This window comes from Pithys albifrons, chromosome 5 (genome assembly GCF_047495875.1).
Source record: "Pithys albifrons albifrons isolate INPA30051 chromosome 5, PitAlb_v1, whole genome shotgun sequence".
Classification (NCBI taxonomy): domain Eukaryota; kingdom Metazoa; phylum Chordata; class Aves; order Passeriformes; family Thamnophilidae; genus Pithys; species Pithys albifrons.
The window spans coordinates 10,334,982-10,405,650 of record NC_092462.1 but is presented as its reverse complement, the minus strand read 5'-3'; the positions used below and the strand labels follow the sequence as shown (position 1 = coordinate 10,405,650).

The following is a 70,669-nucleotide window of genomic DNA, read 5'->3' as shown; positions in this document are numbered from 1 at the left end:
ACGAAGAATGCAGAATTTATGGGCCACAAGGACATTTGGAAAAACTCCCAAGATAAGGATGAAACTAATGAAGACAACTCAGCAACTGTGCTGAATCACCTCTGACTGGTAAAAGGTAATTCTGTCAGAGGGAGATGGCAACCACTGGCTTAGAGCCCCCAACTCAAGAAGCCCACCAGCCCAAAAGAAGAGAAAGACTGAGCCCGTAGACTAACAAGCATGAGAAGCGAGAGAATCATTTACCAATTGAAGATAGAATACTGATTAAAAACAGAACTATGTAACTTGTAACCAAAGAATGTTAATTCATTTGCTAAAATGTATAAATAGTGGAAACTCCCTAACCCAAGCACCTGTGATTGTGTAACTCTGAAATAGATAATCAAAGACTCTCTCGAGTGTGTAATTATTGACTTGTTGCACACTGTATGACATATCCCATTTTGTGAGCAACTGTGCCAGACCTCACCTCCCCTGTGCCAGCTTCTATCCTCCCTCACTCTCGCAGCCTCTTCCCACCACAAGGCTGGTGAGACTTCTGGCAAATCAGCCCTTTTGGTCTGCCTTAAATGGTGCAGTTCTTAACTCTAAATTCCTGGAAACTGACAATTGAAACAATGCTCTGATTTAGGAAGGCGGATCAATCTCCTCTATCTCTGGGAGGCTTTTGGGGCAAAGGCCTGTGGGTGCAGCCCAAGGGCTTGTCCTGAGGGTAATGCCAGGTGTTCTGGCCCCATCCATGGCTGCCAGTCCCCTGCCTGCAAGCTCTGGGACCTGATGCAGCTCTAGCCCGAAAGGCAGGATGTGTGCTCATGGAAGTGCCTGGTTGAGCTGCATTTTGAGTTTTAATTTGATGCTTTCATCAAAAAGCCATTTAAGCCAAGCTGCCTGGTACACATCAGCTTGCTGGGAGTGTGGGTGGAGTGAGCTGTCCTCGTGTCTTGGGAGTGGGAGGATTGTGTCATGCCAGCCTGCAATATGAAAAGGCCTGGCACTGGCTGAACTACTGCCCATAACAAGGCTGTGCCTTTCGAAACAGGACATGCATCTGTGAGTATGTCTGGAGGTGTAGTGTACTGTTTAGGATCATGGTGAGAGTCTTCTGAGTTAATAACCTCATAAATTGTGATAAGGACGTAATACAAAGATAATGCTGAACAATGATCTAACAGCACTAAATTGTACGACTTCTTCCTCAGATATAGACTTGAGTTTGCAGAATGTACATTCTGTATTTTTTCAGTTGTCACATTTTAGTTCTTTTTAATACTTGTAGTAACATATTTTTACCTATTTTAGCAGGTGTTCCTGACATAACAGTCAGAAGCTCTAGAAAATAATTTCAGGAAGGGAAACTTAAAGTGACAATATTCTTTGAAATATGATCAGAGGTCTGGTCTAAAGGCCACAGAAGTTTTACCCCTCCTTATCAGGAGAGCAAATGTTTCATCCCTCATCAGGACTATAGGTAAGCACAGTCTTAGCCTTAGACATTAACTTCCTGACTCTTGAAAGAAAATGTATGTTCCTGTGGTCTTTCCAGAGGCATTTTCATGCTTTTTGGGTCTCACATATGTTTTTTGGGGTGCATATAAATTTATGAATATTTTCAGTGTAAATTTTTTTCCCTTAAAACTTGTTGGCAAGATTTAGGAAAATGCTAGTTTTGGTGTATTTACATTTAAATAAAAATCTTAAGTATTATTTAAAATATATGTGAATGATGGAAGAGGAAGAGGAAAGTTGTTGAGATTCTTAGCAGTTGTTACAGTGGAGAGAGGGGCCGGCTAAGACTTTTGTTTCTCAACACACTCATAAATGATCTAGATCTCTGGATAAGGGGATGGCAAGACTCTGCATGATACAGAGTGATGGACAGGGATAATGGGAAAGAGCTAGTTTGCACTTATTGCAATGCAGGCCACATGGTATTTAAAAAAGGGATAATAGGTACAACACAACTGAAGTGATACATTGCAACAAGTGATTCCATTACTGACCACGTTGCTGTGGTGAAGGCAACAAGAACAGGTGGATATGTCCAACTTCCATAGCTGTTTGTGGAGAAAACGATGAAGGCCGACACCTTTCAGGAATGCCCCAAAGGACCCCGTGCTGTGCTTGCAATCACTCCTAAGGCTGAGTTGGGAGAAAATTGTATGAGTTTAATCAATGCAAGAAATGTTGGGCATCGACAAATTATTTTATTGCATTCAGCTTTGATGATACAAACCCCATATACAAGATTTAAATTGACAATATATGAGATATGTATTGAAAGTCATGTAATGGCTACATATTTGTGGCCCCCTATGCATTGCTGAAGCAAACAAATGTAGTCAGAACATGTAGTGGATTTCCTTGGTTTGTGATACAAAGACTCAAGCCTGTTGTAAGCTAAAGGATACCATAAATAAGATTCTGTAATTGTTGAATTTGTCTTGTGTGGAAACAATAATGCTTGTGTTGACAGAGCTAAATGTGTTACAGTCATCCTAGCGAGTGATACAATAGTTGAACATACTTGTTCAGTATTTTCATAGTTCAACTGTTCATGGTCAAAGATAAAGCCTAAATAGCACAATCTTACTGTGGTCAGATATAAACACACATCTGTTTAGTGGCATAGATGGGATCTGTATAGACCTTAAGAGCAGCAGATATAGATCATTAGAGTGCTAATGCAGAGAAGTACATAGTTGCACTTAAATGCATGCAGATAGTGTGGTTTCTATGAATAAATATTGCACTTGACATGCTTACCACACAACAGGTGATCTTCAACTGCATTTGAAAGATACATATTCTTGGTAGTTTCCATATGTGAATACACACATCAGAATTACTGTAGTGCAGAATGCTCTGGTCAGTCCTGTTTGAAAGACTTTCTTATCCTGCAAAGCATAATCCTGGTACCCCTGAATGTTAAGTGATGCTTGCTCTCTGGACTCTGTGTCATTGGTTTACAAGGCTTTTCTAAGTAAATCCATCTGCTTTGTAGCATGGCAAAACTCACACAGAAAGACCAGGGAATCCTACAACTGGCATCAGGAGAACATTTAGCAATAATAACTCCTTCATACGCCTAAAGGCAATGCTTGTACTTGATCATGTTGTAACTCAAAACGCTTAAACAATCCACCTTGTATATTTACTCTAAAAAAGATCAGCTGATAGATGGTGGATCATGATTGATAGTCATGATCATTGTAGAAGTGGCTCAGGTAGAAATTTCTCTCTGCTAACCTTTAGTGAATGTATTACATCAACATCTGAAGCACCACCTGGCTGAAGTTGATGTGTCAGTGCTCCTTTGGACCAGTATCTGCTGGGAACATGCAGTGGGTCGTCTGATAAGAAAGGCGTTACAGAAAGGTAGGCTGCAAACTCATGTATCACATCCCCTCAGAATCACTAGAATAGTTAATACTGAACAAGAATGAAGCATACCTGGAAAGAGTGGTTCCCAAAATTTCTGTGAATGTGGGATTCCTTCTCTTTGAGGACACTCCAGGACTTATTTCCAGTCTGTGTCTGCAGTAGGGAGCATATCAGAGGGAAGACAGACTCATAGTGGCACTTCTTGAAAGCTGTTATGTCTCATTGCAGATCTTTATCTGTTCACAGTGTATATACATGTGCTTATGTGTATATACTTACTGCTGTATAGCTACTCCTGTGCAGGAAAAGGTTGTTCTTACTTAATTTAACTTCCATGAAGGCACTACAGATAGACTGAGGTCAATGCTGTGTTTGCTTCTCCTTGCATTGAAAAAATAAATGGGTCATGATTCCAGTTCCCTCTGACAATTGGCAATTATGCATTAGGCAATATTTTGCAATAAGAAATTAGTAGAATGACCTCAAGGGATCGAGAGCCAAGAGTAGGCAGCTGATGCACATTTCATCTCCTTTTCATTTCCCTGGGAGACCAGGAATGGTTTCAAGTGAATTTCTTATGCTTGTGGGTGTCAATTTGAGATTCATTAAAGAGAGTGTTGCTCTTGAATTCCTCCTGTGTCACCAGCATCTTTTTCTTCTAAGTTGGATTTCATGAACAGAGAGTTTTGCACATTGTCTTATGGCTTTTCTTGACATACTGGCAACTCTTCAATTCTTTCACTTTATATTGGAATGCTGTCCCTATGGCCTTCCAGGCTGGCCCATGAATTCAAGTTGATGCTTTCACTGCAGTGGGTTGTTGCAGGGCTGTGTGTCCAGGAGCAAACTGAGTGGAACAGGTGTAGTCATTATCTTTTGCTCTGTGTCAAATGTGTCATGTTGGGTGAAAAGCAACAGACTACCAAGGCCTTTCTATTTGTTCCCCCTCTAAACCTGTTCTGCTTTTTTTTTTTCCTCCTGATATACCTGTGGCAATTGTCTCAGCAGCCCTCAAAAAAATCTCATATGTCTTGAACTGAGTGGTTTGCCAGGGAAAATTATAGCTGACAAAGGGCTGTATTCCCAAAATGAAGCATGATGGAGGGATGGGCATGGGAGGGGGTTCCTTGCTCTCTGCTTTTTAGAAAGTGGCAGGGAAGAATTACAGTGTCTGTTTGTGCTCATGGTATGGTGGGGAATATGATTTTGTTAGAGTTATACAGGAAGTGCAAATGATAAGGTTTCACAGGATGGAAAACAATTCTCCCTCATTCAGGAGAGGAAACATGTTTTTCTGCACACCCAGGGTAGGGAAGCCTGTCTTTCCTTCTATCCTTTCAGGAAAGGATCTGTTTCTTGTATGCCTAAACTTATTGCTGAGGCATCCCATTAAGCAAATCACCACATCTTCCTGTTACTTCATGGTGTCCTATCAGTACTTAATTTTGCCCACCTTTCCTGCCTTAGTCAGGTCCCAGAAACTACCTCCACCCTCCCACCCACAAAGTTTTTAGCACCCAGGCGACATGCATACTTATCCCCTGTGCTGGGGCTGATGACGGCTCTTCAGAGACACTGCCTTGTGCCAGGTGGATCAACGCCTGTTCATCCAGCTCTCCACCATGTGCCACCCTAAGGAACATTTGTTATCTGGGCAAGCCACTCGAGGAGGCGACCAGAAATGAGAATGTAAGGAATGGTAGCTAAACAGAAATGGGTGAGCAAAGTTGCCTTACACACAATGAAACATTGTCCGTAGGGAAGCCTAGAACTGGAGCCTTTTGGAGGTTACTGGCTTACCTGGTAGAGGCAGTGTGATGGGAGAGTGAGAGGCTTAAGGTTATCATTGAGAGAAAGCACAATGGGAAGGCAGAAACACACAAACAGGGCAGCAAGATTTTCTAGAAGATACAGAAGGCTCAGAAAGAAGTCAGAGAACATAAAGAAGCTAAGTAATGAGAAAACACAAAAGACAAGTTAGATTGCTGAAAAAGATTGCAATGTAGTTGCAAAGACCTGAGGGATGTCATTCAGCAGCAAATCTGAAGATACTATGAGCAACTTGACTCACTATATGGCGCAAGAAGCATGCCATGGATTCACGTGAGTAAAGAAAGAAATAAATATGCAGCGGAGGAACTGGACACCACACACAGATCAATGTGATTGAGTGAATGCTGATTTATTACACACTGCACACGGTTTATATAGGGTTAAAGCTACACACCATTGGCTAAGTTGAACCTAACACCATCAAGCCACAAACTTTAATTGGTTATAACCCATATCTCACAAGTCCAATGTTTTGGAGAACTTATCCTAGATGTTTTCAAGAACCTCTCCGCTGTGCTGTGAGAAACCTGAGGAGCTCCCATGAGAGACCTCTAGGGAGTAGCTAACTCCTCCAAGCAGCTGTGACTTGTTTATTCTTAGCTGCCCTCAGTCTCACAGGGTTGATGCAGGCTGGTTTCAGTCTTACAGGATCTTATATAGATCTGAATTGCTCACTTGTGATTTTTCTGTACCTACATGTGAGCTTGTAACATGTCAGGATACTGTTTGTTGGTGCCTTGGCATGTGGTGTCAGAGGACTTGGAGGTGGTACTGCCCACTCTGATACCTGTGCTTCTGTTACTGGCTGGAGGGTGTTGGGTGCACTTCCTACACAGGATCTTTGCATCTGCTTTCTTTTCTAAGGAATCTGGTTTGTATGTACTGAGGCTATTCCACAAACCAAACAATGGTATGTGGGAATGGGAATATTTTAAAAGGACAACCCCAGCTTTAGACAAACACACTAATGTTAAGTATGAGCAAAGGGAAGATCTTTCGTGGAGTAGCATATCACTGTTTTGGAAGTTTTGCTCATTCTACCAAAGTTAGTTAATTTGTTCTCCAAGAAGGTTGTGAACAAACAGCTGGTGGGCTCCCCTCAAGTTCTAGAGTTACTCACTTCTGTATCTTCTGTGATGCATACAAAAAGGCAGGAGAGAGGTGACTGTAAGGAGTTAAACTGGGCCTTTCCTAAAAAATACTGAATTGAATTATTGACATTTGATAGGATAGAAGGAGAAACTGGATTGTCTATTGCATCTCAGTTCTGTGAGTGAATAGATGCACAGGTGGATGGCTTGTTACTTCACAACAGTGTATTTTGTAACCCTGTAATACAGGCTTTTTGGATAATTTCTGGTAGAGCAGTGGAGGGAGCAGGTTTAACGTATTCTCAATCCCTGCCTGTTGAAACTTGCATCTTCCTTTAACATCTGTTATTAAAAAATAAAATAAAAAAGCCTGACTTGCTTCAGTTAAGCTTCAAAATGAAGCTTCAGTTTCATTCCTTTGGTCAAATACCAAAATGAGGGGGTTATTTACTGATGAAGTATAAAATCTGACTAAATGAGTCACTAATTTGTGCAAATGTCAGTTGGAGGAGTGCTTCATGTATATTAAATGAGGTTTAGAAGAGATTTTAGGAACTGAAAACCACACCCACCTAGTTCTGTATTGTAATTTATTGGCAGGACACCTTGTGAAAACTAGTTGACAGATTGAAAAGTTTTCTTATTGGCAGTATCTAATTACCTAACACATATTATTACTTATGTTTTTTCTTTCTTCTCTCCTGGTGAGTAAATGCTTATCAATTACAAGGAAGTGGGTGGAGTTAGGGCGGGATAAAGGGTAGAAATCATGTTATCACTGAGAGTATTTGTGATGTCAGGCTTCACTGAGCAGCAGCCTTCATCTAGAGATAGCTGTGGATCTTAGAATGTGTAATTTTTCTTTGCCTCTGTCTCTTGCTGCTTGCTAGATTCTCCACTACACATGAACATATGTTCTCAGAAAGGCAGCTCGTTGACATTTTGGAGGAGTAAGCATGGAAGAAAATAGAGAGGGCCATGGCCTTGCAGAAAGCAGGATTTTGTCTACCTGGGTAATCTTGTTTGTGGCGTTAGTTTTGTTGCCTTCCGTGTTCCGAGTGTCATTGGGGATTTCTCATATCTATGTGAAAATTGTAATAAAAATATTAGAGGTAAGTTGAGAATTATGTTCAAAAGGTGTTTGTTTGCTACAGGATACGTTTAATAATAAAAATCTGTGCATTTGATATAGAAGCCATAAAAGTCAGCAGAAAGAATTCCTTTAACTTGGATGTGTTGTTTGAAGCTTTATTTGGTGTGGTAGTCTTTTGAGAGGTGTTTTTAATGATAACTAGTTATATGTTGGTTTATATATAATCTTCTACTGGTTAGAGTTTTTCTTGCATTAGAGACTCCATGATTTATTCTCCTAATTCAGACTGGTTAAAGTACTTCATGGAAATAGAATACTCATGACAAGTCAAATACAAAGAAAAAGATGAATTAGTTTATGTGAGTTGGTAAGTAATAAGAACATGGATTTTAGATGTACATAAGCTTCAGTGGTTTTATTTGGATTATTTTAATTACATGGGATTAATATTCTAGGTAAGAATATTGACTGTGTGCTGCTTCTTTCAGATATGAATCTGTGGGATCCAGCAGTTCGTTACATGTTATTTTGTATGAGACTTGAGGAATCTGTGCAACCTTCTAAAAGTGTAATTTTTGTAGGGATGAACAGATCATGTCTAAGATCCTGATTCCGCTGATATTAGTAAAAGATTTCTGGGGCTTTTAATAAGCCAGAATTCCATTTAGTTTTTCAAGTCTGACTTTTCATATCCATCATTAGCCAGAAGTAGGTGCAGTGAATTCATCATATTGAACAGTGAGGCATTTTTATTTTCTAGTAGATTAACTTTGAGCTTCTGGCATAAACCTGCTTTCTGTGAATACACTTTCAACTTGTGGCAAACCCCCCCATATTACTAGTATTGTTGCTATTATTATTATTATTATTATTATTATTATTATTATTATTATTATTATTAATTTAGCTGTTTGAGTTATCTATTTCTGTGGTAGAACATGTCTATAGCAGTGTGATATAGTTAACATCATGACCATCTTACCTTACTAATTCTGTTTTTTTTTTTCTGTCTTGTAATTCTTCTGTCTCTTTTTTTTTGTATGTGTTTCTTTTGTTTAGTTTCTTGTTTTGTTTTAATACTGAGTAAGAGCTCCTGGGTGGGATCTGTCTTCAGCTGTATGAACATCATTTGGCAAAATGCAGCGGACTGTAAAGTTTAGGGATTACTTGTTTTTTCAGATACTGATGGAAATGACTGCCTGCAGTGGCTATATGTGATACTGGCCTTTATATGTGATATGTTTTTTCAAACAGCCAGTGGTATGCTGATTACTGCACCCTGATTAAGAGGCACTCTCATATCGAATTTAAGAAGGCCTTTGGACAGTTCTGCTGCTGCAGTTAGGAGACATTAAAATAACTTCTGTATTTCCCCCCCCCCCAGTGGCTTCCCAAGTTTAACGGGCATTTGACACACCCAGTGTGTGCTTTATATAGGAAGGCACTTCTCTTTTTAAAAGCACATTAGATGTTATTTCCACAGTTTTTGTAACAGGTTATGAGCATGATAATTTTGTGTTCATAATGTGGAGGATCAATTTATCAAAAAAGAAATAATGAAGTTAATTGTTATGTGATCAGGTGTACCCTTCTATGTGTAGTTCCCTGTGGCCACAGCAGCTAATAACAGGAACAGCACAGCTCCATGCACTGCAGTCCAGGCTGGCTTGTTTTGTTTTTCAGTTCAAAGCTGTTCCCTAATTGTCCAATGGGCAAAAAGGGAGTTTCCTCTGTTTTCATCTTCTTTCAGTTCTGGGCCCCTCAGTTCAGGAAAGATATTGAGGTGCTGGAGCAGGTCCAGAGAAGAGCAACAAGGCTGGTGAAGGGACTGGAGCACAAGTCCCGTAGGGAGAGGCTGAGGGAGCTGGGGTTGTTTAGCCTGGAGAAGAGGAGGCTCAGAGGTGACCTCATCACTGTCTAGAACTGCCTAAAGGGAAGTTCTAGCCAGGTGGGGGTTGGTCTCTTCTCCCGGGCACTCAGCAATAGGACAAGGGGGCACGGGCTTAAGCTCTACCAGGGGAAATTGAAGTTGGATATCTGAAAAAACTTCTTTCCAGAGAGAGTAATCAGGCATTGGAATGGCCTGCCCAGAGAGGTGGTGGATTCTCCATCCCTGGAGGTTTTTAAACTGAGATTGGCCGTGGCACTGAGTGCCATGATCTGGTAAAGGGACTGGAGTTGGACCAAGGGTTGGACTTGATGATCTTGGAGGTCTTTTCCAACCCAATCGATTCTATGATTCTGTGATTCTAAGTAATTCAAACTATTTTCTTCAAAGTATTGTTCAAATTCTTCTCCTTGTGCCAAAAGAGTAACTAAGAGCTATCTTTGTGGGTAATGGGAGGGAGAGAGGATGGAGGAATGTTAGGTCACCTTTCCTTGTGCTGTGGCCCAATAGGTTCTTTGCAAGAAAGGGTAGGACTGAAAATGCTGGGTTAAAGGTTGGGCATTTAATTTCGGGGCCTGTCCTTGGAGTCCTGGGACTCATTCACCAGAATATGGCCAAAATTGCAGCTTGAGATACAGTCAGCTTTAAAGCAGGCCTGTATGCAGCCCTTGTTCAAGAAATAAACAACTTGACATTGAAAGCCTAGTGAACTGTCAACTGGTTTCTAGCTGTGACATTATCTGCCTGAGATATTTCTAATGGGGTGATGCACAGAGACTGTCCATGGTTCCTGTTCTTGAATGGTGTAAAAGGATGCCTTACTGGGTAGCTAAGCTGAAAAGGCCACGTGCAGATGCTTAGTCATAAATTAGCACACTATTGATTATACTGGAGGAATATCAGTGCTTTAGGAAGTACCAAACAGCTGGTTAATGTTTCAGCAAAAATGCAACCTTGAGACTATGACTGGATTCTCCATTGCGTTGTATTTGATTTTGTCTGTTATGTAGACCAGCAAAATTAATAGAAAACTTCTCACCTGACAACACTATATTTGTTTCTTACAGCTGTAAATGACAAAGAGGGAGGCAGAGGAAAAAGATGTTTTATTTTCCTACATGTTTGTCAACTTGAGAAAAATAGAAGAGATTGAAATCAAGGACTTCAAAGTCAAAAAGTATTTTTCAAAGAAAGCATATCTGTAGCCCTTACTGAATTTGGCAGGAGAAAAAAAAAGGTATTTTAGAATAAAGCTCAAATTTTCAGATGTATTGCTAAGCAATAAATAATTGTAGTATATGATGAAATAAGAAAATTTGATTTCTTGACTTCACTGAAGTGTTTTAGCACTGTGATCAGTGATTGGAACAAATGGAAAAGACGTAATCATGTCTGGAAATAATTTGTACCCTCTGCTGCTTTTCCATCAAGCAATCTAGATACTTGTTTTAGAAAGAAAAAAATATTTTTTACAAACAAGATTCACGGTTTGAAAATTTGTGGGGTGAGTGGTTTTGTTTGTGAAAAAAAATTTTTTTTGAGAACATGTTAATAATACAACAGAAAAGATCTCCAATAGAGTAATTTCTGAATTGCATAACTGTTCACCATTATTATTATTATTACTACCCTTATTTTATCCTTAAAATATTTCTGGAAGTGATAAAGATGAATGTGATTTTGTTTCTGATAGGGTTATTTTCTCCCATGTGTTTGTAAACTTTTATTTGTAAATAATGTGTTTTCTCTGAGCTTTGTATTTGCTTGTCTATATCAGAGTTTGGTGGAAATGGCAATACTAGCACAGTTGTGCTGGGGACATTATTCCAGCTGTTGCAAAAGAAAATGCCTTTGCTATGATGAAATCTACATGATGCTCTCACAGTCCTGTGGAGAGTCAACAAATATGTTAAACAGTTGTAGCTCTATTTGCCAAGAATCTTCTGGAATTTGGGGTTCTGAACTTCTGTATGAAACTGGAGCATTGTTGTTTCTTGAGAGATACTCACATGTAGGAAAGACATCATGCAGCTAATAATTGTTGAATAGTCTTTGAATTGATAGCTCTGTTCTACCTGGAGGTAGGTGATACGTTGTAAACTCCTGCTCGAGTATAGGCAGATGTTGCAGACACTTAAACTAGTGAAAGAAGCTCCTTGCTGTGCTTTCAAATACATGGTTATCCTGAGCTAGTTTCTGCATCAAACCCCAAACAAATTACACCTGGGCTCTCATCCCAAACAGATGTTTGTGACCCTTCTCAACCCATTACATGAGCCCTCTCTAGAGCAGACAGGGAGATTTGTGAGTCCTTCTTACAATCTGATGATGGACAGTCACATCCTCCCAGACTTGCAATGTAATACTCCAGTCATTTGGTCTGGCTCCATGGTTGTGATGGGAAAGGGGGAATGAGTCCAGACAGAAAGGACTGTTGGATAAAAAGATCATGAAGGCTTGATCTTAGAGTGTGATTTCAGTTTGTGCTAAAAACCTACTGACCTTCTCTTTGCCATTGTATTGAAAGACTTTACATGGAGTAATTGGCCCAAAGTCTTTGTCACATATGAAAAAAAGATTGAGAGAAACCAGTGGAATGAGTGATTAGAAAAACCTTTTGTGAGAACATGAGAGAAGAGGTAATAAAATATGGGAAAAGAGGCAAAACTGAATTATTACATAGTATGGAAAAATAGAATACTTTAAATGGAAAAGGGAGGAAAATGACAAAAAGTGAGATTTCAGAAAATGAACATTCCATATTGTATAGCTGTTCATGTCATGTACTATGAAGTAATTAATATAACCAAGTACTGGGCACCCTTGTTATGTTTAGAATGTAATTACAGGCAGCTTAAACAAATGGACTGTTGGAGTCCAATGCTGTCAAGTCTTCAGTATTCCAGCTGGGATCAACCACTGAATGTTTGGACTCCTTGTGTTCTCATCACTTCAGAAAGGAGACCAAGGAAAGCACAGCAGCTGAGTTCTCATTCAGTCAGCAAACTTAGGAATGAAGTTGCTACATTTAATACTTAAATTCAGTGTTAGTTGCAACATCTGTGGGGGTTTTTTTGTAAGGCATTTAAAACATCCTTTCATTACTGTTTTGCAACAAAGACCAGCATGACAGCTCTGTCTCAATACTGTGCAATACAAAGGTGATCACGGGAGACTTATTTAATTTTTAAAAACAAATTATATATACAGATGCAGAACAACATAGTAACTCCTCTGCTGGGTCAGTCTAGAGTTTGACCCAGACAGATGGTTTTGACAGGCCTCAGTTCAATTTCTCCACGAAAAGCTGGAGAGCTGGGTGGTTGTATGGCCAGATTCCCTCCTAGCTCCTTGTTGCCTCAGCCTCCCATGCCAGTTCATGAGTTAGGAGAGTTTTGTGTCCCATGATGATTTTCACCCATGTTTTTTTGTAACTGCTCCCATTTCAGGTGTTCTCTGGTCATGTGTTCTGGACAATGAACTCACAACTTAACGGTGTTTTGTGGAAATATATTGCCTTTTTCTCGCTAGGACATTCTGTCCAACACTTCATTATGATAAACCCCAGTTCTTGTGTTAGAAGAGAAAATGGATGACTGTCCTTTATGTACCTGCTCTGTGTCAGTCCAGACTTTGTTGACCTCTGTCCCATTGCATCTTGGCCAGCTCTCTTCCAGACTCACAAACCCTGTGTAACTGTTCAGCCTCTTGAAAGCTTCTCCTCATCTACCTCGTGCCCTGCCTTTGTAGCCTTGACTCTTTAGTTACAGCCACTTTTGTCTCACTCTTTCTCTGTGCTATGAGGTAAGACTTTATAGTTTACTAGTAATCATTATAATTTTTTGTTGCTTTTGACTTGTCTTGTTCATTTAAATTAGTTAACATATATTTTGAGTCGGCTTTGTCAGTAATTAATCACCCTTTTTCTATCTGGGAATCAAAAGCCAGCCTCCTTGAGGTATTCAAGTCCTTCAGGACAGCATGAGCAAGCCTGTTTCTGACAGTGCTTGCCAGTTGCCAGGTGCCTTTTTATGTAGGAGGACCATGATAGGCAAGATAAGGGTGGTAGAAAGGAGACAGGAAAGCAGAGAGAAAGGCAAAAGGCTTTATTTGTCAAGCTCAGTGATTTTTATTTATTTTTCTCCCTCATGCCATACAACTATCCTAAAGGATACTGGGGAAGGAGAGAGGACCAGCGATACATTATAAAAAGGTTATATTTGGCACATGTCTGCCTTTACTCTTTTGCAACGTTCCTGTACCTGTCCTATATGTTCTTTCATTTCTCAGTGTGTGGGCTGCTGTTTTCATGACATCCCCTGGCTCCACAATTCTGAATGACTCTCCATGTGTTGCAAAAGATTGAGAGAGGTGATGATGTACCTGTTGACCTTTTCAAGACAATAATTGGGAAGTATAGACAAGGTGAAGGTCTGTGGTGTGGGTTTTTTTTAATTTCTTTTTTGGTTTTGTCTGTTTGTTTTATGGTGTTTTAATAGATGGTTTTGCATGGAGTTATTCTGCTTTCAGTTTTTTCTTTTAAGATGGCTGGTAAAAAAAGTCAACTAAGGGTAGCTAGAATATCCTAATTATGCCTTGGCAAAGTGTCCCTTTGTTATTGACTTAAACTTTAATGCTACAGAAGGAGCTAGTAATGTGCAAAATCTAAGGATGGAAAAAAGCTACTTGATGTTGTTAGCATATGCAACACATTGTAATGTAGAGAAGACTATCTGAGATCAGCTTTGTAGCTGCACATCAGTAAGAGGGAAATATACCCCATAGCAGGAGTTTATCGTGAAGCAGATGGACTATCCTTATCTGCTGTAGATGGGAAGCTTTAATAGTAGGTGAAGGCATAAGCTAAGTGGGTCATTGGTTCTTTGATAATTAGCAGAGCCATCCTGTGTCCTTTGTTAGGTGAGGTATCTTGACATAAATACAGGAAGATCTAGGGCTCACTTGAGTCACTCTTTATATCTGTATGATGAAAACATTCAAAACAATAAAAACTTGAAAAAATAGGTATATTGGTATATTTGATTTTGCTAATGAAGAGTTTTATGATGTTCTACATGGGGAGGAGAAACCTGTTTAGCTCAAAAAGGTGAAGATAGGGAAGGGTGAAAGCCCATTACCAAAGCTACTCCTTCAGAAATACCATAGATACAAAATGTTGCTGTCTCTGTTTTCTGTTAACAGAAACCGTATTAATGCCCTAAAAGTGAGGTAATTTTTTTTATTCTCTGAAATCCAAATTTTAGATCTATTTTTTCAGCATCTCTCTAATGTCAATAATAGTAGTTTGTATAACCCTGTTTCCTGAAGCTAACTGGAGAAGAGAGAGTTTTGGATTCATGGGTCTCATAGTCTCCATGAGACTACATCTAGGTCCTGAAAAGTTTGAGCCAAATAATTTTCCTTGGAAATGGCAAAAGGTACTCTCTGTAACAAATTAAACAGGAGGTGTGCAGGACAGCCTTTGGGATTAATTTGAAAAATGAAAATCTAAGACCTGGTAGGAGTGAAAGACAAGAGTAAAAGACTCCTGGTAGGAGTAAAAAAAAGATAACTCACCTAAGGTAATTACAGAATGTCTGGAATTGATGAAATTAAAACTATCAACATCTCCTTTTCTTGTTTTGGGAACAGTGGGCCACCCTGCAGGTTGAGGAGGGAGTAAAACAGCAGAAGGCACTGGCACTTGAAAATTTAATCTCCACTGGTAAGATCTCTGGGTGAAGGGGACATAACACTATTCATCTTGTAAAAAGGCAACTATTTAAAAATCATTCTTAGAAAGGGTTTTTATAAGCAAATAACTGTTGAAGTTACAAAGCTACAGAAGTATGTTATAAGCAAGATAATTTGTGAATTATTGAGTCTTCTTGAATAAAAGGAGTTAGAGACTAGTGTGGGTATAGAAAGACATTGGTGGTAAGGACTGGGGAAGCTGTCCCTGTTTTCATGATTATTTTGTGCTTTCTGACTCCATCAGCTCTCTCTTAACAAGATTGAGAGGACTGAGTGTTCTTTGCTCTTGACATTCCTCTGCAGGGATTCTCTTTTGTTTCTTCTAACTCTTCATATGTAAAAACCCCCAGGGTCTCTCAGATAAAGGAGTTACATCATCCTCTGGGCCACAGCTAAAATGTGCATTTTTGTCTAGGCATGAGGATAAAATCTGACTGTTTTTTTCCTCAACTATTTTTCCTTTCTTCTTTGACCTAAGGGGAGTGGCTTAAGTTATCATAGTAATCATTTTACTTGTAGTGCTATTTTTAGACATTAGTCACATAGACTGTTTGATTTGTCAGCTAATAAATTTTGGGTCTGATGGTTTCCTTCGTGTTGAAAGTTTGACTGAAGCACAGCTGGAGGAAAGTTTTGTGATTCTGGTTAGGGGTAGTAGTATGTTGATTAAGATAAATTACATGTATTTTGAATAATGAATATTTAATGTCATCTAATGCATCTCATACACACCCTCCAAAAAGCAAACAAAAAAAGCAAACAAAAAGGCCAAGTGTTAGGTATGAATCAAAACAATTTTAGTTACCATAACCAGCAAGATAAGAATCTAATCTCAGGGTGACCTCAGCAAACACACTGAAACTTGCTGTGTGGCTGTCCTATGGGGTGTTATTTTACAAACAGCAGAGCATAAATGTTTTGTCATATTTCCTGCACAATATGTGTGTGTTACACTATGTATGTCTTGAGGGGGGGGACAAATCTAGATACTTTGAAATTTCTTGGTAGGGGAGGGACTCTTAAAGTAGTGAGGAAAGAGAGAAGGCTCTGAAAAAAAAAAAACAGAGACAGGTGTCTGTTACAGCTGGGAAAAAAACTAAACAACAGCAGCAAGAACAGCAACTATACAAACATGGCCTGAATCTGAGTCAGGGCAACAGGAGGGATCTGCAATCTTGGCAGTGCATTGTTGACATTTCTAGGTGTTGTTTGGTAAATGACAATGAAGTAGGTGTTGTGCTCAAGGTTTTATTTGCAGCTTTATCTGAATGCTTTTCTCCTTTCTCAGCAGTTTAGGGGGGTTATATGGCATAAGATTAGAGAAGTAACTTGTGGAATTAAATGTCAGCACATAAATGAGGCATAACAATGCAATTATGGTGCTTGAGTAGGAGGAGAGCTATTTCTAAAAAGCACATGTATTTTACTCTCTCTGGAATCCATGTTGTTCATTTCACCGTGTGGAAGGAGGACTCATTTCCTCATGCAGGGATCATCCAGAGAGATGAAACCCCCATGGAAGAGGAGATTGTTGGCCGGTGCCAAGGATGCTTCAGCCTTGCTGATGTTATGTACTTCTCCAAGAAGGGATGTGAGGCAGTTGCAGAAGATGAAGTCACCCAACGGTTCTCCTCTGAGGAGCTGGTGTCCTGGAATCTTCTCAGCAGAACCAATGCCAACTTGCACCATGTCAGCTGGCAACTGACTGTTGTGTGGGTCATTGGGATCCTGATCCGGTATTGCGTCCTGCTGCCGTTTCGGTGAGGCCCGTGTAATTTGCTAGGATCTGTCTTTTATGTTACTTTTTACAGAAGCTGTGAAAGAATATGCTATTGTCTGTTTTCCAAGATAACATCTAAGCTGAAATATCTCTAGAAGGAAAAAGAAGGTGCTGAAGATGTAAATTTCTCATGATGCATGGGTTTTATTTGCAATTCATTAATAGTAATTAGTAATTAATTTGTTTTTCAAATCCAACAAAACTATATAGGAATGAACTGGGTATCTTTTTGTTAGGTAAAGTAACAACTGTTTCAATTTAAAGGATCAGACTCTACTTGTCTAAGACAGGAAGATTGTGTGCTGAACTTGGGATTTGAAGCAAAGCCAGTGTTCAAGGGGCACAGGGCTGTATGGAGGGAGGGGGGAAAAAAGACATCCACTTAGAACTTATTGTGTTCAGCATTTTAAGGTTTTCTATTGAGAAAGACTAACCTTTGTCTTACTGACCAAGCCATTATAAATATTCACGTGTTCTTCCAAAGAACAGGAAGGTTTAGAATTTCTTATTCTTGTGATGGGAGGGCAGCAACTCAAAACCTAGCTGCAGTGCAGAGAGGGATTTTGTACCAGTCAATCACATAGCAAGGCACATATGCCTGGCTGTAAACTTAGATACACAGCTTAAGAAGACAACATCTATGTAGAAGTGGCTTCTATACTGCTTTTGGTCTAGCCAAGGACATTTAACTTTCATCCTTTTAGAATGGAAATACATAAATTTCTGGGTAGATTTTAAAAAATGAAACATTTTTGGCCCTGAGAAATCTCATCTGATAAAGGAATGCCAGCCACTATTTGCTGTCCTCTTCACCATGTGATAAATTCAGATCACAGCATAGTGCTTTTTGAAAGTTAGGCTGCAGGCAGCACAAGTTTCTGTAACCAGTGCAGGATTAAGTGGGTGAAAAACCCCTATGTGCTCGTATTGTTCTGTTGGCTGTAAGTGGCTTGTGTTGCTAGTTAGATGCTATTAATGCTGGAGGAAAGCACTGTAAAATGGATCAACGAGCCAAATAAAATATTTTCTTGCTTACTCTTCCAGTTTTGCTTCTTGGCATTTAATGAAGATTATTTTACTTTGTAGCATCTTCTTGTCTGTTTTCAGCGTCCTGTTGCTGGTGTTGGCCACTACAGTAGTAGGACAGTTTCCAAATGGCAGGTGGGTGTTTCCTGAAGGATCTTTCAATTTCTTTTTGATTTTTTTAAGGATTTGAGCTAGTAGTTGGAATACTCTGCTTGTGGCCAGAGGATTAACGTGGACTATCATGAGGTGACTTCCTCTTTATTGTAAACTCATAGAGCACTATGAAAGAGAGTACAACAATGACATCTGAAAGTGGACATGCAATTTAAGGCAGATTGGTACTGCTGAAAGCATGCCTTAGAGCATAAAAGAGAGTATGCTCTACCTGGGTCAGAACAGGGCAAATAAATCACCTATTGTGAGCAAGTCCATATTAATCCTTTGAGATTGTTGTGTCCTGTCACTGCAAGAAATTCAAACGTGATTCACCAGCTAAATAGTTTTATATTAAATTTATGTTAGTGGATCAGAAGAGGAAATCTATATAACAAAACCTTGCTACCCTCTCTGCTTTGAAACCCGTGGGTTTAGAATAGATTATAGTAAGGGAGTGGATCAAGAATATTTCTGATACCCAACGACCTCCTTCTTTGTGTCATTGTTAGTGCAATAAATCCTCTTAGTATGGTCTTTGTGGTAACAGCTATTGGGAATAATCTGGACAGTTTACATTGCATTGTTCTAGGTGTGACTACACAGGACTGGAAATGTATGTATGGCTTCATTTCTTTTAGAGTAAAAGGCTGGCTGAGCAACCAGGTTCAGATGATCTGTGCCACACTAGGTGTCCGATGTCTGAGTGGTCTTGTTCACTTCCACAACAGGTGAGTGGTACCACCCTGCTCTCAATGCTGTTTGAATCATCTGGACACTGTCAGGATGTTTGCATGCCCTACTGTGTCTTCTGTTGTGTGTTGGCAGGGTATATGTAGGTGAAGTAGTACTGTGTTCTTGGTTAAACAGAGGTCCAGAGTTCTCTTGGGTCCAGAGAAGAGCAATAAGGCTGGTGAAGGGACTGGAGCACAAGTCCTATGGGGAGAGGCTGAGGGAGCTGGGGTTGTTTAGCCTGGAGAAGAGGAGGCTCAGAGGTGACCTCATCACTGTCTATAACTCCCTGAAGGGAAGTTCTAGCCAGGTGGGGATTGGTCTCTTCTCCCAGGCACTCAGCAATAGGACAAGGGGGCACAAGCTCAAGCTCTGCCAGGGGAAATTTAAGTTGGAGATCAGAAAAAAATTCTTTCCAGAGAGAGTAATCAGGCATTGGAATGGGCTGCCCAGAGAGGTGGTGGATTCCCCATCCCTGGAGGTTTTTAAACTGAGACTGGCCGTGGCACTGAGTGCCATGATCTGGTAAATGGACTGGAGTTGGACCAAGGGTTGGACTTGATGATCTCGGAAGTCTTTTCCAATCCAATTGATTCTATGATTCTATGACACTTTAAGACTTTTTTCAAGGTTTGCCATGAACTTGTTTTAATCACATACAAAAATATTGCCATAAAATATTCAGCTGTCCCAGCAGCTGATTTTTTAGCAACTCATTCCTTATGCTCTCTCCTGAAGTAAATTATGGGTGGTATTTTGGTAAATCTTTGTAATGTCTTGCTTGCTTAGTCATATACTTTATGTAATGGAGGCTTTTGAAATATTTTGTTTGTGCTTTAGAAAGAAAAGCAAAATCATGCTCCAGTGTCTTTGCTTTTAGAATTTTAGTGTCCAAATATTCTTTGACATGTGCCTCTGTGAATGGTAATAAATGCAGCTAAAAGGCATACTGCAGTGAAATCTCATATTTTCAGCTAAAAGGAAACTGATTTTGGTGAAATGCCAGAACTCCTGAAATGTGAGGGACTCTTAAAAGTATGAGGGAAGATGACTTATCTGCTGTAATGTACTACCAGAAATTTTAATATATATATAATAATACTAGTATTTTAAAATGTTTTGTGTTCTCTCACTTCCTATGGACTTGCAGATAAGCCATGGGCCTGAAATGCTTTTGTCATTCAGTCTTGATTGTGCATGTATCCTTGTTGGATGGGTCACCTGATGGGGCCTGTAGTCTGCAGAATAAATGTTAACTAATTACCTTTATGGCTGTCATTGCAGGGAAAACAGACCACAGCAAGGAGGCATCTGTGTAGCCAACCACACATCTCCATTAGATGTCCTAATACTGGCCAGTGATGGATGCTATTCCTTGGTATGAACAAGAGAGTTGGTAAATTACAGTAATGTTGAGATTCCTGTAGATGTAGTGTTGGGTAAGAGGATAAACTAACTGGCAGAAAAAGTGGGATTTGATAGCATTCAAACTCATGTTTTGGACTGCAAAAGAATAGATGAAGGCAAATGTGTGCGCATTTCTGACAAAGAACATTGATATAATTTGTCAGTGAGCTTAGAAGTTTGTCAATGATTTTGTCAGTGAGCCACATTTCTGTTTAAAATTTTATTATTGAAGTGTGTGTGTGTCTTTGCATAGTAACAAGTTTCTTTTGGGCTTGCAGGTTGGCCAGGCACATGGAGGGCTTATCGGACTTATTCAAAAGTCTTGCATGCAAACCACTCAGCATGTCTTATTTGAGCGCTCAGAAATGAAAGACCGTCACCTGGTGAGGAAAAAGTAAGGTAGTGTGAGGCATTTACTTAATTGTCCAGTCAGGTCTGGTAATTGTGAGGTCCAAGCGTGAGCTGAGGCTGTTTTCACCCTGCATCTCTCTTGGGTGGGCAGCTATGGGTTGTCACCAGTGTAAGGTTTGGAACTGCTCCATCAGAGAAGGTGCAGGGTGTAGCAATTGTCTATTAGATAGTCCCTTCCAGCCCAAACCAATCTAACCTCTCTACTTGACTTTTGATCATTTGCCATGAAATCTCTGGGAATTTCCACATTGCCACAATCACTCTGTCTGCCACAGGCAGGACCCTGTTCATTCAGTTTTGAGGCTGATGATTTGGGATATCAGTACAGAAATCAGAGTTCTGTCAGCACTTCTGCTTGACCTGGTACATTTACTAACCAGCTCTGAGCATCAAAGCTGGTTGTATCTGCTGTGATCACAGGATAAAGGGAGGGTGAATGCAGCAAAAAAGACCCCCAAAACCAAGGTACCACCTAGCTCCTAGAAGCTGGAAGAGCACCTGGAGTAGTGTTATAATATGTTTGCTTAATGCCTATACTGCTCTGCAGACATGCAATATTGATTCCTGGCAGAGATGGCATGTTGGACTTTAAGGACACGAACAGGATTGACTCCATATGGCAGTTCCTATTGTCTAAGGTGTTTATGGAGATTGTTCTTAGTCATCCTAAATCCTCATGAAAGAGGGTGCAACACAGCTAACATTAAGTGTCTATGACAGTTTGTACTGAGAAAATTGGAGAAGGTCCCCTGTGCTGGATGATTATAATTTCTTTATTTATTTTATGGTATCTGGTGTTTTGTTCTCTAATGCAGACTGGAGAGGAGCTGCATGTTCTTGAGTCATAGGAAAGATGAGTGTCTTGGAAAACAACAGATTTAGGTGTCAAGATTCTGCTTAGTGATGATACATTTGTTTTTAAGTGATGCAGCTAATGTAAGATAGTGGTTCATTAGATACATGTAAAACTGATGTTGTGTACCCAGAAGGCATGCAAACTAGAAATATGGAATTACTTCACTCAAAAGAGTTCGACTGGGTTTATATCTGGAATCTGGGAAGTTATTTTTAGGTGCTTCAAGTGCTACTGGCTTCATATTAACTAGGTTAAAATGGTAAAATAAAACTTCATACAGTTTTGTAAAAAATGTACTTTTGTAATCAGTAAGAGATAATTTCAGGCCTTTGTCTCACTATCACACATCCCAGCTGAGGCTACTGATTGGCAAAGGACAATGGGCAAGGGCTCTTCTTGTCTTATGTAAGAGGTGATGGATGTTTAGATTCTTGGACAAATATAAATATGAAATGTACACTGAAATTTCATTTTCTCTCCACAGAATTAGCGAACACATTGCAGACAAGGCCAAATTACCCATTTTAATTTTCCCAGAAGGTAGGAACAACTATATTGATTTTATTGCTCTTCTCACTTCTTGCCACTGAATGCAGTTTATTATATGCTGTCTTTACAAGTGAGGTGTTTGTTTTTAATCTGTAGAATTAATTAGCTCTTGTGAGATATTAAAAGTCAGGTTATAGAATATTACAACAGTTTTATGGCAGTCTATTTGCTTTAGCATATAACATAACGGAAGACAGAACAGGCTCTAGGATTACGTTCCAGCTTACCTTTCCTTTAGCAGCTTAGGTCTCCTTAAGACCATTTAGGATTCCTTTGCTGATACTTTTCTCAGAGTGGATTCAGCTCTTCATCTGTTTTAATTCTGGCCAGGTACCTGCATTAACAACACGTCAGTAATGATGTTTAAGAAGGGAAGCTTTGAGGTAGGAGGGACCATCCATCCAGTAGCAATCAAGGTAATGTAACTGCAGTTTTCCAAATGTGGAAGAATTATTTGTGAAAGCTTCTCATGTCAGAGAAGGTGTTCATGTGTAAACCTTAGAAAGGGTCTTGTTTGGTGTGAATGAGGTCCTGAATAAGCCCTGAGAAAAGGAAAACTTTTTGTGGTTTGCAATGTTCAGTGCAGTATGGGAAATGTTTCACTGAGTATCTTTGCAACTGGTTAGGAGCAACCTGAAAGACACAGAGGCACTTGCCGTGCTGTGTGTTCAGTTCTGCTTGCTCTTTCTGCTCTAGGGCTCCTGACTCTTGTGTATTCTGAGATTAAAGACACTTTTCTTGACACTTCCAAGTCTTTCTGAGTAGCTTTAGCCACTTTGCCCTGGATCTAGTTATGTTAGTTACTTTTTCTGTAACTGTAATGTCTGATCTTAAGAAAATAATTAAAAGTGGTGTGAACATTTTTAATGAAACATTCTAGTCAGCATATCTGTAGATGATAAGTCTTTAAGTTTTGAGTAAATGTCTTGTTACAGTTGTGCTTCAGTGAGTCTGTCACAGTTTGGGTTCCTGCATTGCTTGTAAAGGAAAACTGTTAGGAATGTGTAACAAATGTTGGAGCTTTACTCTGAATTTACTGATGCTTTTAGAAGTGTGATTAGATTCACCCCTTATTAAAGAAATTGAATTGTGACTTTATGACCAAAACAAAGCAGCTTATGTGATTTTAAACTAAGGTGGCAGATCATGGCCTTGTGCTTATTCTTGTCTTCCAGTATGACCCCCGATTTGGAGACGCCTTCTGGAACAGCACAAAGTATTCTGTGATGACCTATGGTTTCAATGTGTTGACCAGCTGGGCTATTGTCTGTAATGTGTGGTACCTGCCACCGATGGTCAAAGAGGTACTTACACTTTTCTGTGTTTCAAAAGTACTTGTAAAGTGTTGTTTAGAAGGAAGATAATGTTACTGTGCACAGTGTTTGCAAATCTTTATTGATCACTTAATGAACAAAGATCAGAAAGCAACTATAGTCTTAAAATTGGGCATGGATTTATGTGGGTCAGTTATCTTCAAGTAAAAACTAATCTTCAAGATATTCAGACATTTTTGCACTATGCTTCCTATTGCTTTAGTTGGGTGCAGTTGCCTTGCTTTCTTCTGATCCCTGAGACTAGAAGAGACATAGGTTTACGCTGCAGAAGTCCTGCCCCTCAGTCTGGCATAGACCTCCTCTTTTTACTCCACAAGTGACAGACAGGCTCAGGCCTTCACTTCATACACGGTTGCTTCTGCCTTCTGTGTCCGTGTGCTACCACCATTTGTAACAGCTTCCTCCCACCACTTTGTTTCCCAACCCTGCAGCATATCCTGCTAATCCTTTGCCCACCAGCTTTACCCCACAACTTGGCACAGCCTCTCACCTCACTGCCTCTACCCTGATGCTGACAAAGCGTTCAAGGCTTTTGCTCTAGCAAAGCCCCAGTTTAGTATTGCCTACAGTGGTCTTTGCTCAGCCCTAACCTTGTCAGGGAAGCTGCTGTAATTCATGTATCTTCAGTCCTCTGAAGTCTGGGCAGACTCTTGTGAACTCAGTTGTTTAATGTACCAGGCCCAGCCCTGTTCAAGGACCCCAACTCCTGCAAGGGTGATCCTGTCGTGTTCCCAGCTTCATACTCATACTGAAGTACTGGGCGCAGATGCATCCCCTGCTCTGGCCAGACCTGTGACCTCATACTGTGTGTTTGAGATTGCTCCAGAAGCCAGAGAGCCTCCCATTTAGTTATTTTCAGCACTGATTGGTGGCAAACCAAGCAGTGTTCCCCAGGATCAGCTGGAACTGCCCTGCAAGTCCCATCTGGCCTCTGGGTCTGCAATAAACCCAAATGCCTGCTGTCTGACAAAACCTATTTCTTTAAGTGAGGCACAGAGAAAATATTTATGCTGTAAAGCAAATAATTCACATTTTTTTTCAGGAAGAAGAAGATGCTGTTCACTTTGCCAACAGAGTCAAGGCTGTCATTGCTGCTCAGGGAGGAATGTCTATGCTTCCTTGGTAAGAAGCAACTCATCTGAGATTGGTTTTAAAGCATATTTATGTGTTCTATATTCTGAAACATTAGCCTGGAATCCTTTAAAACTTCTTCCAGATGTGCTCTGTTTGCACTGTAGTCCATCACTGTTACTGACTCTGAGTCAGAAAACATTACTTGAACAATTCCATTAGAATAAATGGAATAATAGAGTATACAGAGAAATAGAGATGACAGGTCTAGCCATAAGACAGTATTAGGTAAAAATGAATTATTTACCTCTTACATGCTGGGTTAAAGGAAGGGCATTGTTGAATGGTAAGTCTTGGCAGTACAGATCATTTAGCATTGTCTTGCAAAATCCAACACTGAGTGGAAACTGCTTTGACTACATAGCCTAAATATTGTAATGTTTTTCTGCCTTGACTCTGAAGTGAGCTCAAGGCTGTTTCTTTTCTGTATCTTTCAGGGATGGGGGACTAAAAAGGAAAAAAGTCAAAGAGTCTTTCAAGGAAGAGCAACAGAAAAAATACTGCCAGATAGTAATAGAAAATGAATCTGTGGGAAACAGAAATGTTTGTTAAATGGTATTTATTTATCTAATTTTTCCATGACTTATCCCCAGCAGAAAATAGACTGTTTTTTATATTAAAACCAAACATGTTTTCCTTCTGTCCCTGTAAGATATTTTGCATGTGACACAGCAGGGAAACCATAAAAAGATATCTTTATTTAATGCAAAATATTATAATTTTATAAATAGGAAAATATACAATGTACTAGTAAAATTCTCCCTGGCAATGAGAAAAATTTGCAATGAAATTACTTAGGTTCACGAAAACACTATTTGAATACATTTGCAATACCTTGAGGACTTAAATGGTTACTTCTTAACTTCTAGCAGAACACCTCTGTGCTCCTAGCCTGTCTCAGTGACTTGCACTGGCAGTGTTCCTGTCAACCACAGTAACCATGTTGCTGAAGAGAGAGATCTCCCGATGGCAGGAGACATTAAGCAGATCACCAAAATATGTTTTCCGAATTGCATGTTGGAGAGGAAGTGTTGGATATCAGAGGGAAAAAAAGAAGGTGCTGACTTTCCCCTCCATGTCATAAGACCAGGGATGGCAATATGTAAAGTTTTTTGTTCTGACAAAGAGCAGAACAGTGCCCATGGCAGCATGTCCGTGATGCCTGGGTGTCTAATGCTGAGATAAATTAGTCACAGTCAAGAACAATGTCATAAAAAATATATTGGGGTTTTAGATTAAATTTTATCTTCTGGTTTTGTTATATCCTGTTCTGTGTCTGCTTGTATGCATTACGCAAATTAAAGACAACCTTTGATGTGACATCCATTGTCCTCTGTTGTTATTTCTGGATCGCCACCTGCTTGTGTCACCACTTGATGTGAAGGCTAAGGACTTGTTCTCTGACAAGCCCACCCTCCAGGAATAAATAGATCAAGTGCACTTAAGGGGTATGTGATGGAAATATTTCTGTCACTGACAGTATTTATCGGTATAAAATCTTTGCTCTCATGTTAAGTAGCTCACATGTGGAAGGCTTCTTTAATGATCTGAATATCACTACTGAAACACAAACAAACAGGTGTTACTTTACTCAAGGTGCTCTAAGACAGATGTGTTGGCAACAGTTAATAAGGTTTGCACAACAGCAGCCCATTGACAAAGAGATGAAGGATCTGTTCTGGTGAGCACAAACACATCCTGCAGAGGGACAGGTACACAACTCTGCCCAGTGCTGGAGAGTACAGAAAACTAATATTCAAAGAAGGGACTAACAGAGGTGATAACTGCTGCGTGGCATGGAAGTAGTGTGGAACTGAGCTCTCCTTTTCTGTGGCCAGGCAGGGCATTGCTACGAGTGTGTGAATTCTTTTGGTGGATCAGTCTGTCCAAATACTGGTGTTGTGAGTAAGCAGTAGGAGAAACTGCCCTTCTACAAAGCTTTTAGCCACCCAGGTAGGAGAGTGCTACCAGTGTGGCTACAGAGGAAAATTGCCTTAGGCTCCTCTGCTGTGGAAGAGGGCTGCTGGCTCCTGACTGTAGTAAGCTGTGCTTCTGTGGATTTTGAAGCTGTTGACTTATTTTCTAGGTATAAAAATGTGACAAAATATGATAGACAATTGTGATAACTGTTAAATCTTTTCAGTGTGCCAGAGTTTAAAAATGGGAGACTTTCTTTCTGTGTGACTGAGGTCTGAGAGTTGCTAACAGAGACTGCAGTAAGACAATTGTTGAGAGCATCCTTCCCATGCTATGGTGTGCTTTCTTCCTGTTCAGAGGTAAAAGGGGGAGACTGAGTAAGCAAAGAAAGGGGCCAGAGACAGGAAAATAAGGGGAAATAAAGCACAACTGTTGAAAAGAAATTTTATAATCTGGGCTCTGCTTCTGTAAGAAATTAGGAGATGATGTGCCTTTTGTCCCACCCTGCTACATTTCCCCAGCTCACCAAGAGAAGAGGAGCCTTTCAATATGTGATCCTCATTATGGTTATGACTCCAAGTTTTGTGAAAGTATAGCTCAGACCTCTGAATGTGAAGTATTACATGTCACCTGTTGGGAGAATGGTGAGATTGTCAGTATTTTCTTTGCCATTTTTTGGCTGTCTTGACAAAAGAAGCTGAAAACTCTGTGCAGTAAGTACTTACATATAGTATAGGGAAATGTAAAGCTAGTGATGAACCTAAGATCTTGTCAATGATGAATGAAGTGTGCTCTGTTAGTAAAAATATCAACCTGACTTGAAATAGAGACTACTTTGTCTTGCCCTGCTTTAAAGAAGTGTTTCTGGGTTTTAGCGGTGCTTTCTTTACCTCCCTTCCCCCTCCTTCTTTCTTTTGAAATGCAAATGAAATACCGAATATATGAGCAGTGGCCTTGGCAATTGCTTTTACCTGAAATTGTATATTGCACTTAGAGTGACAAGGTTATGGAGGAATTGATTACTGTCCAAAAGGATACCACAGACAAATGTGTCTTCCTCTGCAAGCAGGAGGACACGGCAACAGTAAAAAGAACACATTATCCTGACAACACCTGAGTGGGAAGCTGATAAACAGCTTATTTTTCACAACCAAGGAACTTGTATTTGTGTTACTATAGATCTTTGCTTGTATTCCACTGATCTTGCTCCGTACCTTTGCAGGATTAAATGCAGCACAGTCTCATGCTGTTTTGTGCCAAGTGATAGGCTTGGATGGAAGAGAATGAAATATTTGGTGGATCAGGCAATCAAACCCCAAACCAATATCAATCAATCAATCAATCAATCAATAAAAAAAAAGTTTGTCAGTGTAAGTAATGTTTTTTCTGGTTGTTTCCTTTCTTTCTTTATTTGCTAGCTGTGCAAGCTACACAGACAGAGCATGTTCTTGGAGAAGCTCTGTCTTCCTCAAGGGCACAAACTTCCTCTATTGTTTACCATTTACAGTATTTGCTCTTCGGCTCTCTGCCCAGTGAGCCTTGTACTTTTAATTGACTGACTGTCCTCCAAATTAAATATGATATAGCTAATCAGTGCAGGGAAGACCTACATTGTAAAGCCTAGCTTTGCTTTGTAATTTGGTGCTGCTGGCTGATACCTATGTATGAAGCATCTCAGTGGTGCTAACTGTTGCTGTGGCACTAATGCATCGTGAAACTGAAACAAACCGTAGCAGTCCTAGGTGCACTCATCCTGGACTTGAGATGCCTAAGAAAATGAGCCATGAGTTGAAAATAAATGTATGTTGGAATGAGTGAATAAAATCACACCCTTTCACTACGTGGGTGAGACAAAGAGTAAAAATAGCTGCTGTTTCTAACTTTTGAAGACATCACTGATCAGATGTGTGGATGGAAAAACAGATATATTAAAAAACCTTCCTCCTTTAGGTCCTTAATGAAACTCATGCAGCATTCTCAAGGTGCAGTGCAGAATCTCTGTACACAGTGTAGGTTCTGGGGTGGTTCTGGATTTTAAGCCACTTGGGTGCTATCCTGTTTGAGGCTGGAGCTGTGTTCCCTGTATTTAGCATCTTGAAGCCTTGGATAATTAAGTGCACCTCCCAAAGTCTCATAAAGGCTAGGTCATTGTGCTTAACATGCCTCTCCTTCCCTCAGGCAGGCTTCCAAAATCACAGAAGGAGTCCACTGAAAACATAGTTTTAAATGTTTGCATTGCTGTTACCTAATTTTTCCTTGGCTGGGAGTAGAACTTGTAAAGACGAATTATGCTTTGACCCATTTCAACTAAATCTGCAGACTGAAATAGCTTCAACATCTGTCTCATTTCTGGCTTTTCATCTCTGGATTAAGAAGACATTATTTGGATGTTACCCCTATTCATATTTAAAGTATGTTGTGCCACTCTGCTGCAAGGGTAGTGTAACCTGAAACACATTGTAATTATGCAGCATTAAGCAGCATAAGCAGCATTCCGTGTAAATGACCACTACTGCCTTAATGTATTTGAGCCAGTTTTTAAGGAAGATTCTCTAAATTTCTTGGGCCTCTGGAAATGTATTTGACTCCAATATGAGATGGGACCAGGAGTTTTGAGGTCTCATATTTAAATATTTTTTTTCTGTGTATACACATGCACATACTTTGTATGTATACAAAGGGATGCCCAAATGCCTACTATCTATTAGGAGCATAGTGTGGGCATGAGAAACATGAGTTACAACAATAGGAATGTTGTGCATTATTAGAAGAATTAGTGTGAAACAACCTAGTGATCTGTTGTGTTCTGTGAGAACTGAATAGGAGTTTGCTAAAAGGTGTAATAATCCTTCACTGTAATGTATTTGCATGTTAAGACTACTTGATTTAAGGAGAGACTGGATGTGGCACTTAATGCCATGGTCTAGTTGACAAAGCTTGGACTCAGCGATCTCAGAGATTGTTTCCAACCTAGGTGATTCTGCTAGTCCTTTATTCCCTTGGCTCCAAATGTCTTTTTCTACATCTGTGTTTACCTTTGGGAACGTCTGAAATGCTCGTCTCTGACTTCTGCTGACCTGCTCTGTATTTGGGAGACATCTCTTTTTCCCGGCTCGCTGATGGTTCAAGGTGCGTTCGGGTGACGCACCACGAGCATTAGAAGGGATGGGCAACGGGGGCCATCTGGTGGCGTTCAGTCGCTGGTAGCAAACTGCGTCTTGCAGAGCCTGCTCGCCCTAAATTGCCATGAACGGGCCTGTTATTTCTCCTACATTTCCAGGAAACCATGAAAACATAGTGTGGTAGCTAAACCCATAACACACAGAAATAGCGTTGCATATCCCAGACTCTGGATCTTTGATTATTGCTCATGGTTTATTACCAGCAAAGCTTGGGCTTGTTCCAAGTTTCAGCAGCCTGTGCTGTGGGGGGTTTCCCTTGGCCATCTCTTCCCTGTGGCAAACCAAAATCAGAACTACTTCTGTCCTTCAGTTCATTCAAAATCAGGTATGGGTGTAACCCCCGGGGTTTTATTTGTGTTTTAAAACTCAGTAGAGGCAACAAACCTGGGATGTTCTGGAAGGCAGTAGGACATTGGCATTTGCTGTCATGAGTTTCTTCGATAGCTTGGTGCTGTTTGTTCCTGGTCTGGTTCTGGAGATGCTTTCAGAAGAAAGCAAGTTTTCAGGATAGTAAGGGAAATGTTCTGACCTTTTTTTCTACTAGCGTGCATTTCCTTGAGCTGTACTGAGAACAGTGAAAAGTTAGTGCCAAATTTAACAACCCAGCATTTCACTCAAACTTCTGTGTGCAGCTTGCTGTGAACCGAACAAGGAAAGCAGCCTGGGCAGCTCCTCACCTGGTGTTTGATTTTAGCCCCAAGGCACTCTAAGGATCATATTTGGTTACACATGCAGTCTGAGGCCTGATTTCAAGTCGGCCAATGGAGATAAGTCACAGACATGTTATGCATGAGACCTCTGGGTTTTCTATCCTCTGTGGGATTTGATTTTGGAAATGTTTGTGCTGAGGTGTTGTTCAGGATCTTTTGAGCGTGTTTCCCAGCTGTGGCACCCATTGTGGAGATGACCTGCAAGGGATTCGCAGGTTAATTTGGCTTTGGAAAAGAAGGCTTAGAATTTCGTGGACATACAGTAGAGACGAAGGCCTTCCAGGCTGTTTGCTTTTTTATTGTTTTTATTGTACAGACAAGGAAGTCCTTGGCTTTATAGCCATTTCTCCTCTCCCCTTTTCCTCTATTTATTATTCTGCTTAACGATGGCTCCTCAATTAGTGTACCAGACTCCCCTGTGAGCAGAGTTCATCGTGATCAATTGTCATCAAGGCTAGCATTTAGTACATCCAATCAATGATGTTCTATATAATGGCAGTGGTATTGACTGATTTCTAATTTTACAGTATGTTGAGCCCTGTTGAACTCTTTTAATATGATAATTGCTTTACTAATCAGTAGTCATGATTTGTGTGCAGTTGTGGATTATTGACATCAGTTGATATCCCTTGGTATTTCTATTTGACTATACGAAAGATGCATGTGGTGAAAGATGTTTAAAATCTAAACTGTGGATATTAACTAGAGTAATAGTGGGGAAAATACTATATCCTCACATATAAAAATTTTAAGAAGTAGGTTATTAAGTAATTTGGAAAGGGTTTTTTTCTACTTTTTATAAAGGATAGTTATTAATGAGTACCTTTTAAGTGTATAAAGATATCTGTTGAACAGCCTATTTTGTAACTATGTCATAAGCACTCATTAGGTCATATGTTAAATATTGTGTTTATTAATTATATAATAGTTTTTTTTAATTGCTCATCATATACGGCTTTGGGCAGTTTATTAATCTAATTTATAACTTTACATAGGATGTAAGTATGTACTTGCATTCAGTCAAATGTCTTGCGTTTTACTGATATAATTTTCTAAAATACACCTACAAGGACTTATAGGGAGAGATATCCATATAAAAATTAAATTTTTGTTAGATTTGAGCCGAGGATGGTTTCTATCCAGACGCTTAGACATTTGGGTTTGTAAGTTATTCTTTGCATGTTGCACCCTCTGCCTTTGTATTGTACGTGTGACACGGGGATCTGGTGGGTGCACCGAGCACACGCGTTACACTGCACGGTGGAACCAGGAGGTGGCACCCCTGTATGTGTGTCTAACACTGCCATGCGGACTAGAACCTTACTAATGCTCTTTTGGGAAGTGGAGGCTTTAATATCACTTAAGGGGAAAAAAAAGAGCTACAAAGGTAATTTAATTTACTGGCCATCAGCATGTTTTGTCCTTCCTTAAAAACCTGGCATGAATGGAAAAGCACAGGTCTTTTTAAGTGGTAATTTTGTTACACTGGAAGATTCAATCATTAAAGAGTTCATGAAGTTCTGGAATAATGTATATGTTTTTTAACTTCATTTTTTTTCTCTCCAAATGCCATAAAAATCCAGGCTGCCAGGCCTCTGGTCATGGTGGACAGCAAAATGAGGTGACATGCTTGTGTTGATGCCGCAGATTCTAACAGATCTGCTGGGTTGTTTGTACATCTGCAGATCATGTCAGCATCTCCTCCTGTGCTTAATGCACAGAACTGCTCAGATACTCACAAAGCATGTTAATGCAGGGGTGAAGGTTTCGGTGTTTTTTGATGAGGTGAGTACAGATGCTTTTAAGGTCACAAATGGAAGGCCATTGCAGAATTGCCTTCTGATGCTCCTCTGCCATGACAGAACCAAACTTTAGGTTTGCACTTACGTTTTTTTTTTTGTATAGAGGCCAGCATATTCAGCAGCTTGCGAGAACAAGCACTGAGATGTTTCACCAAAAAAGGTGCAAGTGTAGGGCTTGCTAGAAAGGTCTCAAGGTCCTGATTATAAGACTAGCAAGGAGTCTCAGCTGTGATAAAATCTCCGAGTGGTGAAATCATGCAGTAGATGGGAGGCCAAATGACCACAAAATGTGTGCTTAGGGTCTCCAAATGAAAAGCACTGGGTGCTGCACTGGGATTTATTTACATAACCATTGCATTAGTGAAGATTTCTCTCCTCTCTCTTACTCCTCAGTGTTAAAGACTCAGTTTCTCACTGAGTCACCTCATTACAGGCACCTCTGAGATGCTCAAGGCTGTGTGGGACATGCATACAGTTCCTATGGCCTGCAGTTGTCTCCACTGCAGTGTGTTTCCTGTTAGCTGGTCTAACCAGGATCTCCTCTGTTTAGTCTTCATATTTTTCCATTCATTGTAAGAAGTTAAACCTGGGCCTTTCAACAGGGTTTTAATTGTAGCTGGATTGCAGAACTCCTAGAAACCTAAATTTCTAAATTATGGAATCTAAGCTGTTTGAGGTGGGGCATGCCTGGGTGCTGTTTTCATGAACTGCACGGTGCTTTTAAGCCCTCCTTCTTGCTGGAGACAACATACAAGGCTGCAGCACTGTCACTACACAGTCCTGGGCTTAAAGGCTGCACAGAAGCCAAACTATGTGTATTTGTTTTCAGTGTACTGAGAACTGGAGTTCTGTGACAGCAGACAGTAAAATTCCACTTAGGTTCCTGGATACAAAGTGAAGCTGAAAACATCTGACTTCTTGTATAAAGGGTATCAATTTTTACAGTGAGTTATAGCAAATACAGTGGGAGAGAATGCATGACCTGCCTGCAGCCAGAAGACAGATGAGAGAGTGCAGAAGTCCCCTGAGTGGTTTGCTGGCTACCTGCCATTCCTCAACAGCAGAAGATAAAAGGGAGTACCAGGACAACTACCCTGACCCTATTTATTTCCAATCAAATACAGATATTTACATGAGATGAAACTGTTTGATATTCTGAAGCTGCCTGGCTCCAGTGACAGAAAACAAATGAAATGCTACTTTTTATTAGATCTGACCTACCAGAAGCCAATAACACATGCAATAGGTTAGCAAAGGAAGAGTGGAACTGCCACATGAGATCCAGGTTCTCTTCCCAGGTTCATCTAACAAAGCTTCCCCCTTCCTGGAAACCAAGTTTGAAGCCATGCCCCATACCACCAAAATTTGATATATGCTGTTAATTAAGTAGGATAAAATAACTATAGCCAAAGGAACAAAAAAATAAACCATACAACTCCCATTGAAGTCATGCATTGCATCACACAGCCTTGTATATTTAGGCAATAAATGTATTCTTGCTACAGACATAAAAATACATTATTGCTAGTGTTAATAGAACAAAAGAAAGAATGTTCATAACTTCTCACAAAGTTAAAAAAAAACCCTAAACTTTTTGTATCCATTTGGAACACCTGCTTTGGACAAACCTGAAGTGTATAATTTCAACCAAAGCTTTTTTGGTATGCACTGTATTTAATGAAACAAATTGAAAAATAAGGATATATGAAAATTTTTTCTTCCAAGTGTATAAACTCTGATGTATTCTCATGGGATGTTTCTTTCTTACAGTTTGCACTTTATATGGAAAATACTCCACTGGAAAGTGTTGTTACAGTAAAATCAAAAGTGAGCAATTCAGATCTATAGAAAAACCCTGTGAGACTGGGCTATCAGCCAGAAGCAGCAAGGAGCTCAGTTGCTGCTGGCTGGTAGGGAGGAGGTTACTCCCCAAGAATTCACATAGTAGGAATTCACAGGACTCTGCAGGGGCACGAAAACAGCCAGGATGAAATAATATAAACATGGGACTTGTGAGAGATAGGCTTTAACCAATTGAAGTATCTGGCGTGGTGGTGTGTTAACTCTTTTAGCCAATAAGCTGTAGTCCTAACCCTATATAAACTGTGTGCTTTGTGTAATAAAAGGTCTTCACTATAAACTTCATAAGCTTATTGGTGAAGTCCAGTTCCTCCGCCGTTTATAAATTGTTTACTTTAGGAAAGAATGACACAAAATAGGCCTTGTACACAAAATAGGCCTTGAGAAAATGAAAGCATGGAAAATTGTTAAAACTAGCACTCCTTCCATGTCTTCAGTGGAACCATGCCATCCTACCCATGAAAGTATGGTCTTAGTGCTTGAAGAAAAAAGTTCTCCGCTCTTAAGAAAACAGGCTCACCTGTAAAAGTGAGGCAGAGAAACTGTATGTTCTCACAGGTTACAGAGCTGTCTCAGTTTGAGGGAAAGAAAAAAAAATGTTTACCCACAAGCGGAGGAGGGGGTTTCCTCCACAATCACACCACTCTTTATCAAACTTAAGAAAAGGAACTTTAATCAGACAATGGATACAAGAAGGACAACTGTTCTTAACTGATATATATATATGTAGGTAGGTAGGTAGGTATAGATATAACTGCAAACAGACCAGAGCAAACTTCTTCCCCAACACTACAAGAAAAAAAAACAACAAAACCCCCCCAAAACCTGCAGGTTGGAGAAAAGTTATACTTATGGGCAGTATCAGTGTCACAGCCCGGCTGGCTGCAGGGTGAGCTCCCAGATGAATTCTGTCTCTCTCTCTCTGTGACCGTTGTCCCAAACGAAGAAGGCAAACTGGAAGCGACGAACCACCGCGTGTCCTGGAAAGCGGCTGTAACTTCTCTCTCCCGGGTCGTTGCCCCAGCCGGGGCGGGCAGGCCATGATGCTGCAAGTAGCAGTGAGACTGGAGCAGAGGCTGGGACCCCAAATGGAGAAAACCAGGAGAACAGCCGTGGCAAGGAGAAAAAAAAACAGCTCTCCAAGAAACAGCAGCAGCAGCCAACAGCAACGAGGAGCAGGAGAAAAGGGCTTCGCTCCTCAGCAGCACACACCCCGCTCCGCGTTCAGCCCAGCTAGAAGTGGAAAAATGTCCTCAAAAAACAGAGACAACCTGCCCCCACCCAAGTGATCAAGAAGAAGACAGTAGCAGTTAACTACTTCTTTTTGTTAACTAATGGCATGGGTAGTTAGTGGCAGGGGAGAGAATTTACATAATAATTCCAAACTACAACAAGAGCGAACAAATAAAATGTAATGATGTAATCAATTTGAAACTAATTTATCAGTAGACACGTGATCAGTGGTTTATAACAGCTGTATGTTTAAAAAAGGCAAAGGCCCTTTGGCAAAGACAGTAAGCTGTTTGGTTCTTTTTTAAATAAGTCAACAGTTTTTGCAGTTAACAGTCAGCTATTTGTTGACAGGAGCACAAGTCGTGCGCAAAGGCTGAACTTCAGCACAGTCATGATAGCACTTTGCCAGCAGCTCGGTCATCAGGAGGCTGTCAGGTGAACTGGCATGTTTCCTCCCTGCTGTCCCAGGCAAAGTGGGTTTTCAAGCAACTCAATAACAGAACTGATTTTTTTTCTCCATTTAACAATAATAGCTTTGTGAATTATCCACGCAAGCATGGACAGGAAACCCGGATGCAATTAAGAAAGAGTTTCTGTTTCCGTGTGAGTCTTGCCTCTCTCCTGGTTTTATTCAGCTTACACAGGATGGCTGCCTCCCATTAAAAGATATTTTCACCAATTTTTTTTTCCACTGGTGTGTAATGACAGCAAAGATCAAAACAGCTGCCTTTCCCTGCTCTGAAAACATAAATGTTCGTAGAGATTGCAACCTTCCTCCTATTTGTTTATGGAGCCTGCACACAGTGCCAGTAGATCCAATAGCTGGGCTATTGCAGAAAAAAAGCAATAATAAAGCCTTAATTCCATGTGATGAATATTACAAGTAGAGGTCTCCAGAATCCTATTTTGTTGCTTCAGGTACACTGATGGATTTCAGGCCTATAAGACTCAGGAATTTGCCACATGCTGTCAAATTTGACATATGCTGTGCCATTTTACTAAAACAGAGGTTAACAAGCACGTGGACTAAATCAAATTATTTTCAGTCTTCAATGTTTGTTTTCTCAACAAACACACAAGGCAACACTCTGCCTTGCACAGGATTATCTGTATTACAATTCTTGCTTCAGCTGGCTATTTTAAATTGTTACTATTTAAATGAAGATATTGAAATGTAATGAAGATGCAAATTTGTAAGACACATTACTGTGAACACCATACTTTTTCCTCAGGATCTAGATAGCATCCACTGTTCCTACCTGAGCTACATCTGTGTTTTGGATGGAGACTTTTGCTCCTTAACAGCACATAAAATCAAACCAACCAAAACTTTGGCCTCTGCCATTTGCATCCCCAATGAAAACTCATGAGCAAGTACTAAAAGACCTGTATCATGTTCTGTTTGGGAAGCAGCAGACAAAATAAAAATTTGAAATAAGCTACCCATGGGTGTCTGTGTTATGAATATCACCCAGATTGGAAAGCAATGTTCTTCTGAATTGTTTCTGTTCCAGGCTTTGGGCACTTTCAGTTGACTTGGATCCATGCAGCCCTGTCATATTTGGAAACTACTTGTAGTGCAGGTCTTTGGAGTAGGTACTCTTCATCACTGTGTGTGTGTGGCAGAGACAGGTTACTGCCTGCAGTCCTAACTGGGCCTTTGGGCACTATCATAACTAAACACTTAGAAGAATGAAGACACTGAAGTGCAGTTTGGCCATGTCAAATCTAGCTGGACAGTTGTTTCTGTGGAAGTAATGCCAGAGGCTTCATCAGGGATCATCCTGTCTCTGCCTCAGAGAAATTATCTAACCAGATGAGACAAAGAGTGGGAGGAGAGGGGAGATGCTGAGAGCAAAGAAGACTTGTCCAAGATGATGTAGTGCCAGAGCCAAAAATAGCAGCCAGAATGGCTTTAGACTCTAATTCTGTTTTTTCTTGAATTCTAAGCACTTGGGTCTTAGATATCTTTCTGACATCTTGAATATGGAGCAGAAAATAAAACATCCCATTTCTATGAAACGCTTTATGAAAGATGCACAGAGACAACAGGCTGACTTTTTTTTTGGAGCAGAATGTTATTCCCTTCCCCCAGGATGCTTTGTCAGGGCTGCCATCCCTCTTCAGCCTCTTTCTGCTACTACTACTGCTTTCTCAGTATATATTGTGCTATAGGACTGCTGTGCACAAACCCTCCTTTAGCCACTTCCCACAAACTTCCTTTTCTCTTGGAGTGGGCCTTAATCCCTGGTTGGGTACCCTGGGCGTTGGAGTGAATCCCTCTTCCCAGGCCAAGGCAGGATACAGCCCAGATGGACCATGCGTGCCGCAGGCTGAAGGGCAGACCTGGTTCATTTTCCCTTCTTTAGCTGCCCTTAACTACTTTACTATTCACAGATCAGAGCTTTCCCTCAGTTTTCCTTTTCTCTTGCCGAGCTGCTCCTTCCTGTGGCTGTGCTGCCCTCGCCCCTGCCCGGAGCGCTCATCGCGCCGCCGCCCCCGGCCCGGGCGCCGTTGGGGCCGTTCCTCCCACACGGGGAATGTTTTAGCGGGGACGTGTCCTGTTCGCAGCTGCTTCCCGTGCCGGGAGCATCCTCCCCCGAGGCACAGCGGCCCAGCCCTCCGGCAAGGAGCGCTCCCTGCCGCCCTTTGCAAGCTGCCGGGCGTAGGAACACCGCCCACCGCGGCATCCCTGTGCCCACTGGGCGCTGGACGGTGCCGCGGGCGGAGCGGGGCGGGGCGGAGCGAGGCGGGGCGAGGCGGGGCGGGGCGAGGCGGGGCGAGGCGAGGCGAGGCGGGGCGGGGCGGGGCGGGCCAGGGGCGGGCGGAGCGGGGCGGCCGTGGGGCTTTAGGGCCGGCGGGAGGCAGGGCCGCTCTCTCTGGGCTGGTGCCGGCGGAGGCGTCGTGGGGGCCCGCCCGCGATGGAGGACGAGTGGGTGGCGGTGCTGGCGCGGGTGGGCGCCGTGTGGCTGACGCTGGTGCTCGGGCTCATCGTGGTGCCCTCGGCGCTGGGCGTCTCGCTGGGCATCTCCCAGGCCTACATGTGGGTGCTGGTGAAGACGCTGGAGGTAGGCGGGGTCGGCTCCGGGGGGTGTCCGCGGTGGGGTGTCCCCCGCGGGGGCTGGGCCGGTTCGCGCCCCGTGCCGACCGGGGCCGGCGGGCTCGGCGGGCCTGGCACGGTTCCCTCGGGCCGGGGACGTGCGGCCGCCCCGCCCCGGCGGCGTGTGCGGACACGGGAGCGCCGGGCAGCGACTGTGCCCTCGCCTTGGGGAGCGAGGGCTGTAGAGGAGAGCGGGTGCGTGGGCCGCGTCCTGCCTGGCATCATCTGAGCCTGTTTGCAGTTTGTGACTTAAAGCCCTTGGGCGAAACTCTAAATGTGTATGAGTTTATTTGGTGGCCGTGTGCTCCTTGAACCCTCAGGAGAGCGAAATAAAACCTTGTTACCCAAGGCTGTACCATGGCCTGGGCGCGGCTGTCACTGCTCGGGGACAGCTGTTCCCCACCTGAGACAGACGATGCCGGGTCACGCTCCCGCAGGGCAGGAACGCCTGGCAGCGCGCCCGGTGCCTGCGCCGCAAGTGCCAGCAGTGCTGATGCTCACAGATGCGGCTCCCATCCGAGGTCAGCTTACCCAGCACCCGAGTTTACATCTTTGCCTAAATTCTCTGGGATGGCTGGTTTCTCGTAAAGGAGCTACTTTCTGGTTGGGACATATTTCATATGTGTGCGGAAATGCTTCCTCTGAAGCTCTTGGTGGTGGTGAGAAACAAGTGTTTTAAAATTGCTGGGGAGAATGATCAGATTTAAATCTTTGCTATGCTTTTTACAAGGAGGAGAGGCACCCAAGCCAAGAACAGCTGTAAGGAGGAAAAGAGAAATGACTCACAGCATAGTCAGTGCTGTGGATCATAGAATAGAGTCACATAGAATCGATTGGGTTGGAAAAGACCTCTGAGATCATCAAGTCCAACTCCAGTCTGTTTATCAGATCATGGTACTCAGTGCCACGTCCAATCTCAGTTTAAAAAACTCCAGGGATGGTGAAACCACCACCTCTCTGGGCAACCCATTCCACTGCCTGATTACTCATTCTGTAAAGAATTCTTTTCTGATCTCCAACTTAAATTTCTCATCAGTGTGTGACTGTGGACAGGAGGTTTTGTCTAATTTCATCTTGTTCTTCGAGGTTTTCATGCATTTTGTTCATGTACTTCAATGCCTTCAAGTTCATTGGTGCCTGGCTAAAAAACCCCAACACCTGTTTAAATAGCATCTGTTAAATGCCTCAAAATGTTTTAAGGCTTTTGGGTGAGATTGAATCTGCTTGAAATATTTTCTGGGGCTATGACTGGTAGGATGATGACTGATAAGGGAAGAAGATGCAGCTGTTACTTGAAAAAAGTTTTTCGATAGCCAGAAGGTGAGGGGTTTTGAAGGTCTTGCCTGAGGGAGCAATCGAGATGTCCTATAGTTGGATGATTTGCCTTCCCCTGTGATTAACCACAGTGTGCATTCTTTATTCTTAGATCATTAATCATTATTTTTTAGTGTCATCAAATGTTTCAACAAGAGGTGACTCAAAGTGTTGTAGACAAAAGTATGGAGAAGTATCAGCGCATATCTATGATGGTTAATTGCAAGAGCTCTTCTGTTGCCTAAGGGAGGAAATAATGACTTACCTTGAGAGTTGCCTTTACTTTTGAGTGAAACACTTTTTGGAATGGTGTACCAGGCAATATGTTAAAAATTATATTAGTATGTAATTATTTTGAACATAAATACTACATAAAATACTATATCTATAAAAGAAGAGCCAATGCAAAATTGGGAAGTTTTCTGAGGAGAAGGGTCAGCTAAGGTGGACTTGCTACAGGAGTGTAAAGAAGCTCAATCCACTTAGGTAGTCCATTTACCTCAACTTGGCCTTGCTTTGCCTGTGAATTCTATGTACTCAGAATACCTGCATGGAGAGAACCCCTGAAAGGAAGTGGTTTGTTGTGGAATGTCTCCTGTTCCCTGGCTCGAAGGTCTGCCTTGATTAGAAGCCTGACAGAGATAGGCTGATTGTCTGCCAGCTATTCCAAGCAGTGCCTGCAAGAGCACCTGAAGATACGTGTTGTTGCTCCTGACTTTTCCCTGCCGAAACCACGTTATCAGTGGAAGGTGATAACTGCTGCCTGGGTGTCTGAAACTGCCTGGGATGCTGGATCAGGGCTGCAGGTTTTCTCCTGAGAGGAGTGTTCTGGCCGTGTAGAGTCATAGGATGCTGCAGTCTGTAATGGGCCTTTTTCAGAACGGTGGTTAACTTACTATCTTCCTTAAGCCTCCCCTTCGGCTTCCAGCCCTGGATCTCCCAGATCGTCTCCCTTGTCTCTTTGCCCTTGGGCCTGCAGAGTGCTCAGTCAGGATGGTGCTGCTGCTGCTTTTGTTGCCTCTTTGTTGGGCTGGATCGCAGGAACTGCGGAAGGTGGTGGCTGTTTGTGCACCCTGCCTGAATACGAACTTGCTCTCTGGTTTTGCCTGCCTATATGCCACATGCTGGCATGTGCGAGGGCATAGTGGGAGGACACGTGTTGGCACGTAGCAGGCGTAGTGGGAGGACAGTGTCTGTTGGCAGGTAAAAACGTGCTTTGTTAAAGCTAATCTGCTGTGAGGGTCCAAGTCTCCCCATAGTCCAGGGGCTAAGCAGATGGAGAGTCTGTGGTTCATTGTGGTAAATGTGCTGGTTCCCTGTCATGTCAGATTTCACAGACTATCACAGACTATTCTGAGTTGGAAGGGACCCACAAGGATCATCGAATCCAACTCTTAAGTCAATGGCCCACATAGGGAATGAAACAGGGCATATCAGAATGAGTCTGTGGTGTTGTTATTGTGTAGGCTGTGGTATGGAGCAAGCTGGAGGTAGCAGGATACTGGTGCTTGGATTTTTTCCTGCCAATAAGGAAAAAAAATCTGTTTCTGCTTGTTTCAGGAGGCCAGATGCTTGTTCCCAGTGCTGCAAGCAGGGTCCAAGAAAAAGGATGGAAAGCTCCTTGTAGGAACAAAGTGTTTTTGTACTTTAACCATTTGACATTTCTGACAAGGGACATCAGTTGGTGGTGCACAATAGCTTTTTCTCTGTGCTGAGCTGCCTCAGCAAGGCACAAGCTTCTAAGCAAAACGCAGCATGTACAGATGAGGATGTGCTTCTCTTGGGTTGCCTTTGACCCCTAAATACTGCATTAGGGATTACCAGCCTTTTATGGAGAATATAAGTAGATTTTTCCTATGTGATTATGTTTTTCTCTATGTGATAAGAGGAAAAAGTAGAAAATCATGACCCGTTGTGCTAATACCAGAGGAATGAAGTACAGCAGGCAGACTGCTATTAGAAAGCCTACATGTCCCAGTCACATGCGTATTCCTTCAAGTATGTTAACTGGTTCTGAATTGCCTTACCAATCTTGTCAAGCTTTTACGAAAGCGCTCATTTCTGCCTGTGGCTTTCCTTTCAATGTTACTAGAAGTATGATTTTTAAAAATGTGGGATTACTGCTTCAAAAACATCTCCAGCAGCTGTTTGCTCCTACGAGGAGCTAGTGTGGCCTAGTCACCTGCTGTGATGATGCTTGTGAAATTACTCCCTGCAGAAATCTTTCCTACTGCTGAAATGCTGGGTACTGCCTCTTGCAATCACCACAGCATGCTGCATTTCTCCCCGTTTGTTTTTCAACATCATCTGATGGCTTCAGATTTTAGATTTAGTGCATCTCTATCTCTTGGTCTCATTTCTCCTCTCAATGCTTTGCCTCTTCCATGAGCTCTAATAAGAGTTGAGGCTGATGAGGCCTGTGCAAGCCATTCAGGCTGTCTTGCCAAGCAGTGGAGAAACCCAGCCTTTCAGAAAGTCAGATGTCTTTCAGTAAGGCCCATAGAGCAGCCACTGTCACAGTACAATCTGTTTCTGTTTCCATCAGTTTGTACTAGATCTGGAGGATTTGCTTAGACTGTGTGCCCAAATGTGTTTGGCAGTAGCACTGAGCCCCCTGCCCTACCCCGAGTGATGACCTCTGCTTGGCAGATTGCAGTTCCATTTGTTAAAAACTAATTCTAGTCTTTTTGATGTTTTTTTTCAATCTGCTAGGGTTGTTTTGCTTGTTTGTTGTTTTTTTTTTCGGTGTGTGCCTAGCTACCTGTGATGGGTAGGGTAGTTGTCAGCAACACACTGTACTCACTGCCCTGCTTGATCTTTCTAATGGAAAGATGTTTCTTACCTTTTTCAAAGACAAGAAACTGGGGTGCATGATACTTGTGAAATACTGAGAAATGAGAAAGCCTGAGGGAAGTGAAACTTATTGGGTCACATTTGTCAGGAAACAACCAACCTGGCTATGAAGTAACATCACATTGTTGTTTATTTTTGGACTAATGGTTTGTTGATGACTGCAAGCACTTTGAATGCACTACTCTCTACCCTACTCCAAAAAAATCTCTTGAGGCTCCTTGTGGGGCTTGCAGGGAACAGGGAGCTCTTCTTGGGTGGTTGGTTTTGCCTTCTGTAATGCACAACAGATGCTTGCAGTCTAGGTGTGTTTCTTGTAACAGAAGCAATTTCTGATTGCTTATTAGGCTGCCCTGCAGGGGCTTTTGCTTTTGCTAGACAAGGGTGTAACATTATTTGGTAGCTAGGAGGTTTAAGCCCAAGTTACTTGTGTTGCAGATGACCTTGGCAGTATGAATGGAGATAAATGTGAGAAAAATTATCTGTGGGGCTAAAAGGACTTCTGAGTGCCTATGGTCAAACTGGAGGTTGTGGCTGTGCAGGGTAAGTAGGATGGGCTGTTACTTCCTGTCCCAGGTATGTCAGGAATCACTGTCAGGATTGCATATGATGCTGGATATAAGGATGGGGAAGGGAAAAGGAGAAGATGTAAGCTGATAAACAGATGAATCATTGTGGGATTTGACTGCTTCTTCAATAACTCACTGGCCTCTGAAGCAAGCTTTGCTGACTAATGTCATTGCACAGTGTCAGTGAAGGCTTATGTCTGTAATTGGTATCCTTCAAACTGCTGGGCAGAGGAGAATCTGAGAGCTCTGAAGTGAGAGAATATCTCTGAAAGCTGCCAGCCCGATGGTAATGAGGAGCATGTCTTGGAGACATGCCTGATGTGAACGGTGCACCCTTGTTTACAGGGTTTGGACTGGCTTTTGGAATAGTATTTTAGCAAATTTGCTGCAGAATTCTGAAGTAAAACCCTGGCCTGTGTTAACCTAGACATCAGTCATTTGAAGGCCTTTATGTATGTTTACCACAGATTTCAAAATCAGGCTCCTTGTTTGGCAGAGCTGGGGGTTACCCTCTGGTGTGGTTGCATCACTAATTAACACAACATCTCCCAGGTCAGCAACGCTGAACTGAAACTGCTGTCAATTGCACAGCATGTGAATATTAGGATTCCTGATACTGTTGGTAAGCAAAGGCTGTTAGAAAACTAACAACAGCTGTATTCAGAGCTTGTCTTAAAGTACAAGCTTGAGAAGCTGGTGTAAAAGAAGCTGTGTGGCATTTCTGTTGCTGATGCCCTTGGTGTTTTCCTGTAAAGCTGGACTCTCTGTGGCTCTTTGGATACCTGTCCACCATGAAGGACCTGCTGTACAGCTTGTCTGTGCGGAAGAATTTGGAAAGGTCCTTGGAGGCAGTGACAAGGATGTTCCATCAGAATGAGAAGACGGGAGGTCAGAGAGAGGACCTTTTGCCCTCGCTTGGAAGTGATAACTCCTCTTGATGGTGGTGGTGTCCTCTCTTCACACAAAACAACTCAATAATTGCCATGCAGATTTTGCTGTGTTAAACAAGGTTAGCATTGTGTGGGAGGTGCGATGAAATCTTTGTTGTTATTGAGGTTTGGAGATACTCCAAGGAATGCTCACCTAAACTAGCATATAGAGTTTTGGCTCTGATGTGGCAGTGCCTTTAAACAGAGGAACACCAGTGGTCTAACTTCATATGACTACAGATTTCAGTCATCTCTTCTGAATAATTGTCAAACATTGCTATTAAGCCGGAGGTGATGTAAAGGTGGTAAATGAGGTGAAAGGCTGTTAGGGGAACAGGGGAAGTCTCTGAAGTGTTCCTAATAACTTGACTTTCAATTCTAGCAAAGTGTCTCTAGACATCTTTTCATGAAACAACACGTCAGACTTGTGTTTGGAGATGTCTATTTGGCAACTGTTTTACCTGGAGCTAGGAAGGGATTTTGACATCTCTTGTAAATAATGTGTGATTTTTGTCTCTGAGATCTAGCTGTCTCTTTATCAAATACTGCATAGGTTCTATATGTGTGGCAATTGATTAGTGATGTACAAGTGAAATTGATTTTTTGGCCATTTTAGCTGTTGACCTGCTGTGTGTTGGGTTTTTCTTTGTGGGTTCCCCCCCTTCAGTTTTTTGTTGTTGTTTTGGTGGTGCTTTTTTGCTTTGTTTTGTTGTTTTTTTGGTTTTTTTTTTTTCCCCTTAAGGTGCTGATAAATTAAAGGCCATTTCTCAGAGGATGAGGAGGGAGGCCTTTTAAGGGAAGAATTGATATTTTCCTCAAGTTGTGAAGTGTGGTATCTCCAGATTCTGCCTTGTGTGATTAAAGCATTGAATCTCCTTCGTTGTGAGCAGACTTGTGGTGATGTTTGTAGTTCTGTGATCATGCTGCTTTCTAACTACGTTTGCAGTTCAGTGGGTAGCCCCAGCTGTAGAACTATTTTTAATCTGCTCAGGAGCCAGGTGTTTAGTACTCATTCCACAAAGCTGCTTCAAGAATCCCTACTAAGAACTTAGGTCCACATCAAGGTATTTGAAACTGCCTGCTCAGCACCAGCTCCTAAGCTGGAAGAAGCCACCTAGATTGTTGTCAATGTTACTGATAGATCCAAAAGACCTGCCAGTCTGCTTTTTGCTCATTTCCTTAGTAGAATCAGGGTTATGGTTTATAATTGTTTCATGCTTTTTGATCTCTAAGAGACAGACACATTATTTTCCCCTCTGTGGGCTGGAGCAGCTCACATTGCGATAGCCCTTTGTAGCATAAAGTTGCCCTTTAGCCTGGGAACCAGCTGAAACAGCGGTGGATGGATGGTACATATCCCGAGCTTGGAGGAAGGAAGGGAAATTGCTCACATTGCTGCATGTAGTGTCTCTCTTGTTTTCCAGCCTGGATATAAACAAGCTTTTCACTTGATCAAAGTTCAGATTTTGACTTTGGTGATAGTGCTGTTATTTTGGGTGCCTGAGAATACATGGAAAAATTAGATGTTAAGTTTAAGTAAAAAAAGTCTTACTGCTTGGTTGCTGCAACATGCATGTATGGCCAAACTTCATGAACAAAGGTTTGCGAAGGGCTCTCCCCACATGGGTGTGCCCTTCGAGCCTGCGCAGTGGGTTTTTTAGGTGAGGCACAGCGTGTGCAGAACTGGCCCCACCGTTTAAGGCCTGAGGTCCATCTGCCACGGCCGAGCAAGTGGACAGTGACAGTGAAGTCCTCAGGACTGTCACAGCACCCGGTACTAACCGGGGCTGACCCTGCTTGGCATCCGAGATGTGACGGGATGGGATGGCAGGGAGGCATTGAACTGCCAGAGGGGACGGTCCCCACTGAGACTCAAACTCACGACCTTGGGATCCAGAGTCCAGAGTGCTCTCCTTTACACCACGGGACCGCCCCTGGAACATGCATAGTGTTTGGAAATATGATGGATTGAGGGAAGAAGAAAGCTGGCATAGAGGACTTAAAACTTGTTTGCTTTAGCATCTGGTAGATGTGGATCCTTGAATGCCCAAAGGCTCCTGGCAAAGTGGCAGCTGGTCTTGTCCTTGCTAGTTTTATTAAGTGTGCTTAAATCCCCTGGGAGACCTGGCATGGAATGTGAAATTGCCTCAGCTGTTGACTAGGGGAGCACAAGTCAGTTTTCCCTTGGAACACTGCACAACCTTTGTATGAGATGCCATGCTGGTGTCATGGCAGTGCTCCCAACTCCTGGGAAGGCAAAGGGAACTTTCCACTCCAGTCTCTTTGCCCCCAGGTGGGCTGTTGCACCTTTCTGGACTTAGGTGAAGCTGTGGAGCAAAGGTCAGACGACTTAGGAAGAAGGAATGTACTTTTCTAAGTGGGGTTGATAAAGAATCTGTGTAATAGATGCTGACTTGGGTTAGATGACTGTGCAATTTCTGTCTGCTTTGAGAAGGGTCCACTGCCTCCTTTGCATAGAGCAAAATGTCAAAAGACACAGCAGTACCGTAGGATTTTGCAAGCTTTTGAGCATTACAAAGGCATGTTTCAGTAGCCTGTGTCCTCATGGCTGGTGCTGAGGCTTGTTCTTTTTGACTGTCCAGCATGGACTTGTAACTGCAGGATTTCTGTAGCTTTGTGAAGAGACCATTGCATGCTCTTTCTAAACACGAAGCAGAAAGTGTTCTTCCAGGTTTTGATTACCCCTTTGAGCAAATTTGAAAGATGAAAACTTGTTTTCTCTGCTAGTGTATATGGTTGAGACCATTAGCCAAATATATTCTTTCTCTTCTATGTGATAAGTGACTTACCTGTTTGTGGAGAATTTAATTCATTGAATACTGTTGTTAAAGTCTGTTCAGGGAATGATTGTGTGTGCTGGTCCCCCTGTACTCCCAAACCTATTGCATAGAAGAAATGTAGAAATGACAGTATTGCAAATAGTTTCTCCTGTGAACAATATTTTGTCTTGGTATTTCCCAGAACTTTTATGGTCATAGCACTACTGAGGATGTTGCCTTAAAGTACTGAGTTCCTGGAAGAGCTATTGCCTTAGCAGCAGCAGAACTGAGAAAGCAAGTGACTATATTGGTGGAGTAGGTTGTGATTGAGCAAGATCTGATCTAGTAAGCAGTACTGGCTCATACTGGGAAGTTATGTGGTGGAGTTAATGCCCTGAGCCAGGATGCCGACCTTCCAAAGGGAAACTGCACCTCCAAATGCCCCACAGCCTGGTTAATGTGGAGAAGTGGAAATTGCATAGTTTCATAGACTCACAGAATCGATTGGATTGGAAAAGACTTCCGAGATCATCAAGTCCAACCCTTGGTCCAACTCCAGTCCATTTACCAGATCATGGCACTCAGTGCCACGGCCAGTCTCAGTTTAAAAACCTCCAGGGATGGGGAATCCACCACCTCTCTGGGCAGCCCATTCCAATGCCTGATTACTCTCTCTGGAAAGAAGTTTTTTCTGATCTCCAACTTAAATTTCCCCTGGCAGAGCTTGAGCTTGTGCCCCCTTGTCCTATTGCTGAGTGCCTGGGAGAAGAGACCAATCCCCACCTGGCTAGAACTTCCCTTCAGGGAGTTCTAGACAGTGCTGAGTTCACCTCTGAGCCTCCTCTTCTCCAGGCTAAACAACCCCAGCTCCCTCAGCCTCTCCCCATAGGCCTTGTGCTCCAGTCCCTTCACCAGCCTTGTTGCTCTTCTCTGAATCCGCTCCAGCCCCTCAATATCTTTCCTGAACTCAGGGGCCCAGAACTGAACACAACACTCAAGGTGTGGCCTCACCAACGCAGAGTACAGGGGAAGGATCACTGCCCTGGGCCTGCTGGCCATGGTATTTTTGATCCAGGACAGGATCCCATTGGCCTTCTTGGCCACCTGGGCACACTGTTGGCTCATGTTGAGCTTCCTGTCAATTAGTATCCCCAGGTCCCTTTCTGCCTGGCTGCTCTCCAGCCACTTTGGTCTGGGTTCTTCCTGTGCAGACCAGTGAGCACCATCTGTATGCTGTTTAAAAGGTATACTTTTGATGCTGCTTAAGTTGTTAAGGTTTGAACAAGATAATTAATATCCTGATCTTTTGATATGAGCTCTTTTCTCCCATATCATCCATCTGTCTTGAAAATGCCTATTATACTCCTAGAAACAGTATGAAGTCCTGTGGAGGAGGAATTAATATGCATAATGGGAAGCCACAGAGTCAGCCCTCATTGGTTGAACTTTCCATCCCTTAGCAAAGCTGCCATATAGGGAAAGGAAGAAACCAGGCCAGAAGGGCTACTCTGACATCACAGGCTTTGGGGTGGAAAAGGGGTTGTAATTGTTATCCCAGTAAAAGTGAAGTCTGAGGTAGTGGGCTGTATCAAAGCACTATGGAACTGAGTCAGATGAAGGCCAGAAAAACCTTTTGGCTTGTGAACAGGTTGAACTGTCTCCAGCCTCATCAGGTCTGCAAATGAGAGGAAATCTCCTGTCTCTGGTGTGGTTCTGCAGGAAGTTTTGTGGGAAGCAGAGCAGCTGGGAAGCTTTGGCTCTGATTGGAGAACAGAGCATACTTTATCACCTATTTCAATTTCACTCCCTCAGACCACCCATTGGAGAAAAAGAGGAGGTTGACCCCAGTGAGCTGGCAGCCCTTCCCAAGGGCAGGAGAAGGTTCTCTCTGCAGCTGTACCCTCGAGCTGGTGTTTTGGCCTGTTTCTCTGCTGCTCAGAGCTCTAAAATAAGAGCTGAAAGAGTTGGGGCTGTTAAGCTTGGAGAAGAGAAGGCCCTGGGGAGACCTTTTAGCACCTTGCAGTACATAAAGGGGGCTTACAAGAATGTTGGAGATTAACTTTTCACAAGGACATGTAGTGATAGGACAGCGGGGAATGGCCTTAAGCTGAAAGAGGGCAGGTTTAGTTTAGTTATTAGGAAGAAAATCTCTGCTGTGAGAGTGGTGAGACACTGGCTCAGGTTACCCAGAGAAGTTGTGGACTCCCCATATCTGGAAGTGTTCAAGGCCAGGTGAACTGGGCTCTGAACAACCAGGTCTGCTGGAAGGTATCCCTGCCCATGGCAGGGGGCTTTGAACTAGATGAATTTTAAGGTCCTTTCCAACCCAAACCATTCTGTGTTTCTATGAAAATGCCAAGAAATCAGCAGTTACAGAGTCCAGGTGAAATTCAGGTTTGTTCAGCTTGGAAAATTCTTGGGTGCAGTCCTTTTTTAGACTGAGAATGAATTTAAATGCAACTTCCCATGACTGCAAATGCTGTTTTAGTTTTTAGCAGAATTAGCTGCATGTAGGACTCAGTTTGACTTTACATAGTTAGGACTTTCTTTTGCTTGAGTATGGTGAAACTACTCTGAAAAAAGACTGGCTGAGTTGTGATGTGTCTGTCAGTTCTTGTGAACGTGTGCTGTGTGCTCAGGGAATATCGTCTAGCTCAACTCTTGGAGCTTCCCATGCAGCCCAGGGACTGGTGTGCAAGTGGAAGGGCTGACAAAGGCCCTTCGGGCTGTGGCTGTGTCTGAACAGGAACTGAAGTACTGAGTTGGCTCTCTGAAGACTGACAAGTACAATTAAGAAGTATTGACTAGCACTGAACGGTTGGGTTTGGTTTTTGTTTTGTGCCTGGGTTTTTTGTTTATTTGGGGTTTTTTTGTTTGTTTGTTTCTTCATAGGAACCATGTATGGGTTTGCATTTGTGGACATCTGAGGAAGATGGGTGATTATCACATGATGAAGATACTATTTGAAAATCACAACCTGTCTTTGATTAACTGTTGCCTTTTTTTTAGATGACTTTTCTTAAGTGATTACTGCATTTGTGAAATTAATGTTTTCTTTCTGTTCAACAGTGGGCCACTATACGGATAGAAAAAGGTGTCAAAAAGCCACAGCGGCAGATGCTGAAGACCCCTTCTGCAAATGGTGAGAACTTGGAGTAAAGTCAAATGGATAAGACTAATGTTCTAAAGTCTGAGAGTACTGAGTGTTTTTCAAATGAATTAGTTAGATGTTTGCATGAGAGAACTGGAAAAGAGGTGGGGTGGGTACACACTGACTGGCACTGTTTAACCCCAGCCAGCCACCAAGCCCCACTTAGCCATTTGCTCACTTCCACCCCCACCAGCAGGATCAGGGAGAGAACTTGAGAGTTGAGAGAAAGGCAATTCAATGGAGAAAGCAAAAGCCACACATGCAAGCAAAGCAAAACAAGGAATTAATTCACTGCTTCCCATGGGCAGGCAGCTGCTCAGCCATCCCCACGAGGGCTGGGCTCCATCAGGTGCAAAGATTACTTGGGAAGGCAAATGACATCACTCCAAATGTCTCCCCCTTTCCTCTTTCTTCCTCCCACTTTATATACTGAGCATGAGGCCATATGGTATGGAATGTCCCTTTTGTCAGCTGGGATCACCTGTGTCTCCTCCCAGTTTTCCATGCACCCCCAACATCCTCACCAGTGTGACAGTTCGAAAAGCAGAAAAGACCTTGGCTCTGTGTAAGCCCTGCTCAGCAACAACAAAAACATCTCTATATTTTCATCACTGTGTTCTGCATAGATGCAAAACACAGCCCCATATCAGCCACCAGTGAGAAAATTAACTCTACCTCAGCCAAACCCAGTACACTGATACATCTAATTGTTTTGCAGTGCTACTGGCATGCAAACTGTTCCTGCAGAGTGAAATGCTTTTTTAGTGGCTTGTACTGAATGGCTGAAAACCAGGGGATGATGAAATGAAGGGTCTGAAGTAACAGTAAGTTTAACAAAACAAAGTAGAGCTTAAGATAGAGACCATCCTCAGTTGGTGGAAATTTTCAATTATAAGTACGAGGTTGATTTTCATCTTGATATCTCTTCAGGTCACTTCCTGCAGGGTTGCTGGCCAGCTATCTCAGTCCTAACAGCATCAGGGTACTCTTAAATATTCTCTGAGGAAGTATGAATGTTTATTGGACAGCACTTTTCTTACCCAAGCTCAGTACTTTTCTGTGGTATGGCTGCTGGATTAAAGTGTGTGGTGTTACACTCGTTCCCTTTTTTCAGTCTGCTGCTATTGACCTTTTGCCCCCTGGAGTTAGTGTTTGTCAAACTTCTTACACTCCTTGTCTGTAGAAAGACAGTTGAAAAGTTGCTTCATAATTCTTCCTTTAGCCTAATTTTGAAATTAGTTCTTTTACTATGTCTTAACCCATACTGTGTGTGAGTTGTGGTAGGCTGTAGTAGGTCAGAGTTGGCTGTACGACTTTGAAGCTGTGAGAGCAGTCTGAGTTTGCCCAGGAAACAGGAGAAGGCTCAAAAAGGCATTGCAGATTGCAGCTGATTTTCTCATGATTCCTGAATGCTTCTGTATTGCTAATCATTTGCCCGTTTTTGACAGCATTTGGCAGCAGCTGTCAGCATTTTCTATGTGCTTCTTCATTAGGCAGCACGGCCCAGCTTGCCAGTTAGTAGAGGAGTCAGTCCTTACCTGATTCTAGGAATTAGCTCATGCAGACATGATGCAGTAATGAGGAGTGAACTGCTGAACTGGTTGTGTGTGTTTCACCTCCAGAGGAGTATTCTTATCAACACTGTAAACACTGGTATCATACATACTATCTGCAGGTCAGGCATGAATCAGGCTTCGATGGCAGCAGATGCAATTGTCAGCACTTGTAATAATAAACTGGAGATACTGCCCAGCAGCTCTTGAAATAGCTGAAAATTTATCTTATTTAATCTCTGTCTCTAAAGTAGCTGAGAAAAAGTACATCAGTATATTACTCACCAGTGTCCTGAAAGTTGTGGGGTATTTGGAGGGAAAGGCAAGTCCTTTCAAATAGTATCAGTGCCCTGTTATCTGCTTCATGGGTTGTCAGTGATGCAGCAAATATAAGGCTGATAGTGTCCCATCACATCGTGGGTCAGTGAGAGGGCGAGAGATACAACTGTGCTGCTTTAGCTCTGCAGCAGGAACTTTTGTCTTCCTAAACATCTGATCGTTCTGACATGTAATTATTTCTTCTCTGGAGAAGAAAAGGGAGAGAGGTCCCACATAGCAGATTTATCCATGACCTATCTTTCAAAAAAATTCCCAAGTAGCTGTTTCCCCTGTGTGTAACGGAGGGGTGTGTAGTGTTATTATGTGCTGTTGTTCAGAACCTGAACTAAATTGAGTGTACTCTACTGTCTGGAGCAGTGTCAGTGAAGGTAAAAGTGGCTGAGAATTCATACAGATGCTTGCAATGGGGGCTGTGTTCAAGCAGTCCTGTGGATGGGGTTATGCAGCTGCAACAGTGGCCTGAAGCACCACTTTTTCATGTCCTTTTTATATCTGAAATAAAAGAATTAAACCTTTTCCCCACTATAGGTGTCTCTTTCAGCAGAAAGCTGGAGTCTTAACAGTTCTTACTTGAGAAGGTACGGGGAGCAGGGGAGACATGAAGTCTGCATTGCCAAGCTGTGCTCTGCATATTGCTCTTGGGAGGTTTTTAAGCATAGGAATAACTGACTTGTGATTAGGAGACTGGATTCCTTTATGTGGATGAAAGTACTTGAGGGCCAAGGCAGGTATAGGTCTAACAGTACATTATATAAGTTGGCATTCCCTGAGGTGACAGAACATGAGCAGGCAGAGAGGCCCAATTGCATTACACAATGTTTACTGAGGGAGGAGAAATTCCTGCTGATAATGAATTACAGAGTAGTTGATTAAAACAGGGTAAAGGTAAATGTTTGTGTGTACCCATATGCATGTTAAGTGCTGAAAGGGAGTGTGTATCACCTTTTCCATCTTTACTGACTGTCCAGTCATCACTAAGAGGTTGGTCAGTATAGGAGGGAGCATTGTATATGCATATGCAAGGCAGCACTTCCTGTTCCCAGACAGAGCAAAAATGGTCTTCCCCCAACATCTTAATTGTGTCCCTCAATAAAAAAAAACAGACAAAAAGATGACTGAGCATGATTGAGGAGACACCACCTTTCTCTGCAGTAACAAATCCATTGTATTTCACATCTCTTGGCAGAAATGGCAGCCAGTGCCCCCGCATTGGTGGTGTGATAAGGAATGGTCCCAAAAGAAATGTTGGCTGGTGTAGTTGCTTTGGGCAATTACCTGGTGCAGTCGCCTCAGGGTTCCTCTGTGTTAGAGAGCAGTATGTTTGTGCTGGGTCCAGTGGTAGCTCTTGGCTGAGCAGGTAGTTGGAGGCTTGATGTCTATCTCACTGTAGCTGAATAACCAGCTCTCAGCTCTGCGTGGGTGTTGGCTCTGTTGTCCTCAACCTTGTAGGTTTAAAAAAGACAAAAATGCTATTAAGTCAGTTTTGAAAATTATATCCACTTAAAGAAAAGCTTATGCAAATAATGCTAGTATCTACTTACTGTGTAGTGTGTTCTTACTTTGTAAGTAGATAGTGTTTAATTCGAGCCTGGTATAATGAACTTCAAGGCTTGGGGCTTGTGCTTCAATAGTGAGTAAAGCAGCTGTTATGGCTTTTTGTTTTGTTGAGAGTAATGTTGGCTGTACTCCTGCATAGTGCTGTCTCTGGTGAACTCACCTCTACCTGTGGCCAAGGGATTAAAGGCCATTAAATGTTCCTTCTGATTACAAGAAGGCTGAGTACATCATCAGAGCAGCATGTGTTATAATTCTGTTCGTAATACCTTTGTGTGCTGCTGATATCTTGGCTCAGAGTATGTTGTCCCAAGGCTGGTGCATGGGGGTGTCATGTGGCAAGGACAGTGCAGGCTCATGAGGCAAGACGTTACAGCTGGGCTGTCTTGGCTTGCCAGCAGGGTGATAATCTTGAATCCTGGGTTGGTTTCAGACAGTAAGTTGGAGCCAAGTGAGCCAGCTGCTTGACTGATGCTGAACCAGGGTCTGGATAAGGAGGAAGTGTTCCCAGTTCTGGGAACTGGAGAGAAAAGTAGTGCTTGTGTGATGGGTGCAGGAGAGTTCCCCTGGTTTCTTGCCTGTGACCTGTCTCCAGCAGTATGGAGCAGGCATGTTGGACTGATTTGCTTACAGTCCTGGAGTTTTCACATTTAAGGGTTTAAGGGTCTGACTGAGAGAAAAATACCACAAACTGGAGCTCTGAATTGGGTTTAAAATACAACACAAGTATAGTCTATTCTGGTGAATGTTTGATGTGATGCATGCTTGTATAATTTAGATCCCGAAGGGCATGTGCGTTTTTGGATGTGCCATATGAATGATTTATATTTGTAGGTGTGATAGTACGATACAGTGAGGTGGTGTGGTGGAATTGGAAGTCATGGTTGCCAGATTCAAAACTGAAGGTGCTAGTAGATTTTTTTTCCCAGTGTGACATCTCTTAGATGTTGTTCTTTAGTGTTTTCTTCAGTGATTTGTGGGACTTGCATCTTATAGCTTCCTGTGTTATCCCATATGTATGCTACAGTGCAATATGAAGATTTTCCATATCACTTGTAATTTAAATGTTGCATGTGATTTGCACAGCAAATAATTTTTCTGCTGACAAGACTTCACTGGGATGCAGATTTTCCACAAAACACAACCTACAATCTAAAAAGTTCCTGGTAGCTTGAAGAAGTTGGGTGCTATGCCCTTTCTCATTTTTTTATCTTAACATGGAAGCACAAAGATTATGCAATTTGTCAGACAGAGTGGCAGCCTGAACTTGGACCTCTGTAATACAAGTTGAATGTCTCGGGATGGTTGTTCTGCTTAACTGTTGCTCTAAATTTCTTCAGTCATCAGTTTCTGGAGCCAGACTTGCCTACCAGAAAGCAGCTACTTGATCTTTATATTTAGCTTGCACAGTTTGTCCTTGTCTTTGAAAGCTCTAGTGAGAAATTGCTGCTTATCAGACCATAAGTATTAAAAGTGAAAAGGGTGGAGAAGAGGAGAGAATACTCGTTGTTGCTACTGCAGTTCTGAGCTGTCCAGGTTTCTGTTCTATTGCCAGACATTTCATGGTCAGACTAAAACACAACTGTTAGTGCTGAAGCAAATTATAGTGAGGCACCTATAGGTAGAACTCTCTTTGATGTTGTGTTTTTGGAGGGGTTTACTTTGTTTGATTTTAACTAAAATAAATTTTAAAAGTGTGGTTCTGACCTTATTTGTAGAAAATACTTGTGCTGTGAAGGGAGGAAGGTCTGTTTGGTTTAGGGCTGGTCCATGCACAGATATTGTGGTCTGGGGCTTTGGCAAGCACCAGTAGAACATGTTTTAGGTGGATGTGGCTGTGGGATGTCAGAATATTGGATTAGATGGGCTTAGGGAACAGGGAAGCCTCCATTGAGGAGAATGAATGTGTTTAAATAGAGCACAGAAGGGAATGTAAAGGCCCAGGTCTCACTTGATTTCTTCTGAAAGCATAAGATGGCCTTCGATAAAGTTGCAGAGTTGAGAGCATGTCTTATGGTGGGAAAGGTATTGCCTTCTGGCTTCATGTGCAGCAAGCAACAGAACTTGAGGTATTTACTGCTCAAGGTGTTGATGTGAGGAAGGGGAGTTGGAACTGGCCTACTGAAGACTGTACTGTGTTCAACTACCCCTGATCTTGCTGTTATAGCAGGGGCTCTGACAGTAAATTTGCCTCCTTGGGTAATGCAGTGTGACAAATGACTTGGAGAATGACTGATAATTCACAGAATTATTTCCTCATGTGGTTACCCTTTCTTTCCCAAGGTATCATTGAAAGAGATGAAACTCCTATGGAGAAAGAAATTGCACGTCTGCATCGAGCGAATTTTGAATTCTCTGACATTTTCTACTTCTGCAGAAAAGGGTTTGAGGCCATTGTAGAAGATGAAGTCACTCAAAGGTTTTCCTCAGAAGAGCTGCTTTCCTGGAATCTCCTGACAAGGACTAATGTCAACTTCCATTACATCAGCCTGAGGCTGACTATTGTGTGGGTCATTGGGGTTATAGTGCGGTACTGCTTCTTGCTACCCCTACGGTAAGCTTGTGGGTGCTGAGGAATTTTGGCAGTCTGGCAATGCATAGATTTGTGTTTTCTTGGTAAAAGTCGTCTCAGCTTTTTTTAATCCAAAGGCCACATTAGCAGATACAGATGATTAACTTGCTTAAAGGCTCCTTTTAATGGTTAAGATGCCATTCAGAATACTTTTGCCAGTCGCTGTGGAGGAAAGATTAGGGCTAGTGGTCATCTTTCCCATGAGTGCTTCTCCATAGCTTTCTGTATTGGCAATGTAAGTGTAAGGTAGGTGAGCTGTAAAGCTCCCTAACTCTGTGTGTATGAGAGCATCTGAATCTGCTGCCTTTGCTAGACTCTGATTTTGAGCAGCGGGTCAGGGAATTACTGAGTTGGAGAACTGGATAAGTCAGGTATCTGAGGAATAATTGAATTTCTGCAATCCCTTTCCATTTTGTAGGGGAAAAGTGTTATTACAATGAGCAAAACTACTTATTTTGATGTAATGTCTGTTTTGTGTGTAGCTTTACCCTGGCTGCCATTGGGATTACGTCAATGATTGTGGGAACAACGCTGGTAGGACAGCTGCCAAACAGCAGGTAGGTACTGTGTGTGAGGCATGAACTTGCCAAGTTGCATCAGTGCAAATAGCTGAAGATTAATAGTGAACAAATTTTACAAACAACAAACTACTGATAGTTCACTGTACTTGTGACCTTACTTTTAGCAGCATTTTGGATTTGGCCTGATACTGGCTGCTTGCCAGGCCTGGCAGGGAGGTTGATGGTCTCTGATGGGCTCCTCCTGCTGTCTAGAGGGACTCAAAGGGATTGTTGTATGGGAGATAATTTTGTTGGGATGAAAAATACCCAGTCAGGAGATCACAGCCTTGCCTACATAAGTTACACTAAAAGTATGACATATCTTGACTGAGCTGCTGTAGCAAGTGAGGGGTAGAACTGGGAATATCCCTTTGCATTCCAGAATACCAGGAAAATTTCAGTCCTGCCTTTCATTGAGTAGGCTGGAGGATATTGTATGTCTGTCTAGCTGCTTTCCAGGATGCTCCAAATGTCTGTGACTTTCTTTCAGTCTGAAAAACTACCTGAGCGAAGTGGTCCACCTCACGTGTTCCCGCATCCTCGTCAGAGCTCTGTCTGGTACTATCCACTACCATAACAAGTGAGTTACAATAAAAAAAGTGTGTATGCTTCTATGTGTGTGAGCATCCTATTTGAAAAGGGGTCTGCTGTTTTTTTACCTGCAAGTTAATGTCATACTAGATGCTGGCTCACCTGGCAGCTTGATGGGACTGTTTGGTGTGGAATGTGGTGCTTAGTGCACTAGTAGTCTAACAAGAAATATGTACTTGCAGGGAAAACAGACCTCAGAAAGGAGGAATTTGTGTTGCCAACCACACATCACCAATAGATGCGATCATTTTGACAAATGATGGATGCTATGCAATGGTATGAGGAGATCCATGATGATCACAGCAGAAGGAAGTGGGATCAGGAGAGGGAAAGATTGTGGGGTATTGGTTGTGGACCTCAGTACTTAACTTTCATGGTTAGAGATGTTTCCTTGAGCACTAGTCAGTGGGGAAAAGTATACATTGTCTTGAAGTTGGTCTGCAAGTTACGTGCTGGTGAAATTGTCCTGGTAGTGTCAGTGCTGGGCTCTTCACCTGGTTAAGTACTTGGGATACACTTCCATGTGTGCATCTAGATTCTCTTAAGTAAATACAGTTTAACACTTCAGTGGTTGCTGCTAAATCCTGGCTTACAGTCTCTAGTGCATTTGGGTCTTCTTGAGGGGGATGAAGAACAGGAGGTCCTGCTTTTCAAGTGTCTCAGGTTCTGATGTGCCTTGCTGGGCTTGCAGGTTGGCCAGGTTCACGGTGGGCTGATGGGAGTCATCCAGCGAGCCACGGTCAAGGCCTGTCCTCACGTCTGGTTCGAACGCTCCGAGATGAAGGATCGCCATCTAGTGACGAAAAGGTGAGGCGTGGAATGGTGTGGCTCTGCTACCTCCCTGGTGCCTGACTCAGTGGAGAGTCATCCAACAATCAGAGACCCAAATGAGGAATTAAAGCTTTGTAAAGTCAGAAGCCCAAGAAGCTGGCAAGGTTGCAATGGGAAATGGGGTACTTGGAACGTTGGCATCTTGAGAGGGCAAAAGGCTGATTTGTGAAAGCATCTTTCAGCAAGGGCCATGTCTTACTCCAGTTGATGACTGCTGCTTGTAACTGCTAATCACTGGGATATGAGTTGTCTGTAATCCCATATTACTGAAGGCTGGAATGATGCAGGGTATTGCAGATTGGTAGGTGTAGGTAGAATTGGAAGCCATCAGTACAGCAGAGGTTCAGCAGCAGTTTTTGGAGTGAGTTGCAGGGGTGGTATGCAACAAACTGGATCACTCAGAATGACCTGAATATGCTTGCTTGTGTGGGGTTTGGTACAGTAGACTGGTCAAAATGTCAGGTTCCAAGGTCACTAAGGAAGAGGCTTGAAAAGTTTACACAGGATGAAGTGGATCAGACCAAAGGTTCTGGTAAAGTCTGAATTGCAGACTGCCCCAAAACATCTCAGTTGAGTAACCATCAGCATAATAACTAATGTCTGGTCAATTCAGATGTAGATTTTGAATGGATGTGAAGATACCTGAATTTTAGTACTTTCTGTTAAAAGAGAAATGCTGACCCTAAATTGGGCTTTCTATGGCCCAAATTCTCAAATTCATTTAAAATTGTCAGTCACTGGAAATAACAGAATGAGCTGCTCACAAAAGCGATTTTCTGCAGAATGACACCAAAGGCATACCTGTGAACATGGCAGTACAATGACAGAAATTCTTCCTAATTTTTAAAGAACTTCTAGGTTAATTTTGACAGGTTATCTTGTTCTCTACTTTATCGGCCTCTGCACAGCAGGACAGTTTTGCCAAGTTGTCTGAGTGTTATTCAAGTAGTGTGAGCTGTAGGCATTTTGAGTCCCCTTTTAATGAAATCTACTGTTAAGGTAGCAGAGCTTGGATGGACCACTGCACAGTTTTTTATGTAAGCAATTTCTTGAAGATGGAGTTGATCAGTGTTAGTTGGACTGACTTAATGGCATACATTTATTGGCTTCCCTGACAGTCATTAATAAAATAATGCAGAGGAAGGAAAACAGGATATTACTTCAATGTAATACACCAGGAGCCTAAGGGATGCCTTGCACAAAGTTTCAGTTTTCTTATAAACAGAAAAGCAAGCACAAATTAGTGTCTAGTAAAAGCCTTTGCTTTCAAACAAATATGTAATATGTAAAGATATTTTTAATGCACCTGCCTGGGGAAAGAAGAGTGAAAAGGAGCAGTTTTTTAAGCTTTCCTTCTTGCTTCCACAGACTCAGGGAACATGTGGCAGATAAAAGCAAGCTTCCAATCTTAATTTTTCCAGAAGGTAAGAAGCTGAACTGCTTTGTATCTTCATTCAATGTAGTTGTCATCCCTGTTCTCTTTTCATGGCTCCTGCTGCTCAGATGTGTCTTCACCTCTGGCTTAAGCTTTGTTAGGGCATTCCTAATTTTCATGTTTCGTATGAGGGTACATGGAGAAAACACAATACTGTCTCTGGCTGTTGGCTCTCCTGGCAGAAACTGTAAGCAGAAGAATAAGAAGAGTGTTTATTTTGCCCTGTGAATATCAATTTGCTGTCCTACAGATTTAACCTCAGCATTGTGCTGTTTGTCTCACACACATTCTGACTTCATTCAGGGAGTCAGTCATGAGACAAAGGATAAAAGCAGAGGAGAGATGCTTAAGTTATTCTGACTGAGCAGCAAAAGCAGGCCTTTATGGGCAAGACCTGTATGTTGATTTAGGGTTTCTACTGAAATACAGTAGGCTGTGTGAAGCAATGACTGTATCTTCTGGACAGGCACCTGCATAAACAATACATCTGTGATGATGTTCAGGAAGGGGAGCTTTGAAATAGGAGGGACAATCTATCCTGTTGCAATCAAAGTAAGTGGAAATACCTGGCTGCTGAATTTCAAAGTTTGGGATCTGTTTTTGTCTGGGTGGCTGGAAGCTGTTTCAGTACAGTTACTGTCGAAAGCGCAGTGGCTCCTGCAGTTGGCTGTGTGCTATGGATGACTCCTGAGTGTTAGTGCCTGAAATGAAAGTCAAGTCCTTTGGCCCGTGTAGCCTGGCTGGTAGGCCCTGGTGGGTTTTGCTGCTTCCTCCAGAAGCGATATCCCACTAGTCCTTCTCAATGCTGAAGGGGGAAGAGAAGCATGCTGCTCACAGCAAACGACTCTTTTGGCTGTTAAGGCAAATGGGTCACATCTGCTGCTGGTTCTGTCATGTAATCACAGATCTGGGAAGCTGTGATGCTCTGTGGGGAAAGGGTTTTCTCATTTGTTTTTTGTGATCCCTTACAGTATGATCCTCAGTTTGGAGATGCATTCTGGAACAGCAGCAAATATAACATTGTGAGCTACCTGCTGCGAATAATGACAAGCTGGGCCATTGTCTGCAATGTGTGGTACTTGCCACCAATGGTTAGAGAGGTAATCCAGCATCTGGTTGACTCATTGCTATTTAAAAACTTGACTGTGTCAGCAAGGGCCATGTTACTCTTTTTTCCCAAACCCTCTACCCATCCCATGCCTCTACATCAGAGTTTTATATCGAATTTTTGTCAGTGGTGGCTGATGCATGATTGGACTTAGCTTTTCCTGATGCAGCTTGGTACCATCAGCAATATTGTCAATGTTCCATCATGCTGGAGCAAAGTTTTCTCCTAATTTCAACACTTTGGGGGGGAAATGAGCTAAATTATTATCACATGGGAACATCAGATTGTGGTGTTGGCAGGATAAGGGGTAGATCGTTTGGCAGTGAGCTAATTTGATGAGGCAGCAGATGAAAAATGTTATGAAAGTCTGTTTCAATTCACTTCTCTCTGCTTTGATTATGTTGAATTTATGACCCTTTGAAGAAAGATGAAGATGCTGTTCAGTTTGCCAACAGAGTGAGGTCAGCCATTGCTCGCCAAGGAGGACTGACTGAACTTCCCTGGTGAGTAATGCCATCCTTGTTAGACTTCATGGACTCTGGTAGTTCAATTGAGACGTACTTTCTCCCTTAGCTTTGTGACAGATAACATTCAACATCACTATATTGCACTCCAGAGAAAACAAAGGAGTAAATCCACATGCACGTATATGAAAGTCAAAATAAAGATGCACAGAGTCTTTGGAGTATGTGGCATGCAGTGAGTTTCACCTAAAGGCTTGATGCTTTTGAAGCAGCCCATTCACAATTGTTTCTCATGTTGAGACTTCTGCTGTGATTAAGTAGCAGAAGTGAAGTGACTTGGCAAATCTGATTAACAACAAAAAAGAAAATGGAGCTTGAGGCTTTTTGCTCTGACTTTCTCTTGTCCTACCTTAGTAAGTAGCAGTATGGTACCTAGATTTCATATAAAACAAATGAGAGCAAGATTCTGATGAAGAGAATGGGCCAGTGGATTCAACTGTGAGACCTAGCTGGCCCTCTGGGTGATGTAAGGCAAGAGACAACTATGGTGTTGCACAAGACTGCCTCTACAATCTGGGAAGGCAGCATCCCAGATTGCCAAAGGTTTTTATTGTAGGTACAGCCTATTACTAACATGAGTAGTCTGCTTTAATGGGCTAAACTCAAAATTTGGAGTGCATGAGAATTGTGGCTTAATGTAAAGATTCAATAAACATGCTTAAACTTGGATGTTCTGTAAATTCCAAAGAAAATCCTGTAATAATATGGTTTAGATTAAAACTCTAGAGTTCATTAAGATACTTTATATAATGCATAGTTTGATAACAATAGTCATAACAGTCCTGATATGTTACTTTTCCTTCTTGCTCTATTCCAGGGATGGAGGTCTGAAAAGAGCAAAAGTTAAAGATTCTTTCAAAGAAGAACAGCAGAAAAACTACAGCAAGATGCTAGTGAGAAATGGATCAGTAGGAAGCCTGTCTGCAGGAACAGAGTCAGACTGAATGGTGGTTCTTGAAAACTAACTTTGCACAACCAGCCTTAGCAGGAATAATGTTTTTTTAATTTAAAAAAAAAAGATGAAAAAATAGAGCAAGGAAACAACAAAATCCTTCATCACAAGTATGCATATTCTCTGTATGGCTGGTGCAGAGCCTGCCAATGGCAGTGTCTCTGTATTCCTCCTTATTCACTCTTCTCACTCTCCTGCCCCTCCCCATCTTCATGTGATGATGCACTGCAGCTCCAGGTATTCTTGAGCTGAATGCCAGCAGAGTTAAGAGACACAAGGAAAAGAGCACCCCAGTTTTTCTGAGTTTGTAAGGAGAAAGGGAATTACACTGAGCAGATGCTGTCAGGACACTGTTTGTGAAGATACCTCTTGTTCATGGTACACTGAAGGTTTAAACATAACAAAATGTCTTTTTTCCCCCCATTGTTCGCGGAGTTTTTGTTGTAGATTTTTTTAAATAACATGTTTTAGGATGTCAGAACTCTTGGTTAGCTTGCACCTGGATGTGCAAGGAGAGAATGGAAGCAAGGGTTGCAGAGACCCTAAAGGATGGGAAAGGAGCTGTCGGGCCAAAAGCACAGTTCATGGACCATGAGGAATTTGGTGGCCTTATAACATGGTATCGCCTTTACTGAGAACTGCTACCTAAGGGAAGATAAGGGGCAAGTCCTCACCCTCCCTGTCCACTGCTATTGTTGAAATTGCTTTCTTGAGCTCTGAAACTGTAAAGGTAAGATACAGGAAGCAATTGGATAACGGAGGCTGTGACAGATGAATTTTTATGAAGTGGATTTTCAAGAGCACCCTTCTCCAAAAATGGCTGCAAGTGGCTTAAAGTTCTCAAGAGAGCCACTCCAAAAACACATTTTGTGTTTTCTGGGCTGGCAATGGCTATCACAACTATAAACATAGACTCCATAAGTCACCTATGATATGAGACATGGCATGTCCAAATCTGCAACATATTGCTGTCTGAATGTAATGAGAAATAAATTCTATATTTCTAATGGGTCGTGTGTGGCATTTATACTGTCCTCTAAATGTATGTAATTATTACAGTTATACTTCATGAGAACTTAACGTTAGAATCATGTAAACTTCAGCCACTGACATAAAGGGCCAATAGTAGTTGAGCTCTTTGCTGATTTCTAACCTGACTTTTTTCACATTTTTCCTTTTCCTTGGACTAAGGAACATCTATGGCTTGGTGTTTATCCTTTCTAGAGTGACTCATCATGCAGACTGAACTTGAATTTACAGCATGAAGTCTTGTCAGGGAGACTCAACTAATGAATCTAACTGGAAAACAACCATGAGCTTCTAAAATTTTAAGAGTTAATTTGTAAGTAGTTTTTTTCCTGTGGCAAAGAGAGCTTAAATGTAGTGTTGGAAAAAATAGTACTGTTCCACAAATCAAAATTTTAAAATGTTAGATCATAGTTTCCCCAAAAAAGGTTTCTGGTCTGTTTTTCATCTCTGTCCATGCACTTACACAAGGATAAATATATTTATTTATTGAATGGACATGCAGCATGTATTTGTCTTGGAAATTGGGTTGTGAAGCGTGTTGAAAGTATGTGGCCTTGGGAAAAAACATCAGGAAGGGGTGCTTAGAGAAGTGTTTTCAGGTTTAGCATGGCAGGCATTTAAGAAGCAAATTGTATTAAAAGGATAAAAAGTGATCCTTCCCCTGTACTCTGCATTGGTGAGGCCACACCTTGAGTGTTGTGTTCAGTTCTGGGCCCCTCAGTTCAGAAAGGATATTGAGGTGCTGGAGCGGGTCCAGAGAAGAGCAACAAGGCTGGTGAAGGGACTGGAGCACAAGTCCTATGGGGAGAGGCTGAGGGAGCTGGGGTTGTTTAGCCTGGAGAAGAGGAGGCTCAGAGGTGACCTCATCACTGTCTATAACTACCTGAAGGGAAGTTCTAGCCAGGTGGGGGCTGGTCTCTTCTCCCAGGCACTCAGCAATAGAACAAGGGGGCACGGGCTTAAGCTCTGCCAGGGGAAATTTAAGTTGGAGATCAGAAAAAAATTTTTTACAGAGAGAGTAATCAGGCATTGGAATGGGCTGCCGGGAGAGGTGGTGGATTCACCATCCCTAGAGATTTTTAAACACAGATTGGACGTGGCGCTGGGTGCCATGATCTAGTAAAGGGACTAGAGTTGGACCAAGGGTTGGACTCGATGATCTCAGAGGTCTTTTCCAACCCAATCGATTCTATGATTCTATGATTAGAGTGGTAAGACAAGTGAAACACAGCAGAGGTTTTCTGCTTATATGTGAACCTAGTTCAACTGGGGACTGAGTTATGTTATTACTATTAAGATGGACTTGTCATGCAAGCTTTGGGCTAATGAATGTGTTAGTCATAATTTATGGATATTAGCTGTTACCCTGAGCTTTCCTGGATTGCACTCACAGTAGGAAGCTTTGTAAGGACAACTTACCTTTTTAAAACATGCCTGCATGTGCACACATGCATACACATATACAGTACAGTTTAGGTAACACATTCAAAAATTTGTGTATATATATATTTATTTTAAGGTATAAATTGCAATGTATTTCTCTGCAGATGGAACAAGAATTGTTTTGGTGAAGGTTCCTGATTCCTGAGAGAACCTTCACAGTCAGTTTATGGGCCCTCTGCTTTCTTCCTGCTTTTGAAGTTGGATCATCAGTAACTGAACTGCAGTGGTTTTTTGAAACTCTGCTCAGTGGGGTGCTTTGTTAGGTGTATGTATTTGCAGCAACAGGATTGTGAGCTTTGGGGAAAGTGCCAAAGGCTCAGTTTGCTTCTTGCTTAGGGCAAAGCTGAATTTTAAGGCAAAAAGCCCGGCTAACTTGAAGGATGATGACAAGGTAATACACCGACACTGAAATGGAATGTTGTCTGACAAGCCAAATGGAGTTGTGTGACTTCATTACAAATAGCCTCCACCGAACTGATTTTTAACAAAATCTGCCTTATTTTGGAGAGAATTTATCAAGGAAATGTGTAGACATATGTGTGGGTGGCACTGGGCACGAGAACAGGCATCATGCAGTCAGATCTTAATTGCTCTATGAGTGGAGATAGAGGTGAATGAATAAGCTGAGGAGGTTTATTGAACCTTTATTTTATATCTTTACTAAGCAAAATGTTTTGTGTCTTCTTTGACTCTTGATAGGTTTTTAGCTCTGAAAAAGTGTTCAGGGAGGCAGTGGTTACTACTAATAAATGATTCTGGACTATATCCCACATTTGTTACAGACATGAGATCCCTGTTCTTTGGGTGGTTTTATTAACTTTGGAGAAGTATTTTTATAGGACAGCAATGTATACCACAATGACTAATAGCAGGCCAGTGCATAGAAGTTGTGACTTGACTCAGTGCTGGTTAGGCCACTCTGCTGTCTATGAAAAGCTTTCTGTACATTTTTTCCTTTTCCCCTTAACAGATCTAGGAAATGGTACAGCTTTTTGGGGTTGGATCAGTAGAGACAGCTCAAGAAACCCAGTGGTTGAACTTGAAGTCTTAGTTTCTAGTGCTGGGCACATAGAACATTAGTTCTTATTCTTGGATCTAAGTAGGTATTTTTGTTTAGATTTAAAGGAAGATATTAGGGAAGGATTGGGCTCTTTCAAGCTCTGACAAAACCTCACTGGCCTTTGAGGGAAAAAAAGCCCAGCTAGTTGATTCTAAAGGTGGTAAATGAATCCAATTCAAATGTTATAATTTCCTGTTGATGAAATCTGTGCTATTTCCTTGAGCACAGTGGGTATAGCCAAGGATTCTGTTTGTATCCTGGTAAGTTGCTCTGCCTCTAATACATTAAATGTATGCAGGCTGTCATTACAGACAGCTCATAATTGACATGACGGAGGCCAATGAAAAAAACTCAAACTGAGAATCCTTGAAAACTTGTTACAAAAACCTCAGTGTTGACTGGAAGATTCTGAGCCAAACCTAAATTATGTTTTATTGTGACATTTAAGCTACTTAAAATGACCTTGTCCTCTCCATTACTGAACAGGTTGATAAAAAGTTTTTAGTTAAGATTTAGGTCTTTCCCCACTTCCCCCAGTATTTTTCTGGTATAACTTGTAGTAGACTTCAAGCATCAGTCCTAACAAATGTGATGTATTCCTGGTATTCCTTGTTTTAACTAGTACTTCTCAAGAACTGGACAGCCCTGATATTATCCAATGTGCAAATTCTTGTTTGAGGAATTGAAAGGATTTTAAACAGTACTGAGAGATTTAAGAAAAGGACCAAAGAAAACCTTAGAGACATAACTAAGATGAAAGCAGACTTCAGCTATGAAGCCTTCTTCAAGGTATTTGTACTAATGCTCTGGAAGGAAGTTCCTATTTTTGATTGTTGATGTTGGACACAGCTGTTGGATAAACAAATCTGTCAGTACAAGTGCTAGAGAAGCCTGATTTTGTATGCAATTGTGCTTCAACTTAGTCTGCAAGCTCTAATTGAAGTTGTGGTATAATACAGTATTACCATAGTATGGGTTGGGTTGTAAGGCACTTTTAAAGGTCATCTACTCCAACCCCAATGCAATCAGCATCTTCAGATAGATTAGGTTGCTCAGACCCCTGTCCAGCCTGACTTCAAATGTTTCCAAGGATGGAATAACTACCACCTCTCGGAGCAACCTATTTCAGTGTTTCACCATGCTCATTGTAAAAAATTTCATCCTTATATCTAGTCTGAATCTGCCTTTTACTTTAAAAGCATTACCCCATGTCCTATCACTACACACCCTACTAAAAAGTCCATCCCCATTGTTCTTGTAAGCCTCCTATAAATACCAAAAAGGCACAACACAATCTCCTTGGTCTCACTTCTTGAGCTTGTCCAGGTGCCTCTGGATGGCACTTCTGTCCTTCAGGTGTGTCAGCTGCACCACTCAGTTTGGTGTCCTGTGATTTTGCTGAGGGGGCACTTGATCCCTCTATGTCATTGATGAAGTGAAACAGTACTGGTCCCAGTACAGCCCTCTGAGGGATGCCCCTTGGAGCGTGATGAGGGCCAGTATGTGCTGCAGAACACGTATCTTGACTCAGCCATATCTGAGTATTTACAGCTGGACTAGAAAGCTGCTAAAAAGGCTTGGGGATTTTTAATATTTGTATGACAAACTGGCTGTTCAAGCCTAACAGAGAGGGTGAATTCTTTGATTTTTGCCACAGATGTGTTTTTGGGCACTGCTGCTCCTGAAGAATATGTTCATGCCATTACCATCTCTATTTGTTCCCATCCTGGATGTTTTTGATTCCCTGAAATGAACATAATGAAAGAAGCAGAACTGTGACCTCAAGAGTCAAGATACAGACTCCAATAATTGTTCACTGTCTCCATCTTTTTATTACATTTTTCTGAGGCTGTTTTTTTCCCCTGACTTGCTGGATAAAATCCATACAAATGAAATACAAGCACGGTCAGTAAATAATAATGAAAAGGTAAATTCCTTTTACCGAGAAGCCCGTGCATGTAAGACATCATCTAGAATTATGGTGATTTTTTTTTTTCCTTTTTGCACAGATCACGAAGCTGTTGCAGTCTTTTAGAATGAATATCTGGCTTTTAGGCTCTGTAATGATTTGTGTGACCTCTTCTTACCCTTTGGCTAATAAAGAAAGTTACTTTGTTTTTAAATACAAGACAAACATAACAGTGCCATGGATAAGTCTTGTAATTCTTTTAAATAGCACGAGATGAGAAGATGTGTGGCTTGGTTTTCCCAATTACAGGCTGGTGATGCGACCACCTTTGAGGCAGGATTTGTCCATATCTGAGCTTCAGCAGAGCTGCCCTGCAGCTTGGGGAGGAGGCACAGAAAATCCCTGCCAGCTTCCACCTTTCTTCTGTAGGCCAGGCATGGCACAGGGCTGGAAACTCAGCTAGAAGTGGCCAGGTTGCAGTCTGTGCATCTCTGTTGACTTTCTGGACATTTCCAGTGCTCCCATCAGTGGCAGTGACTATGATGTGTCCTTATGCAGTGATAGTGTACAATTCACAGCCTGGAATATACCCAGTTTTTCCTCATACTCCAGATAATGTGCATATCTTGGAGACCTAATTTGTAGGGATTTTAATTTCAGAGAGAACATGAGAGATTAATAACTCAGCTTCTGTGAGTTTGTGTCATGTGATGGCTTGACACTTTTCCACTGGTGTATCGTTTCATTTTACTGGAGTCAAGTCAGTTGTTAAGGAATCATAGAATGGCTTGGGTTGGAAGGGACCTTAAAGATCATGTCATTTGTCCCCCTCTGCCATGGGCAGGGACACCTTCAGCTAGACAAGGTTCCTCAAAACTCCAGCGTGGCCTTGATCACTTCAGGAGCAGGGCATCCATCCAGGGTGAGGAATGGATCTCGGGAGTGAGGCTTTTAGCCATACCTGGAATACATGTACCTAAGCTGCCCCTGTCCATCAGCTGATGACTGCACGAGGGCTTACTGGGTTTTGTGATTTGGTTTTTTTCCTCCCAAGTTATATCCTTGTGCAGTGAATTGGCTGGGAGATAACTTGCAACTTTCCACAAAATAGTGGAAATATTCTTGGTTTGGGTCGTGAAGAGCTCTTTTACAATGAACTGGCACTGAGCTAGGATGAGAGTGGGGACTCACACCTTCTACAATTAAATCTTCCTTGATGTTCTTGGAGTTGTCAAGCAATGGGTGTTGTTAACAGAGCACTGCCACCCTCAGTTTGGGGCCCTGTGTCAGGCAAGCATGGCAAAACGTTCTGCCTCTGAAGTGACTCCAGGTGAGTCAAGGTTTTTCTAGACAGCAGCAGGTTTTTCTGCATGCTTTGCTCATCAGGACCTTCTACCTTTCTATATTTTTGTCATGCATTTGTTGTAGCCTAGTTTTTCTTTTGGTTTTTAATATTCTCTGGCTCTGCAATTTCATGGCTGATGTTTAAGAAAGGCACAAGTTTTGTCACTGAAGAATGTCTGTATGTACTTTCAGCTTTGATTTTCTCACATTGCTTGCCTGTGGGCTCTGTCTTTCTTACCTCCATTCCTATACAGTAGCAAGTAACTGTCTCCTGGCAATTAGTTACATAGAAGAATGATGAGTTTGGCCCTGTGTTCTCCTCACTTCATCTTGGGATAATGGATTAGTCCAGATGCTTGACAGCATTGCATAAAGTGAGCATGATGGAGTGTAAACCCATGTGGAGACAGCTGTAGCCCAAAACAACCATTGCATGGCATACTCTAATTTTCTTCCTCATGCTTCATCTTGTGCAACTGTTCCACTTAATTATTGCACTGTGGAAGTCAGCAGCCTGGGCAGGGATTAATCCTTTCCAAGAGTTGCAATCAAACTTCTGCTCATGCACTCGACTCCTAATGCTCAGTTCGTGCTTAGGGAAAGGGATCGGAATTCAGGAGCATTCTCTTAACAGCAGCAGAAATTTCTTCCTTGTCCTGTTCAGTTAATCACATTACCTGTTGAAGAGGAAGAGGAAGAGGAATAATGTCATTTAGGAGATAGTCACTCCCCAATTTAGCCATATGTAGAAACCTGTGACCAACTGCAAGTTCCAAACCCACCTGTTTATTTAGCTGGCCTGGCTTAGGATGAAAGCTAAACATGTTGTTGGAGGTTTTGGAAAGAGCTGGGGGGTGAGGGAGGTTATCGAGGCTTTTAGTGAAGTGCCTGGTGGGTGTTAATTAGATGCTCTTTGAGATAGTTCAAAAACTTTTATCTTAAGGTGCCAAAAGATCTTTGGAAATTGTCCCTGATACCTTGAGAAAGGTAGTGTCTAAACATATGTCTTCAATCTTAATAAGTTCAGAAATAGCACAGACTCAGACTAGCTCTGTGAAACTATAGATAACACATGAATTAAAAAGAAGACATGACTGGGAAGGGAGTGTAATTACGGCTTTTGAAATAATTTGCTGCTCAGAAAATGTAGTGCTCAAGCCAAACTACATCCTTAGTATCTTTTGGAGATGTGCAGGGCCGTCTTATGAAGTCTTATGTCTTCATGCACCAAAGGGGCAAAATCTTTCCTTGTGTTGAAGCTTGATATGTTGTCATCACAATTCTGCATGTGTCCTGGTCAGGCTGTGACCCAGAATGTGTTCCCATTTCCATCAGAACAGGATTTATTGTGTTTCAAATTAGCTAAGATAAGTCTTGAGGATGATGGGAGTGTTTGTCTTGCATCCCCCCTCCTCCCTTGAAATCATATGCACTCATGTACCTCTTCAGGGAAACTCACAGGGAGTTGATCATCAGCGCTGTCTTAGGTCTAGGACTTTCATTTTCTGTAGACATGTTGATTTCTGCTCCTTAAGTTATTTGAATAGGATGTTTACTGCTGCATTTGCAGAGGTTTTGAAAATGCTCTGAGATGGCTGCAGTGGTTTGGCAAAAGGGATAAGATTTGTACTAAGGGCTAAGACTAGGAGTAAACTTTTACCCAGAATGGCATCAGTGTCATGTTACTGTAGTGTAGACAAAAGATTGAGGTGAGATGCATGTCTGTGCTCACCTACAAGCACTACCCAGCCTATCTTAGTGAATCACCGCTATAGGTGCCATCTCCAGTTGCCAAAATTGAGGCATAGTGTCTCTTTTATTAAATCACTGTTACCATTCAGACCTTGTTTCTCTAATGTGCTCTCCATGAAGTGTGGGTGCTGATGGCAGCACCAGGAACTGGTAATTCTGCTGCTTTGGGTATACTGCTATTCTCTGGGTTTTAGCTAGGAGCAAATTAGACTATTTGGCTCCTCCTGGTGGAAATACAAGCCACCTTCTCACATAGAGTTTGAGTTTGATCTAGCTAACACAGTAAACTTGTGTTAC

The 70,669-nt window shown here is 42.0% G+C and overlaps 2 protein-coding genes across 5 annotated transcripts; both read left to right on the top strand.

Moving 5' to 3' along the window:
- Positions 1-3,225: 3,225 nt before the first annotated feature.
- LOC139671814 (glycerol-3-phosphate acyltransferase 3-like) lies at positions 3,226-25,739 on the top strand. Of its 4 annotated transcripts, none has more exons than XM_071555086.1 (12): positions 7,148-7,417; positions 14,939-15,011; positions 16,530-16,800; positions 17,907-17,981; positions 18,641-18,730; positions 20,016-20,109; positions 20,417-20,532; positions 21,890-21,945; positions 22,285-22,370; positions 23,130-23,258; positions 24,331-24,410; positions 24,857-25,739. In XM_071555086.1, the coding sequence occupies exons 1-12, from the start codon at positions 7,262-7,264 to the stop codon at positions 24,969-24,971; spliced, it is 1,341 nt and encodes a 446-aa protein (XP_071411187.1). In that variant the 5' UTR covers positions 7,148-7,261; the 3' UTR covers positions 24,972-25,739. The 4 variants fall into 4 exon arrangements, with proteins under 4 accessions (XP_071411186.1, XP_071411187.1, XP_071411184.1 ...); XM_071555083.1 differs by lacking the exon at positions 7,148-7,417 and adding an exon at positions 13,563-13,657; XM_071555085.1 differs by lacking the exons at positions 7,148-7,417; positions 14,939-15,011 and adding an exon at positions 3,226-3,375.
- A 12,208-nt stretch (positions 25,740-37,947) lies between these two features.
- LOC139672111 (glycerol-3-phosphate acyltransferase 3) lies at positions 37,948-61,888 on the top strand. The gene is made up of 12 exons (XM_071555660.1): positions 37,948-38,191; positions 49,735-49,807; positions 55,546-55,816; positions 56,317-56,391; positions 56,885-56,974; positions 57,168-57,261; positions 57,677-57,792; positions 59,185-59,240; positions 59,718-59,803; positions 60,223-60,351; positions 60,783-60,862; positions 61,701-61,888. The coding sequence occupies exons 1-12, from the start codon at positions 38,045-38,047 to the stop codon at positions 61,825-61,827; spliced, it is 1,344 nt and encodes a 447-aa protein (XP_071411761.1). The 5' UTR covers positions 37,948-38,044; the 3' UTR covers positions 61,828-61,888.
- Positions 61,889-70,669: the final 8,781 nt, after the last annotated feature.

Coding starts and splice junctions, on each gene's coding strand:
- LOC139671814 (XM_071555086.1), top strand. CDS start 7,262: ATGGAAGAAAATAGAGAGGGCCATGGCCTTGCAGAAAGCAGGATTTTG. Junction 7,418..14,938: donor TTGTAATAAAAATATTAGAG/GTAAGTTGAGAA, acceptor TTTTGGGAACAG/TGGGCCACCCTGCAGGTTGA. Junction 16,801..17,906: donor TGCGTCCTGCTGCCGTTTCG/GTGAGGCCCGTG, acceptor TTTACTTTGTAG/CATCTTCTTGTCTGTTTTCA.
- LOC139672111 (XM_071555660.1), top strand. CDS start 38,045: ATGGAGGACGAGTGGGTGGCGGTGCTGGCGCGGGTGGGCGCCGTGTGG. Junction 59,241..59,717: donor AATCTTAATTTTTCCAGAAG/GTAAGAAGCTGA, acceptor TCTTCTGGACAG/GCACCTGCATAAACAATACA. Junction 59,804..60,222: donor TCTATCCTGTTGCAATCAAA/GTAAGTGGAAAT, acceptor GATCCCTTACAG/TATGATCCTCAGTTTGGAGA.